The 72089-nt window shown below is 38.8% G+C and overlaps 2 protein-coding genes and 1 long non-coding RNA gene across 3 annotated transcripts; 1 reads left to right on the top strand and 2 right to left on the bottom strand.

Annotated features, from left to right (window-relative positions):
• The first annotated feature begins 4017 nt into the window (after positions 1 to 4017).
• Positions 4018 to 9968, top strand: LOC131478141 (C-type lectin domain family 2 member D3-like). The gene is made up of 6 exons (XM_058656062.1): positions 4018 to 4115; positions 4394 to 4468; positions 5542 to 5637; positions 6195 to 6346; positions 8058 to 8164; positions 9484 to 9968. The coding sequence occupies exons 1-6, from the start codon at positions 4022 to 4024 to the stop codon at positions 9611 to 9613; spliced, it is 654 nt and encodes a 217-aa protein (XP_058512045.1). The 5' UTR covers positions 4018 to 4021; the 3' UTR covers positions 9614 to 9968.
• A 19807-nt stretch (positions 9969 to 29775) lies between these two features.
• Positions 29776 to 31493, bottom strand: LOC101516077 (natural killer cells antigen CD94-like). Its single transcript, XM_058655691.1, has 3 exons — positions 31490 to 31493; positions 31217 to 31386; positions 29776 to 29886 (listed from the first exon to the last, which is right to left on the bottom strand). The coding sequence occupies exons 1-3, from the start codon at positions 31491 to 31493 to the stop codon at positions 29776 to 29778; spliced, it is 285 nt and encodes a 94-aa protein (XP_058511674.1).
• A 963-nt stretch (positions 31494 to 32456) lies between these two features.
• LOC131478108 (uncharacterized) lies at positions 32457 to 51625 on the bottom strand. Its single transcript, XR_009244299.1, has 3 exons — positions 51532 to 51625; positions 51209 to 51283; positions 32457 to 32542 (listed from the first exon to the last, which is right to left on the bottom strand). It is a non-coding gene; the product is annotated as an uncharacterized LOC131478108 (long non-coding RNA).
• Between the last annotated feature and the right edge of the window lie 20464 nt (positions 51626 to 72089).

Below are 72089 nucleotides of genomic sequence, written 5' to 3'. Positions count from 1 at the left end.
AAGACCCGAAGAAAGGCAAAGGGCAACGTTGGCCCATTCCAAATGAGAAGAAAGTTGATATGAACCATTCTGTTAATAGCCAGCAAGAACCATACGAAGGACTAATCTACTGTAATATTACAACAGAAATCATTGGAAGGGAGAAAAGGAAATCCAACAGCCCAGAGAAGTGCATCACAAAATAATAAAATTTAAATTAAAAAATCAAAAGAGCTAAAAGAAAAGAAAAATTAAAGCAAGTATTTAGAGCAAGGTTTGGCATAATGGCTAAAACTTTACCACAAGGATCATCAAATTTCCGGTTTCTGGGGACATAAGGGTTTTCTGGATTTCCTTGGTATCTAAAAGCTTTTGTTCTCTGCGAGGAAGGAAATCTGGGAGAAACAGTGAGGTTGCACACCCCTCTGTCACTCAGGGCTCTCCCTGGGCTCTGCCCTGATGCATTGTTTCTGATGAGTTCCTGTGGAAGCCTGTTGAAAGGCTTGGAGAATGAGAATAGAGCCCCATGGAGCAGAGTTTGTAGAGACTGAAGAATACCCACACTTAGCTTTTAAGAGTGTGTTACTGTTGGGCACTTGGCCTAGCTGCTAACATGCCAGTACCCAGGCTCTGGTGCCTGTTTCCAGCTCCCTGCTGACTCAATGCTGTGGGGCAGCCTTGGTGGCTCATATAGTTGTGTTCCTGCCATCCGAGAGACCTGGACTGTGTTTCAGCTCCCCACTTTGGCCCAGTCCAGTCACAACCACTGTAAGAATTTGATTACACCAAATTGGAATCCCCTCTCTCCTGTCTTCATTAATTTTTTTCCTTCTAGTTTTATATTATTTTATTCAGTCACTTCTTCCTCCATTATGCTACCTAAAATCCCACAGAATTCAGTTGATCTTCTAGCCTTCTGACCTCAACATTCTGATTCTTTGACTTCATGGATTATCTGGATTGTTCTTGTCAGAGAACAACTTTTGATGTGACTTACTGCTTTCTTAACAGAAAAGGCCATGCTAGGCAGATCTGTCCAGGCTTTAAGACAATTCCTGAGTGAAAATTGTCATTCTGCCACTCAAGAGGAATCTCACTGGTACAATAGCAATCAATATTGATACAATGAAGTAAGTGGCAGAGGAGGTCTGAAAAATGCCAGAAGTTCACATAGTTAAGCCTGGAAGACAGTTCATACTAATGTAAAAATACATTGAGGGGGTTGTAAATATTTTTGCAATTTTAATTTTTTTGCAAGCCACACAGATAGACACACAGAGAAGGAAAGATAGAAATAGAACAAAGAGAAAGCGCGCCCATCCAATTTGTCTTGCCCTCCAACTGCCTGAAGTGGTTGGAGCTGCCTCAAGGTCATGGCCACTAGCTGAGAACTCCAATCCAAACTGCCTGTTGTGCACGAACCTGAGCCATCCCTTCTTCCTAAGGTCCACGTTAGCACGAAGCAGGTCTCAGGAGCTGACTTGGAACTGAATCTGGATGCTCCAGCACGGGTGTGGGCATATTAACTCATGAGGCCAAACATCTGTCCTGCCATAGTTTCTCCTTCCATTTTTCTGTGAACTATTTGAAGTCCCTGTTATATTTTAAAGAATAAAACTCGGATACCTTCAACATTTGTAAGATATGTTTTAGTCGTGGTGAAACATTTGAAACATCATTTTTTCTGTTCTGGGAACACAGATCTGCACAGAGGAAGAGAGGCAGGAAGATCCTCCATCTGCTGATACACTTGCCAAATGGTTCACGGGCAGAACTGAGCAGATCCAAAGCCAGGAGCCTCTTACAGGTCTCTCTTTGGGTACAGGGTCACAAGGCTTTGACTACTTTTTCAGGCCACAATCAGGGAGCTGAATGTGAAGTGGGGCTGCAGAGACATGAAACAGTGCCTATATGGGATCCCGGCACATGCAAGGCAAGGACTTTAGCCACTAGGCTACCGCACCGGGCTCTGAAAGATCATTTAATTTAAATTCCATTTTCTACTAGTTCCTGCTAAAATAAAAGTGAATGTTTTCCTACCATGAAAAAATTGCAAATACAATATAATCTTAGTTTGCTGAGTATATTTCTGTCTTCTATTTAGCTATATTTTAGTTAAATATAGTCTAGGATTTATTTAATATCCAGAATTTCTTTTATTTTTCTGTTTATAATTTTAATTTTGATGTGTAACAGTAACAAGTAGCACAGTAACAAGCTGCTTTGAATGACTCAAGGGACATTTCAAACATGTATAATTACTGTAACTCATCAAGTAACCTGCATATGCTGAGGATGGCATTTTAAACCTATGGGCCAGTGTTTGTGGCCATTTTGACATTCCTCTCTGCACTCTAGATAGTGCATATTTACATCTCTTTTATAAAAGGAAAACTGTACAAATCATTCCAGGCAAGATATGGGTGTTTATCCTCTTACTTTTTATATTTTCAAAACTTTTGCTAGCTATTTTGCAGTCTCAAATGAATCTGAGATACTGTTTTCATTTTTCTTCCAAGCTTCATTGTAACTGCTACAATTCAACCTTTAATGGTGATACAACTAACCATTTTGGTTCTTTATGACTTTTCTGACACAGGCTGTGGGAACAAATGAGACGCTGACATCACTGGAAACTTGCTGTGGGAATATCAAGCGTCACGTGATCATCTGTACCATCACACCAGGTGTCTCTGAGGGATGGTCTCACACATCAGGAACCGCCCAGTCTCACAGCAGAGCTGAGAGGCCAGCAGAGCCAAGACGTCCTAGCTGTGTTCCTGACCAAGCTGTTCCTCCAGCTGGTGAAGTCCCAAGGGAAAGGCATAGACACCAGCGACTGTGGGTATGTGTCACAACCTCGCCAGCAGCACTCTGGTAATGAAAGGGGAATAAAGTAGCATTTGATAGAGGAAAGAAGTGCCGGAAGATGGGAGAGCTTTGTAATCTGCAAGAAAGAACTGAAAATAGGATCTGTGTTAATTATTTAATGTTAAATATTTATAGTAGAGATAAAAGCAGGAATGTGCAAAATGAGAATGTGTCACAATCCTTAACATGAATATGATTTTTTAAATTCTCAAGTGCTTTAAGCAATTTGGATATTATATATAGTGCCTTTGTTTTCATCACAATGAATGCTATTAACTGGCTAGCAGTGAATTTCTCAACCTCAAATGTCCTTATCCTGATGTCACCTATAGCAAATAAAATAGGAATGATTTGGTATTATGATCATTTTTTTAGTAAAAAAAAAGCTGTCATTTAATATTAAGCAATGTGTTTTCCTATTATTTATGTGTATACATACAAAATGAAAAAAAAATCTATGCAAAAACTAGTTACCGTGGAAAATATATGTTCTTGAAGTACGATCTATTTTACTCACTGGCATATAGTTTCTCTAACCTATAAATTGAAACACATCATTTTGTATAGTTGCTCTTAGGGCTATAACTGATGCTTGTCCCCATGAATGATGCTTTCATATGCTCCTAGCTTTGGCTTCATATATTTCTTCCTAATTTCAATTCTGTTCTCTAAGACATCATAAAAGAAACGTTAATCAGTATTTTCTGGCCTAGTATTATGCTGCAGTGGTTCTAGCCAGCGTTTGTGATGGTAGATCATTTATCAAAGTGCTAATTCCTGTCCTGGCTGCCCTGCTTCCAGTTTCCTTCCACTGTGCCTGCAAGGGCAGCAGCAGAGAGCCCAAATCTTCCTGATTCTGCCAATCGTGTAGGAAACCCAACTGGAGTTTCAGGCCCCTGGTTTCCACCAGGCTCAGCGCCAACCACCCCAGCCACTAAAGCAGGGAACCAGTCAAACCAAGTTCGCCTGCCCATTCTCTCTTCCTCTCTGGCATTCTCTGCCTTTCAAATAAATACAACAAATCTTTGTGAAAGAATAATTTTCCTGAAATGATGATTATAATTTACTTTCTGCAACCCATAGTACATATCACTCGTTTGGTTCTTTCCATTCTTTGTGAAACATATTTCAAATTTTCACAGATTCAGTTTGACTTGGGAAGCTCCCAGAAATGAGTGAGCAGGGAGTGACATACTCAGAGCTGAAGCTGCCTTATGCCAAGAAAGCGAAGCCAGGCAAAAACCATCCCACCAGCAAAAAGAGAAGTAAGGCTTTGTCTCCTTGTTTCCTAGTTTCTGAAAATCTAATGTCAAGTAGGAAAAAAATAAAAATTTAGTATTCAGTAAAGCTCATGTACGCTTGATATGAAATGTCTTGATTCTTATTCTATATATTGGAAGACCCATTCTTACATAATATTGATGAGACACTGTGTTTAGAGTAAATAGCGTTTTAATGCTAAACTCTACTTTTAATACCCATTCTACTTTGTTCTTATCCATTTCCCTTGCTCATTATATATCATGTGCTTTATTTTATACAGAAACTACATGTAAAATCATCGTGGGAACAATATGCTTTTTAATCGTGCTGACAATTGCCGGTTTAGGATATATGTGTGAGTATCAGGTGTCTATTTCCTATGAGAACCATAATTCAGTATGGAAAACAAAAAATTGTTACTGCTGAATCTTTTCTTGCACAAAATTAAATGTAACAAAAATTAGCAAAATCACTGAAAGCAGTTTCTGATTCAAAAGACTTTCTTTAAAAATTTATTTGTTTAATGGGCAGAGGTATACAGAGAGAAAAGAGAGACAGAAAACAAAAGATGACTTCTCTTCAATCTACTGTTTCATTGTCCAAATGAGCCAGGAGTTTCTTCTGGGTTACGCACGCAGGTACAAGGGATCCAGGCTCCCCAGGTGGGAGCCTGAAGGGAAGTGAGGCAGCTGGGACTCAAACTGGCACTTGTATGGATGCTGGTGGTGAGCCATGGTTTCACAGACTGCACCTCAACCCCATGCTGCACGAATTCTACCCACCATATAAACCAAAGGAAATGTTCATGTACAGCCACGCACATCTAAACCAATCCTCACAGCAGTGCAGTTCATAGTGACATCACAGAAATGTCACTTATTGTATTAAATTTTGGATCAAAATGTAGTTATTTTTCAATTCTGGGTCTTCCACGTGGGTGCAGGGTCCCAAGGTTTTGGGCCGTCCTCAACTGCTTTCCCAGGCCACAAGCAGGGAGCTGGATTGGAAGCAGAGTGCTGGAATTAGAACCGGTGGCCATATGGGATCCTGGCACATGCAAGGTGAGGACTTTAGCTGCTAGGCTACTGCACCAGGACCATTTTAAAACTTTTTGAGGCATCCCTGTTTTCACAAAATGCAGCTTATTCGGAAGTCACAAGTGTTGAAGACAGTAAACTGTTGAAAACTGAATGAATGTTAGCATGATAATACAAACTGAAAAAGTACATTAGAAATATTTTTACATTTTGACAGCTTTATAAAGTCAAACATCTAAACAAATGGAGAATGTTTTAAATAATAAAGAGACAATAAAACACACACAATAATATGGAATGCATTAATTTGGGAATCGAAGGAGGTTTAGCTGGATATTATAACATGGGGAGAAGTTGGAAGGTGATATTAATTTTGTGATGTTGACTGAAGATTATAAGAAGTCCCTCAAAGAAGATACAAGAGGTACAAAAGAAAACAGTACTTCATCGGGACCTGAAGTTGATTCGGTCGTGCCAGCCGGTACAGGTACGCAGTCAATGTTTAAGTTAACAAGGACAGCTTATTGCTTCATGGACTTATTGCCTTCTGTGCACTTCAGTGAGTAACTTTAGAAAGCTTGTATTGGATTTCTGGAGATTCTTCAATTTTATTCTCCTTGTTACCTCCATTTTTAAAATTTATAATTAATTGAACACTTGACTTTCACAAAAGGAATCACATAGATTTGAACTTCTTATGCTTGATGGGTGTATGTTTCCCAATACAGAACTTTTGAGATGAGCACAATTCCTGTCTGTTCATCTTCCTAAAGGGAGTCATGGCTCAGGGTGAATGATCCCCTAAGGTGCAGCATAATGACAGCTGAGAGCAGAGTTTATTCATGAAATCTTCTTGATGACCTGTGTCTGTCTGAGACAAACTGGTTTAACACTATTTTCCTCTACACAGCTTGCTGTAAGCTGTTTGAGTCAAGAAAAAGTTGCTTATTTCACATTATTTGCATCTGAAGAAAAGAATTATAAACTTAAAGTGCTTGGCTCTAAGTGGTCTTGTGTTGGGGTGGTGTGGCTGTTGTATTCCAGGAACAGTCTCTAGCTCCCTGGTGACACAATCGTATTGCCATGGAAGACATTGCTACTATTTTTCAAAACAAGCACTAAGTTGGAATCAGAGTAAGAAGTCATGCCAGAATATGGACTCCAGCCTTGTAAAGATTGATGACAAGGAGGAGCAGGTAGGTTCGCTTAATTAAACTTGATCAAGAGCTCTTTCAGAAGCTTGCAAAGCCTGGGTGAGGGGAACTGTCAAGCTTTCCTTGAGCCTTGGGAGCTTGTGTCTGCAAGAGAGAGGAACTGCTTCAAGCAGACCTAAAGAATATTTCCTAAACCAGGAGAGGTGGCTTTACTTTGGGTGTCAGAGAATTATTGTTAGTTCTTCATATTTATGTCATTATGATTTATGAATGATCTTGCTAAAAAAAAAAAACCAAGTGATTGGATTAATGGGAGCTTGGTTTTAATGATTCTTCAAACATCCGGAATAACTAAGTGTATTTCTGGCACCTTTCCATAACATATAATTCTTTTTCCTGGGTGTTGAAAGATAAACCATTATAATTTTCTGCTTGTGAAAGTTAACTCAAGTGGAGAAGTAGTTAAATGGCTCTGTGTTTAAAAGACAGAGGACTAGTAAGGGAGAGAGTTAGTGGCTTTTAGGAAATACATTTGTTTTTTGCTCAAAATTAAGTCCCTAGGGGAAAATGATAGAAGTGAATAAAACATTTCAGCAACTAAAATTATTACAAAAATCAATAGTGCATTTATGTTTCAGTGTTCCTGATCTCATATGCATAAAACCTTCCAAAGTAGTGCTGTAGTTCTTATTTTCAGAAGAAGATACACAGAGACTTTACTTGGTTTGCTGAAGTTCATACAATACGCTAATTTCAGAGCCTGTTTTTAAACTTTGTACCTGAGTTGTGATTGTCCTTGCAGTGTGGTATTCCCTTACATGGACAGAGCTCCCTTGTCCATTCTCCAGGTAACAGAATTTAGGTTGTTTCCAGTTGTTGTTATAAACAGCTGTTCAATAAACAATCTTAGACATATCTTCTGTACCAGACTTTCTCATGTGCCTTCATTCATCAAAACCACCTTGGAGTGGACTTCCTGGATAGTAGAGTATGAAAAATCCAGTTTTGCAAAAAATTCCTCAATTTTTTATATAATTGTCACTCCAATCATATTTGTTGGGATTCTTAAATATGTAAATTGGGGCTCCATAAAGTGTTCCCTTGTCATCTTGATTTGTATTTATCTCAACTCAGGTGAACCTGACATCTTTTCCATGTTTATTGGTCATATATGTTTTCCATGAAATATTCTTGATTCTTCATTTCTTATAATTCAATTTTTCTTACTGATATATAGCAACCACATTATTTTATATATTTATAAAGTATATATTACATTAATATTTTGTGATATATACAAAATATTAATCCAGTAGGTTCTGGGATTTCCACTCCACCCACGCACACCTTATTCCCCATCTCTCCACTGATTTCCACTCTATTCTTATAATAGCATACTCACTTATTTTTAGAACATTACTCCATATATTTCCAAATTTTAAAATTTCCCTTTCTTGTTTATTAAAGTAAGTTTTGATGAAGAGAACATCTAACTTGACAGTAGCCATACTTGATTTTTGTGCTTGGAGAACTCTGTGTCTTTCTAAACAAGGCTGTCATGTCCTTTCTTGATATCCTTCAAGTCACAGGATTCGAGAGATTCTGCTTTTAGGAGTTTCACTTCACCTGCTCTGCACAGCGGAACAGACAGGGTAGTCTGCAGCTGACTATTCCTAGCATTTTACATGAGTTCTTTGCAGACAAAATGTTAGTGTTGATATTTTGAATAATTCTAATTCAAATTTTTGCACAGACTTTCATTCAATCAAAAATCAATTATACATACTGGATTGGATTGTACAGAACCGAATCTGAACATAAGTGGAAGTGGCAGGATGGTACAGAGCCTACTGAGCAGCTGTAAGTGTGCATTTCACATTCTACCCATTCATGTTTTTTCTTTTTCCAACAATTGACACATGAATTATAACGCAAGAGCAGGAAACAATTCTCCAAAAACTGCCCTAAGTCATTCAGTCTCATATTTCAGATGACAACCAAAACCAAAGCTCAGAGTCCTAACTATGTAGATGTTAACCTGGCAGTGCGAAATTAGTGTTAGAAATAATGAGCCTGGGAAGGGACTTACAGTACTAGAGGATGTTCAGTGGCTTGGAACACTGTGCAGTCCTTGCTGTGTGGGAGCACAGTGTGTGTGTGTGTGTGTGTGTGTGTGCGCGCGCGCGCTGGGGGAGGATTGAGTGGAATCATCTCATATATTACAAAGCTGCCTTGAATGACCTCAGTAAGACAGTGGCATTGGTGTAATGATTTATAAGATGGGAATGAGTAAGCTGAGGGAGGTCTCTGATGGAGTAGTACCTTGGAAGGAAGAACAATTCAAAAAGAGGGCTGGGCGTAATCAGTTTGGTTGAGGAAATACATGAGGGTTTTAAGATGCTGGAGCAAGTTGAGGAAGGAGAGAGAGGTGGGGAAAAGGGGGAACAAGTAAGGTCATAGAGGAATGAGAGATCACTGCAAGAATTTGATTCATTCATGCATACAGTGATAAACTCCTGGAGGCTTGGAGTAGAAGGGATGACAAGGGTAATTTTCCTGATATTAAAGGAGTGGCCCCAGGAACTGTGTTGACCTTACATGGATGTTGAATGGGGAAGATAAAATACAATTCAGGAAGTCATACTGAAACTTTGCCAGGTGAGAGCTCTTAGTGGTTTGATCAAAACATATATTATGGGTGCACTAGCCCAGAAACCAGACCCATTGTAAAAATGTGTGAGAGAAAGAGGAAAGGAATGGGGTTGTGATGCTTTTAGCCCAGAAGGGATGAAACCAGAGTTGTCAATAAAGCTCATGGGTGGAATCACACATTTACTTTCAGACAGAAGTTTGATAAATCTGTTATACACTGGGATTTCTGCAGGTTGTCACATTTTGGCATATGATTGTGAAGTTCATATGGAAGTGCTATTCTGGGTGTATTTAATGTAGAACAGGGTATGAGTGTATGAGCACTATGAGGTAATATGGTGAGGATTTTGAGTGTCCTTTCATTCTTGAAACTTGGCACCAAATGAATTGATACTCATACATCTGGCACAGGGTTTTCATGCTCACATAATAATCACACAACACTCTGACAAAATTATAAATTGGGACAATGATATTTTCCCCATGGAATGACTGACTTTCTAGAGTAAATATACTCTCTGACACAGGGTTTTTCAACACCTAACTAAAATGGATGGAAAATGTGGATGCATCAAACCACGATTCATTGACAGTGCTGACTGTACAAGAATATTTCCTTACATTTGTGAGAGAATCTGGCCTTTCATCAATAATTAGTTCAACTGTCTTGGAAAGCAGTGTGGGGATTCCTCAAGAAACTCAATCTAAAAGTACATCTTTCCAAAACTGACCTATCCCATCTCTAGGAGCATATGGCATTAAATGGAATTTACATATGGATGAACGCCTGCACGCCTATGTCTAAAGTAGTTCAATTCCTAATAGCAAGAATATGGCATAAATGGATATGTCCATCAAGTAATGACTGGAGGAAGAAAATATATAAATTATATCTAAATAAATGTACATAAATCAAAATGTAAAAGAATAAACTTCATGCTTGCAACCAAGTTGAATTAGACATCAATGATGAATCTGTTTTTTTCTCTTTGTGGATATTAACATATCAAGCATAAAAATATGTGGATGTTTTAATTTATATGCCTAGATATAACTATTTTCTTCACTGAGTACATCATATACATACCAATGCACTCTCCTTTTCTCACTTATTGATCACTGTCAAGAATCTCAAGTTATATGAATATCTATGCATTGAAGGAAACAGAGTACATATGTAACCTTACATATGACGGGAATATGGCAAAATACTACAAATTGTTAAATTTATTTGTATAACCATTACTGGACACCCAGGTTTATTTTATCTTGATTATTTGAATAGTGTGGAATATACATGCAAGGGAAGAAGTTTCTTCAATTCGCTGAATATCAATTCCTTTGAACACACATGCAACGGTGAGATTGCTGGGTAATAAAATAATTCCATTTTCAATGGAATTTACCTTTTGTTTGGGCCCACCAGGTGACTGGTGGAAACATCCCAACTTAATGGTCTCATGCTTCCTCTTTAAGGTTTCTAAGAAGCTCACTGATTTAAGTGCTTCCCACACCACATCTTTTTTTGTTTGTTTGCTTGTTTGTTTTTGGCATTAGAGTCCTGGTTAAAAATTATTGCTCCTAATACTCTCATTTTAGTGGTTACTGAAGAACAAAGATTCAGAGCTCTGAAGATTGGCTGGGTTTACCTCATCATGCAGGTTGAATAACACACTCCTACACTATGGGCTGCAATGTGTGAAAAATTAGCCCCAAATGCAAAGACAGATCTGTCTGATTAACATAAGAAGAAGGAACAGAATAAATCCCATCATCCAGTCTAGGTAAACAGCGAATGTCCAAGACTGTGACGGATCCAGGACAATGACATCCACCCCTGTGCTCTGCTGCTAGCTTAGTAAGCACACGTAGCAGCAACAACAGCTTCCTTATGCTAGTGGGGTAGGGCCAAGAGCCCACAGAGAACCTCTCTGTGGTTCAGGCATGCAGGGACTGTGAAAGCATGAGGTGTGGCATGACAGTTATCCTCTCCCATGTCAACTCCAACATAAACTGAAGAATTCACCTTCTGTCTGTGATGAGCACACCAAAAATAAGGCCAAACCAATGGAATTCCTCACTAATTTGGCTCTATCACTTATACTAACTGCTCAAGAGACTATGTACCCATTATCAAACACAACTAATGTTTACCAGAACCTTCTCTATTCTAAATAAAAAGTTGGAGCAGCTTTTAAAGAGATCCTCAGCAATTGAGGAAAAAGAGCCACAACAGTACATTGTTCAAGAACAGAGTAATTTACTAATCTGATTCAGAAAGGATTCTGAAATGTTGGAATTTTAAGATATTTAAAGACCTCTAATTTATCTGACTTGAAATTAATTTGACTACAAAGTAGCGGCTGAGGTTGTGGTCCAACCTTGGACCCCTGCCACCCACATGGGAGACCTCACTGGAGTTCCTGGTTCCTGACCTCACTGGACAATTTTCCAAATTGAATACATATATTTTAATAAAGTTTTTCAAAAGATGATGCTAGAAAAGTAATGACACATTCAGTGTAAACGAAAGAGATATTTGGGCCCGGCGGCATGGCCTAGCAGCTAAAGTCTTCACCTTGAAAGCCCCGGGATCCCATATGGGCACTGGTTCTAATCCTGGCAGCTCCTCTTCCCATCCAGCTCCCTGCCTTTGGCCTGGAAAAGCAGTCGAGGACGGCCCAAAGCTTTGGGAACCTGCACCTCTGTGAGAGGTGCCTGCCTTTGGAACAGCTCAGATCTGGCTGTTGCAGCCACTTGAGGAGTTAATCATTAGACAGAAGATCTTCCTCTCTGTCTCTTCTCCTCTCTGTATATCTGACTTTGTCATAAAAATAAATAAATCTTAAAAAAAGAGATATTTGATCCAAACTCTGCTTCATGTCCAAAAATAACTCAATATTCAGAATGTTAAAATGAAAGGAACTACACAGAATAAAAACAATGACCTTATATCTTCCCTGCATGTGGAAGCTATGAAAAGAATAAAACTCTCAATGTGAACACACACATAACAGAGCCTGGGAGATGAGTGGAGTTAGAGGAAGTTTGGAAAAGAATTACCATAACAGAGTTTGAATGGAGGAATAATTTCTCAGTGTTATTCAGCATCATGCAGTGGCAACAGTTCATAATAAACTCTTATATATTTTATAATCAAACAGAAGAAAAGTGCTACAAGGATCCAATCACAATGCAACATAAAAGAAATAGAAATATCGCCACCCTGTTTCATCAGCATGTTGTCTACAGGCATTGCAATGTCACACTGTAACTAAAACATGTCCAATTAAGTATCCTCAAAAATTTCACCATTCAATGAAAAATTAAGATTTGTGTTCACAAAGATTAAAATATTTTGACATTGTTATTAAAGATTTTTAAGACAAAAATGCAAACTGAATAAAATCGATTAATTGTACTTTATCAAATTAAATGTTTTGTTCCTATGTTTCAAATCACTCATGTTCTAAAGCCATTATTAAGAGAACAAAAAAATGGGAAGGGAGTATTTATAAAAGCTAGGTACCAGAAAATTCTAGTACTACATCACAGCAACAATTCTCGTAATACAATATTAAAATAGTAAACAACTCAAGTAAAATGGGTCAAAAGGATAGAATATGTATAAATTAGCTAGATAATTATGTAGTTGACAAAAACACACAAAAATCTTTATTATAATTTATTTTAAAATACAAGTTAAATTCTAAATAAATTTCACTATATTATTAAAAATGCTTTAGAAAACATATTATTACATATTTGAAAAAAGCAAAGTGGAACTTTTTAGATGCTGGTGGGAATGTAAAATGATAAGCACACTGGAAAAACAATTTAGAAGATTTCCATGCGCCAGAAAACTAAGATTCAACATTTCACATTGCCAGTGAATACACAAGGATTGTGTTGGGTTCTGTTCTCAGATGCAAACTTGATTCAACACACTATTGTATCCTCTCTCCAGCATGCCGTTGTGTCTTTCTCCTAAAGGTAGGGAACCAAAGAGTAATGCATTCATGCTCCACATAGATACTGACCTTAATTACTATTGCAACAATTCCTAGCCAAATTGTACAATGTTATGATTAAAGTTTGTACAATTCTGTAAGAAATGCATGTGAGCTACAGAAAGAGAGCTCTGTTTCCTAACCCTCGCAAGAGCCCTGGCAATGTTCTTCTTCTTATGAGTATGTCTTTAATTAAAAGCGATATAATTCCTAAGTCTCTGATTTTTCATTTTAGTGAGCCAAAAACTTCACCTTATTTCAGAGGCTGAATACAAGTGCAGAACATTAAAAAGCTAAGTCCTTTGAAGTGAGATGATTAGACACCAATGCTGCAAAGGGTTTGCGTTTTTCCTGAGAAGAGCTTACTGTGTTGTTTTGTTGGTGTTCCCAGTTTTAGGTAGAAGACACGTGAATCTCTTCTCACAGATAGGGAACAGGAGTTTGGCACAGTCAGCAGCAGACATTGTTGAAGCGGTTATACTTCCACAGTTTCCACTCCATGACACTTTCCAATCACTAAAACTGAAAGAAACACAAATAAATGTTGTGGAATGTTAACCCAGATAATGAGATACATTGGTCCAAAGTGTATCTCCTTTGTCCTTACAGAGAACATTGCAAGTACCCTGAGTATCACTACAGAATCCCTCATCAAAAATACACTGCAGAAGTGAAGTTGAAAAGCTCTTTCCTTCTCCATACACTCATCTTCATCACTGGAACATGAGTGTGTTTGGGTGTACACTTACTTATAAAGATAACTGCTGGCATCTGAGTATTAATGTATTGTGTGGTGTTCTCCTGTATGCATTCAAGATTATAGACCAGAAACACTAATTCCAGAACTCATTAGCTCTTCTCTATCTCAGAGACTTACAATTCCAGGAGGGGTTGCGAGTTATCCTCCCATGTCCAGAAACCAGTAGTTCCTTCACGAGACAACCCAATCCAGTAAAAATAAGATATTTGACTCTGAATGAAGTTCTGTAATAAGTGAAATAATATCTATAAGTAAGAGCATTGCATGACCCTGAAATTAACTACTAATGTTAATAATATAAATTTTGTTTAAATGTGAACATGGATTAGTACATAAGAATCAACTTCACTCTGTGACTGATTTAATTAAAGCAATAACACTTTAGTTACTAACTTCATTAAATGTAGCAGCCTGAGTGAAACACATTCACAAAATGAGTTAGATATATTTTTATCTGACATTAGAACTGAAATATCTTAATGTACTTTCAAATTTCACATAAGTACCTCAACTATCAGGTCTAAGAAAAGTCAGCTTTGTATTTTGAATTCCAGTTGTGATCACTCTGACGGTAATAACAATGCTGTGTTCTACTTTCATCCTACAAGCACTTTGCTTATTTCTTGTGAAATGTACATCCTGAGAAAGCAGTCTGTTTCCCATCATATGAGGCATTTCTGTGATTAGAAAATTAACTGTATGAGAGAAAAAGGATTCCTTCCATGTAGGCATGTACCACTTAAAAATGAGGATACACTCGGACAGATGCACTGTTGGGTCAATTTCGTCTGAATGTCAAAGAAGGTATGTTCCTAAATTAAGATGGCTTTGACATCGTTGTGTGACATAATCTCATGGATCTAAAGCCTTGTGTGAATTGGGTTAATTAATAACCTGCATATTGCACTAGGACACTCAACTATTGTTAGACATTAAGTTGAGTCAAGAGGTGTTTCAAGATTAAGTTTCCACTTTGGCTGTCTCTATGAAAGAAGGAGTGCCTGTTTCTGAGTCATTCCTCAATGGACTCCCTGGTAGTGCCCATTAGGGGTCGCAAGCGGTGTTGGCTCAAGTACTTGGTTTCCTCTGCGCCCATGGAGGTCCTGGATTGAGTTTGGAACTGGGCCCTTGACGTGGTCCTATACCATCTGTTGAGGGTGTCTGGAATGCAGTCAACAGGCAGAAGATCTCTGGCACTCTCTACGCCTTCAAATAAAGTAAGTAATACATTTTTAAACTACCTGAATAAAAATGAGCAAACCAATAGGTAATGTCTACCCACGTAAGGTAAAAATGAAAAGAGGAGAGGCACATCACCAGTTGTTGTCGATCTTCTATTTTAATGAGTCTGGAGTCCATTCCATCACAAAATTTCCTACTGTCTTCAAAGTTCATTAATTCTTGTGAAAAATAATAGCATTTCTCGCCACAACACATCCATTGCCGTTTACAAATACTGCGTCTGCCTCCTGGAAGACGGAAGACATTCCCTAGACACTTCTCAGAGCACATCCGGGAGGAGCAGCAAGACCCACAGAGACTGAGGAGTCCCCTCCTGCCCTCTTTATTCTGTGACATTCATGGACTTCCCTTCTGCTTTATGGGTAAAATCCTTGGTCTCTGAAGACTGTCCCATTACTTACGTTCATTCACAATAGTGTTAGAATTTTCCAGGAAACATCTCCAACAGGATTTATGTCTAGACACTTACATTAAAGGTTGTTTGAGGCACACAGAGAAGATACTTATAATCTGAATTATGAATCTGTATTGCATACCTGTCTTCAATGGCTTCTCTGTAAAAACAGTATTTGTCAAGGTGGAATTGTTTTCTTGTTTCTGGTTTTCCAAAGGACACTCTGGTGGTTGGGCACACTGATGACACTGGAAAACTAAATTCTACATCATTAGTTCAAAGAAAGCACAACATGAAATTGAACAAAATGTACAATTTTCATGTTATTTTGGCAAACAATCTTTAGGATGAAGGATCTTTCAAAATTTTCTTGCAGTTATTTTTGTTGAGTGGAAGAGGAAAAAATATTATCTCCCACCTTCTGGATCTCTATCTAAGTGCCAGTAACAACCAGTGCTGAGCCAAGCTAAAGCCAGGAACTGGAAACTCCTGCATGGGTGGAAGGAAGTTAAGTACTTGAGCCATCACCTGCTGTCTCCCAGCATGAGCATTAGCAGAAAACTGCACCTGGGAATAAAGTTAGGACTTTAGCCCAAGCACCCTTGTTTATATTATGAACATCCTAGGCAGTGTCTTAGCTACTGCATCCCAAACACATCATTAATAACCCTTTTTCCTGTTATTTTAGGAATCTCTTCTGTGCAATGATGTCTGTATTCACATCCTATTTATTGAATGATATGAAATTTAACAATACTTGAAGAAATAATGAAACATAAAACTTCGGACATTGTGAAATTTGTTACTATTGAGTGTGATTAGAACTTAGAGGAAGAACTTTCTAATGACAGCAGAGCTTTATGTAGTCTGAATGAATTTCAATATAGTTTTGGCTCATAGTTATGAAAACAGTAGGGGAGTAAAATGACTCACTGTAAAATTTTGTATATGCCTACATACAAATGGTTCCCTCATTCTAAATCTTCAAGGAATTTCTTTCAGTTTTAGGAGAAACCTAAAATTTCTTCACATGATATGAATGCTCCCATGGAGGTAGGCATTAGCAAATGGTTAGTTAAGATGCTGCTTTTGACACCTCCATCATGTATTGGAGTACTTGGCTCTACCTAGATTCTGCTTTGTCACAATGACCAATGTGGAAGCCTACAGGTGACAGCTCAACTAGTTTACTCCCTGCCATCCACATGGGAGAACTGAATTGAGTTCCTGTTCCTGGCTTTAGACTGGTGCAACCTGGGCTAGTGTAGGAATTTGGACAGTGATTTAGAATTCGTTTTCTGGCTCTGTTTTACTCTCTCTCCAGCTGGAAGGCACATAGAATGTGTATTTTTTCAAGCTAGCATGAAATATGTCAAAACAAATATATTTTATTTGCACAGTGAATTAAGTCAAGTTCTTTTTTTTTTATCCCTTGTGATTCAAGCATAAGAAATGCCACAGTCAAATAAAGGTTCTCTAAGGTCCCTGGTCAGGTGCAAACCCTTTCTCTCTCTCTCTCTCTCTCTCTCTCTCTCTCTCTCTCTCTCTCTCTCTCTCTCTCACACACACACACACACACACACACACACACACACAATGTAGAAATGTTATATAAACCACACTACATCTACAATGATATTTATATATTATTTTATGTGGAATAAAACCTAAAAGGTAGCCAATTTATAAATCATCAAAATTCTCATAATTGGTAACCCATCTACAAAACTTAATGGTCTACAAAAATTAGTAGTTACAGATTTTCATTTTCACGCTGAATTGTAGATACAATAGGAAGTGGGCACTTGATACTCACACATATGTTTTAAACCAGCAATTGTCAGGAGGATCAAAACGCATATTGTTCCCAGGATGATTGTACGTGGAGTTTCTGTACAAAATCAAAGCACATGATATATAATGAGCACGGCAAAAAGATAAGAACTAAAGCTGAATGGCTATTTGTAGTAGAATTTAGCGCTGAAGTCACTATTTAATCTAATCAACAGGTCTCATTGATATTAGACAAGAATGGAGCTTTCATTGTCCAAAATAAAAAGCAAGGCATTTATTATCAAATGTACCTGAGCTTTTTTAAGTATTAAAGTTTCATTTTTCCTACTTGGCATTATATTTTCAGAAACCAGGTAACCAAGAGAAAAGTCCTTACCTCTCTTTGTGCTGGTGAAATGTCTTCTGCCCGACTTTGTTCTCTTGACTGAGCCAACTTCAGCTCTGCATGTGTCTCTCCTCCACGCACTCATTTCTGAGAGCTTCAGGAACACACACACACACACACACACACACACAAGAAATGTTTCACAAGTCAAACCGATTCAATGAAAATTTGGAATATGTTTCACCAGAACCAAATAAGTGATATGTACTCTGGAATGCAGAAAGTAAATTGAAGTCACCGTTTCTCTGGAGTTGCCTAGAAAGTTAATGATTTTTAAAAAGATTCGTTGTATTTATTTGAAAGGCAGAGCATTCAAGAGAAAAGAGAAAGCCCAGGAGAACTTGCATCAGTTGGTTTCCTCCTTTAGTGGCTGGGATTATGAGGCTGAGCCTGGTGGAAACCAGGAGGCAGGAACTCCAGTTGGGTTTCCCAGGTGGATGGTGGAATTCTGAAGATTTGGGTTATCTGCTGCTGTCATCACCGGCACAAGAAGGAGCTGCAATGGAAGTGCAGCAGCCAGGACACAAATGTGCATTTCTATGTAAGACCCAGCCTGGAAAGAGCTGCATTGACGCACTGCGCCACAATGCTAGACCCGAAAATTGATTCACTCTTTCTTTCTTTTGTCTTTCTTTCTTTCTTTCCTTCCTTCCTTCCTTCCTTCCTTCCTTCCTTCTTTCTTTCTTTCTTTCTCTCTTTTTTCTTTATTTCTTTGTCTTAGATCCTATTCGGCTACCATGGTCCGTGACACTTTGCGGAATACTATGGTATAATTTTAAAATGTCTTGAAAAGCTTAATTGCCAAAACATGAATATTGACATATTTCATGGACAAATATTCAGATTTACACCCTGTCTTGAAAGATCATATTCAATAATTTAGTCTGTGTAATAGCTCCAAGTGACCATACTAATTTGATACTGAAGAGTCATCTCCTTTAGCAAAGACACACACACACTAATTCAGTGAGCTTCCCCAGTTTTCAAGTCATCTTACATCACATCCCATCACTTGTTTATCTCTTTCCTATTGCAAGTCACTGAACTTAAACTTAATTTAGAATTGAAATAATGAAGAAATATAGAAGTCAAAGTTAGGAGCATATAAAGGTAAAATTTACTGAGACAAGCATCAGTTATAATCCTAAGAGCAAACATATGAAATTATGTGTTCCAATTTGTAGGTTAGAGAAGATGTATGCCAGATTATAAATAGATCTTAATTCAAGGTCATGTATTTTCTGAGGTAACTATGTTGTGTAGCTTTTTTTTCATTTTGTATATGTGCACACAAATGATAAGAAAATACATTGTAAATATTAAACTATACAACTTTGATAGAAAAATCATTACACTATAAAATCATTTGTATTTTCCCTGCACAGATTACATCAGGATTGGGAAAGTTAAGGTTTGGGGATTTCAATGTTTGTCAGTTAGATAGCATACGCTGTGATGAGATATGAAAGCACAACATGGAATAACTAAAACAAATTCTACAACACACTAGAGAATTTTAAAAATCACAAATTTTCATTTTAAAGATTTTGACACATTCTCATTCTAACCTACGCCTGTATTCATCTCTAGAATAAACTTTTAACATTCGATATAAACATTTTTCCTTTAATAAAATGAGTTCTCCCATCTTCCTGCACTTCTTTCCTCTATCAAACGCTACTTTTTTTCCCTTCCATTACCAGAGTGCTGCTGGTGAGGTTGTGTCACATACCTGCAGTCTCTGCTATCTCTGCCTTTCCCTTGGGACTTCACCAGCTGGAGGAGAAGCTTGGTCAGGAACACAGCTAGGACGTCTTGGCTCTGCTGGCCTCTCAGCTCTGCTGTGAGACTGGGCGGTTCCTGATGTGTGAGACCATCCCTCAGAGACACCCGGTCTGATGGTACAGATGATCACGTGACACTTGATATTCCCACAGCAAGTTTCCAGTGATGTCAGCTTCTCATTTGTTCCCACAGTCCGTGTCAGAACAGGAATTAAAATGGTCATTTTTATGACCATTTAAGGCTGAACTATAGCAGTTACAATGAAGTTTTGAAAATCTCAAAATCTTATGAGATTAGAAAATACTTAATAGATATTTTAAGCCTATAAAAATGAGATGATAAACACTCAAATCCTGAGTGGCATGCTTTCTGCAGGTTTCTCTTTGCAATACCAACCTATACAATCGATTCCTACCATCTATCTATACTAAAGACAGAGGAATGTCAAAATGGACACAAACATTGGCCTATTTGTTTAAAAATGGCATCCCAAGTATATCAAGATTTGATGATTTGCAGTAAATATCAATAAATGATTAGATCAAAAGCAGCATTTTCCACTTCTTGTATTATCTCTACATTGTCTGAAAAAATAGACTGACATCAAAGAAAGAAAGGACTGCTTTAACAAGGGAATGGCTTAAAATGCCGTGGGTTTCAGATATAGCTCTTTTGTACAGCAAAATCAACGTTCTCCAGCTACAATAGTAGCTGTGTTGAAATTAAATTTTTTTTGTTCAATTTGATGAGCATATCTCTACATTGACCCTCGAAGTAGGTGCTCATTAGTGCCAACAGCAATAGTTTATCCAGTCGACCACAGGAACTTTCCAGGTACAGAAGTAGCATTTGTTTAATGCATACAAATTCAGATATATAAAGAGAGAGAGAAAGAGAGAGAGAGAGAGGTTCAAAGAGAGAGAATCTTCATCCACTGGTTCACTGCAGAAATGATCACAATAGATCACAATATCTGGTCCTGGGTCACACTGAAGACAGGATGTTGAGCTTCTTCTGTCACCATGCAGGTACAGGAACCCAAGCACTTGGGGCTCATTCCCCACTTCTCTCCCAGGAGTGTTAGCAGGGAATTGGGTCAGAGGAGGAAGCCTTAACTAGGGGACCATAGCGGGTGTGTGGCCCCACAGACAGGGCTGAAGTTGACACAATGCTGACACCTGTTATTTTTTGAAAGCATCTTCCCATGGTTTGAAATTCTTTTCCCTATGGCATACAAAGCAAAATTTTACTAGCACTTTCTAAATGATGGCATAAAAGCTAAATGATCTAGCTATTTCTATGTAGAACTGCTTTTGAATTATTCTATTTTTTTTTTGTTAGGAACTAACTCTTTTCAGGGAATAAGTTTCTGACATCAATAAACCTAGCAAGAAAAGCATATTTTAAAATCTCCATGTAATGTAACTTTCTCTTGAGTACATACCTTGGGTTCTGGGCACACCTGGAAACTACCATCTTCTAGGCTCACATTTATTTTTCCCTACTCAACTAATGTCTTATGCTTTCCTTTATTGGTTAATAGTACAAATATTTTCACAAAAGATCTTACCGGTCATGAAAGCACTGAAATACCTCTCCGAATACTTCCTGTACCTCCTTCCAGCACTTAATTTATATGAACGTCATTCATGTGTCATTATTTCACATCCACTTAACAAAGTTGGTATTATATTTTAATCAAAGAACCATCAGCTTATAATACATTGAATGCAACAATTGGACGGTAGTACAACCCAGGTTAGAAATGCAATATAAAGTGAATGAATAAATACACAAAATAAGAAACTGACAACAGCTCTTGAAAACTGAAACAGCAGAACAGCCTTGTTACATGAAATAAGAATGCATACAATTTAAAAATAATTTCTCAGGAACAAAATCTCAAAATGCAAGAGTTTACCATTTTAATCATTATTTGTATTACAACTTTTACCTAGTTTTTATTAGAATTGATAAAATTTACATGAGTGTGACAAATTAGTGTTTCTATACTCTTATTATAATGTGAAGAATATGTATAAATGGGTTAGTTAGAAAATAAATAGGAATTTTGTGAACAAGGAATAAAGAATAAATGAAGGCAGTTGGTTGGCCTTGTATCTGATCCTTAGACTATTTCCATCCTCTGAGTTATGCTTCGTAAAGGAAATGCCAAAATAACTATTCTGTGGTTTGCTGATAAACCATTTTAAAACATTTTGGTAAATGTGGCATGTAAAAAGAAAGAACTTGGGTTCTCATAAACGTGGAGAAAATATTAAGCACTTTTCTACGGGACGTCGCCTCAAAGCTAGTGGGACGCAGGTAGTACGTGAAGGAGTCATGGTGACTGAAGACACTGTGGGAACTAGAATGAGATCTTGGAACCTACGGACACCACACAAATGAGACATCAGTGAAGCCTGGAGCACTGGTCGCGTTCACAGACCAACATGTGGCCCCTCGTTTGACAAATGTCAGATGAGAACACGAAGGGAAAAAGATTTGTCTGGGCATCTGTGAGGATGCTTTCTGAACTTTTTTACAAATCTAAAATCATTTCAAAATAAATGTTCTTCTTAAAAGAAGCATATTACTAACATAATATCATTTGCCATAAACTCTTTGAAGATTGCTTATATACAAAGATTGTGTTAGTATACAGAATGTGTTATGAACCTTCAGCTAAAATCATGCTGCCTTGCTCTTGTGAAATCTTCGGGCTATAGAGGTTTTTGTTTTGTTTTATATTTTTGTCTTATCCTCCTGCTTGCTCACCTGCACCCTGAGAACTCTCTCTAAATTCTTGCCATTCCCTCTGTTAGTCTAGCATGAAGTAGAATCTCCCAACACCTCACCCTTTTCTGTCACTCCCATCAGTCATCCAGTGATGAAAACCCAGCAGGGCCAGCATTTGTTATTGCTTTACCACAGCCAATCCAAACCAATATAAAAACATAAGACAGAACTCGATAGCACTCAAGAGAGATTAGCTGTTTGGCTAACTTTTATACCTTCTCAACCGTCTACCATCATGAGAATGAAAATTTAACCACAAAAAAACTTTATGGGCAGGACACAGCAGCCTAATGGTTAAAGTTCTCCTCTAACATGCTCCAGGAAGCCAGTTGAGCATGGGTTCGTTTCCCAGCTGCTCCAGTTCCCTTCCAGCTCCCTGCTTGTGGCCTGGGAAAGCAGTAGAGGACGGCCCAAAGCTTGGGATCCTGTACTCAGGTGGGAGACCCAGAAGAAGGTCAGTCATGACTCTAGCTTTGATTCGGCTCAGCTCTGGCTGTTGTGGCCACTGGGGCGTGAACCACCAAATGGAAGATAGCTCACTCTCTCTCTCTCACTCTCTGTTTCTCTCTGTAATTCTGCCTTTGCAATAAACAAATAAATAAATGAGTAAATCTTTTTAAAAAATATAAAATGCTCTATGAAAATAAACATGGAAATAGACTCAGATGCTTATGAGAGGTTAATGTCTCAAGCCCAGCTGAGGAAAATAATAAAATGGAGCTTCTTGAGGTCTTTGGGTATAAGCCACACAGGAAGTCTCAAGAATGCAGGAGCTCACTGACTGTGCCACAAAAAGCAGTTCACTGTGTGGGCAAGGGCACCAGCACAAGGATCTCACTCTCTCCCTTGTTAACATGAGTTTCCTTTGGAAGAGCTGAGGTTCAGCTGTACTAAGAAAAATTGTTCTGACATTATTAGTCTTTAGTACGGCAACTCACATACAACTTTACAGAATATCTGCATCTATCTGCCATTTCACAAAATATCTTCAACTCTATGTCTCTCTCTCTCTCTCTCTGATATTAGAGGTTCCTGCAGTTGATAAAAATTGTTTTTCACTTTTTATCAGCAGCATCCAGTGCAGTTTGACGTACAAATAATACTTTGGTTGCTGCATTTCAAATCAGCTCTCATCTAATAGAAATATATTGACAACACTTTTCAACAGTGTCAGATGACAAGTTTTCTCAATTCCCACATACTAACTGGTAAGAAACAGATGTAAGAAACAAATGTGAGAGAGAGTGGTTCTCTTTCCCCAAGAATGCCGAGCAACAGGAGGGCTGAACAACTTTATTTCTAAGTCAAAGTTTCATGCACAGGTTCGCTTCCCAGATTGCAGTGATATCCAGCACTATACCAGTCCCACAGCAAGAGCCAGATACTTCCTCTAGGTCTGCCACAGGGGTGACAGGGTTTGAAACACTTGAGTCATCTTCTGCTGCATTCCAGGCATTAACAGGAAATTGAATGGGGAGTGGAGCTGCTAAGATACTATCTGGCTGCTGATCTGGGTATTGGCATTGCACAGTCACCTATGAATGTGGTATGGTAGGTGGGGGGAAATCTTTCATAGGCACTGCCTGAATGAGCACTTTCTCCTTTGTGGCCACAAGATGATGATGGAGTGTAAAAGTTCTTCCCCAATTCCCTATTTTTTTTTCAGATGCCTTCTGAAATATCTACTTGTCATTCATGTATTGACAACTTCCTCCCTCCTGAGTCATGTCTTGCTGTCACTATGAACTTGGCCATTTTTGGCCAAAGGTTAGCTTTTCCTAGCTTGTCTCTGATCTCTTGATATTATGTTTTGTGCATGATCCCCTTGCAAGTAAAAAGAAATGATTTTTTGTTGCCATCAGCACAGAGATGTGAGTGAGAGAACAGCGGAATAGCCCATGTTGGTTAAGGAGAATGTCAGTAGTGATGAACGGAATGAACTGTTTTCTCAATTTCAGTAACAAAGCCCAACAAAGCAAATACTCCACATACAAAAGGACAGAACTAAAGTAGCATCTCTCTGAAAGTAAAAATTGCCTGAAGTATCAACACCTTCTCTCCCCTCGCTGCCCTCCACCCTTGCCAAGAAACAAACTCAAACTCTACGTCCAAGTTCTACATTTCCAACCACCAGACACTATAATATAGTACCGCATTCTAGAGTGAGTGTTTGTTTTGGTGAACACATTGTAAGAATTAATACCTGAGTGGCCAATGAGATGCTCTTTGCAGCACAATACATGAACGCCTGGGGTCTGAGACTTCCTGTGCGGTTTGAACCCACAGACCCCAGGAAGCTCCAGCTAATTCTCTTGCTCAGATGGACTTGAGAAAGCAACCTCTCAGGAGCAGCTGGGTCTGTTTTAATGCTTTATTGTCACAGAGCATTTAGTACTGATTTTAAGATTTATTTGAAAGGCAGAGTGTTAAAAAGAGAGGAGAGAGAAGAGGGAGAGGTATCTTCAATTTGGTGGTTCACTCCGCAACTGGCCAAAATAGCTAGAGCTCAGTCAATCCAAATCCGGGAGCTTCCTCCAGGTCTTCATGTGTTCAGGAGCCCAAGGATTTAAACCATCTTCCATTGCTTTCCCAGGCCATCAGCAGGCAGCTGGCTCAGAAGCAGAGTAGGCAGGACGCGACCTGGAGCCCATGTGGGTTTCTGGTGCTGAGGAAAAAGGATTAGATGGTTCACTCACACATGGCCACAGCTGACAACAGTGGGCCAGACCAAGGCCAAGGACCAAGTTTGTCATCAGCTCTCCCACATGGGTGGTCGGGGTCAGACACTTGGGCCATCTTCTGCTGCTTTGCCCAGGCCATCAGCAGGGAGCTGGAAGGCAAGTGAAACAACCAGTTCTTGAACTTGAGCCCATAGATAATGGCAGCGTCACAGGCTTAACCACTGCATCACAATGCCTGCTTCTCATACCTTAACACCAGTGGGTAGTCTGGAACTTTTTTCAATAAACTCAAGCCAGTTTCTTTGGACTGACATGCAGTAATAGGGTTACCACATCATATAATCAGTGGCAGCAGCATTTTCAACAGGAGTAGCAAAATTTCATGTAAATCTTCAAATATTTCTTTCTAATCACCTGCTTCTTTTCTTTGTATTTTACCTTTCTGAACGACATTTGTGTTTTCTGCATTTTGCTTCAGCACTGATTCTACTGAAGGGATGTCTCATCTCTACCACCATGTCTTCATAGCATTTCCATTTCATTCTTTTTTATACATTTCAATTCTCAAACATACTGTCTATTGTTTCCATCAACTCTTTTATCACATTGTTAATGGCATTTAAGGCTGATATTTTAAACATTTCAAAGTCATTTCTGAGTCTGACATAAGGAATGCTTTGTTTATTAACAATGCATTGCTGGGCCTGGCGCAGTGGTTAGTGGCTGAAGTCCTTGTTTTGCTTCTTCCAGGATCCCATATGGCTGCTGGTTTGTGTCCTAGCTGCTCCACTTCCATTTCAGCTCTCTGTTTGTGACCTGGGAAAGCAGTGGAGGACAGCCCAAAGCCTCGGGACTCCGCACCTGCGTGGGAGATCCAGAACAAGCTCCTGGCTCCTGGCTTTTGATCTGCTCAGTTCTGGCCATTGTGGCTACTTTGGGAGAAAGCAAGCAGATGGAAGACTACACTGTTATTTGTGAAATAAGTACAGGAAGGAAGCTCTATGTATTCTAGCTTTTGTGTAAAAGCTGCAACGTTCATCTCAAAGTAGAGAAGAGTACAGTTGCTACTGGAATCAAGTGGCAAGAAATGGATGGTGCGTGACTGTTACCTGGTACAGAGGTGCAACTGCATAGCAGGGAGAATATTTGATGTTATATATCAATAAATCAAATATTTTAAGATATTTAATAATGATGATCTTGAATGTTTCCAACATAAAGAGTAATAAATGTGTGTGCTGACAGATGATTCAATTAATTTTAGTAGCTCACTACACATTGCACACAAGTATTAAATACCAGGAAACACAATTACTCTCTATGTATGTATGTGTCAATCAAATATAGCATATATTTTTATTTAAATTTTCTGTAAAATTTAACAATTTTAACATTTTCCATACCCATTTCACATGTAGATATTATGTTCACAGATATACAGTATTTTCCTTGAAATTGGTGAAACTAATTATTACATAAAATAGAATTCACAACAATGATAATAAATTGTGTAAAGAAAGGACTATTGTGTATAATTCAGTGATGAAGATATTTATGACAATCTACATTCCAAATAGTACAACATGCACATAGTCTTTACACTTTTCTACACACATAAACTCCACAGATGAAGGAAAACATGTGGCACTTGTCTTCTGTGCCTGGCACATTTCTTCGATATAAAGATCTCCAGTTTAATCCATTTTGTTTAAGTGTCAGGGTTTTTTCATTTGCAGAGGAAGCAATAAGTCACCACGTACGTATACCACATTTCTTCACCCACATTTCAGTTGAGGGACTTAAGGGTGGACTCCATGTCATTGCCATTGATAATTGTGCTGCTACAAAAATGAGAGAGAAGGTTCTACTCATAAGCTGACTTCATTTGCTGCAGATACAGTCTCGGAAGTCAGGAAGCTGGGTCATGTGGTCGATCTATTTTTGGTTTCTTGAGAAATTTTCATTCTGATTTTCACAATGGTTGCACTAATTATCGAGACTAGGAACATCCTTTTCACAAATGTAAGAAAGTTGATTTGCACAATGAGCACTCTTAATCAGTCCTGACTTGAGGAATCCACATTTGTCAGCCGCATCCGTTGCCTGAAAAGCCCTGTGTCAGAGAATGTATTTTTTTATAAGCCATGTCTGGGGCAAAATTCATGATCAACCTTTATAAATAGGTGTGTGTGCGTGTGTGTGATTATTTAGTGAACACACAATTCCTGAGAGAGATGTGTAGCTGTTAAGGATGCCTACGCTGAGGGACAGTCAGACCAGAGTCAGGGGAGATGAGGAAGACGTGGAAAGGGCACCATGGGCAGATGGGGGTGGAACATGAAAGATTTCTAAACTTCTGTGAGTGACTAAATACGGAAAATTCATGAAGAAGCACATTGTGAGAATAGCATCTCCATTGCCCTGGGCTCAGTCAGAGTACGGACACTAAGAGACTCCAGTGCCTGCCGCACCTTCAGCACAGAAGCAGCCTGCTGCCACTCACACACAAGGCTGCTTTCCTTGTTCCGTCCGAGCTAACAGCCTGTCCACAACAGGCAGCACGAACCTTATGTGAAATTGAATAATGTGAATAGTCAATGTAGAGCTAGACCCTGATATAGAGAAGAAAATCTTATGAATTCAGAATAAACCACCAAGCATGCATATTGATACACATTGACAATAACAATCAATACAAATTGCAAGTAAAAAAATGGTAATAGGCAAGGAGATACCAACCATTTAACATCTATCAATCTATTAAACTTTGTTATACTTTTCCAGTATCCTAAGCTGCTCTGTCATGATTTTCTACTTTCTCTTTCATTACTTTTTTGAGGAACCTTTGGTAATCGCCCTCATCTTGTCAAAACCTTAAACATTTCACTGTACCCAGGCTCTCACCTTAGCGCTCCTGGTACCCTTAAGCCTTACAATAGCAGCTCATAGTTTTAACGCCTCCCAAACTGATACTCACTAAGTGTACATCCTCACTACAGAACATCAGCTTGAACTTCATAAACGTGTGCCAAGATGTGACATCCTTGTAACACTCACAATGTATAACAGATTTATCAAACTTTCATCTAAAGCTGAAGACCCGAAGTTCCCCGTGACCACTGATGACAACTGTATTCTCATTACTGCCTCATGAAAAACCTTGCAGCCATCACCCACTTTCCTTTTTCACTTTCCTTTCACAGAGTTAGGCTAGAAACTGGGCGCATTTCTTAGCACCATGTCTATTACCTTGATGAAACCACCACCATCTCTCACTTGTTCGACTCTAGCAGACTTTGAGCCTGACTCGCAGAATCCTCCAGGTACCCTCTGAGATCCAGAGAGCGCTCTATGTGAGTCTGAAATGGGAAGCCTGCTCTTGTCCTTCTTTCCTGCTTCAAGTCCTGAAAACGTGTATCACTGCACTCATGAAGAAGTCAAGCTCTTGCAGGGGTTCCTGAATGCTGCCTGATCTCATCCTTGTTTCCTCTCTGACTTACTTCCTGCTGCTCCCTTACGTTGCTCCAGCATTGCTGACCTCCTTACTGTCTCTGAAGCAAAGGAAACGGGCTCCCACCCGCCACCTCTCCTGGCCTTCCTTGCAGGATGCTACACTCAGAAAGTCCCTTTAGTTGCATATTCATGTCCTTATGTCATTGTACAAATGCCACTGTCTCATGGAGGTCAGCTAGACTCTCTACGTAAAACACAAAATGTGTTTTCTTCCCTCCCTTCACCCACAAACTCTGCTCCCTGCACAGCATTGCTCTTTCTCTAGCATACTAGAACAATTTCTTCCTCATGTATTCCATTAATAATCTCCTTCTGCCACAATAACATGCTTTTCGTCTTTGACAAGTAGATACTAAACTATCAAGAGATTATCAGCAATTAAATGGAATTGTGCACATTAATGACATGAAAAAGTATTAATCACTGTATTAGAGGTTTAATTCTAATGCTGTATTTGGAAATGATGTTTTTTTCAGGCTTGAAAGACACCAGCAGGGCTGGCATGGTGACTCAAAAGGTTAATCCTCGACCTGCAGTATCGGTATCCCATACGCGTTCCACTTCTAGTCCAGGGTGTTCCACTTCCTATCCAGCTCCCTGCTCATGGGAGAGCAGAACACAGCTCAAGACCTTGGGCCCCTACATCCATGTAGGAAACCCGTAGGAAGCTCCTAGCTTTAGATCGTTTTAGATCTGCAGTTGAGGCCATTTGGGAAGTGAACCTGCAGAAGGAAGAGCTCTCACTGTCTCCTCTCCGTGAATCTTCCTATTAAAAATATTTTAAAAACGGACACCACATGCAAACTTCATTTTGAGGTCAATCTGGGTTTAGAAAAAATTGTTCCTCTCTCTTCCAAATACACCTTTAAACACAACGTGCATCTCATAAGAGAAAAACATTTTGCATTTGGAAGAATCCTCCATTTAAGACCTTGGGAAAAAGAAATGTCTTTTTGGGATAATTACTTAGGGCTTAAATACTGACATTTGATATTCATTAGAGTTGTGAATTCAAAAATAACCAAGATGCCCGGTACAGTCGCCTTGTGGGTAAGTCCTCACTTTGCACGCACAGGGATCCCATATGGGTCCAGTTCTAAACTCCACAGCCCTGCTTTCTCTCCAGCTTCCTGTCTGTGGCCTGGGAAAGCAGTTGAGTACGGCCCAAAGTCTTGGAACCCTGCACCCACATGGGAGACCTGGAAGAAGCTCCTGGCTTCAGATCACCTAGCTCTGGCCCTTGCAGTAACTTGGGACATGAACCAGTGAATGGAATATCTTCCTCTCTGTCTTTCTCCCTGTGTATCTGATTTTCCAATAAAACATGAAATACATTTTAAAAAAAGAATCAAGCACATTTTTAAAATCTTAAAGAATCTTTTCTTTGCTGTTATCCTTTGGCATATGTACTAATTACTGAGGACAAAAGGAATGGATAACAACGTTAAACAGAGACTTACAGGTTCTTAGCAAGTGCTGTGCCATCCTGCCACGTCCACTCATGCATGGTTCCTTTTCTACTTAATCCAACCCAGTAAGCATATTTCATTTGTGATTGAATGAAATTCTATGGAAAATATCCAAATTATAGTAATTATTAATCATAGTAGCAATAACCAATTTCTTATCGACACAGGAGTTGAACAAAATAATACTTATATTCAACTTCAGACTCCACTGCAACAAATAGAACAGCCTCTAGCCTCTTTATTGAGATAAATTAGAAGTGACTGATCCAAAAATAATCTCTCACCTCTTTGTGATTCAAAATATACCAAGAGAGGATTGCAGTAGGTTTGATTGGAAAGACATAGAAATCTACAGGAATAAGAAAGATTGGCAAGTGTGGCTTCACTTACTTTAGAATTTCTCTTCATCAAAACATAACAGAAAACAGTGAAAGATAAGTTTCCAATCTGGAAATATTCAGAGTAGCGTAGAATTATGAACAAATAAAGCAAGTCTTACAAATCACAAGAAAACAAAATTATCCAAAAGAAGGAAAAGGAAGAAAATCAAGAACAGTGATTTCATGTAAAATGCATGTGGAAAGATGTCAAGGTTACTAGAGCTGGGATACATGCAAATGGAGGGTCCAAGAAGATACTTTAGAAAGAGCCAATTTACAAAAATTAAGAAAGTCACCTTTTATCAAGGTTGGAACCAATAAAATATGTTCAAAACTGTCAATAAAATCATTTTATGAAACTCTGTGGAAGTATTTTGTAAGTTCTCATCTCCGCTACTCTAATATCAAGTAAGGCTACAGTTAGTGTGGTAGGCTATGAACTGAAGACACATAAAAGCCTCACACATCAAATACGTCAATATAGTCATGCAGAACTATTCTGAACAACAAAGGCTGGGAAAGCCTAAAGCCCCATCTCCTTGAGAATGTGTTGGTCTATCCTCATGATGGAATATCATGCAGCAATGAAAATCTGAACTAGCAGCACATTTATAACAGGATCAGCAACATGAATGATTATGTGAACTTAGCAAGGAAAGTAAATTCGTTGAGCATTTTCTGTATCTGATACATGAGAATCACATTATCTGACTGGAAGGTGCTCTGCTCTAACAAGCATGCAAGGTCTGAAATACAGGAAACATACAAGTAATGCTATTTTTTAAATTCACTCCTTACATTTTATTCACTTCAGATATTATCTGCATATGTGTAAATATGAATAAGTGCATTTATGCCCTAAAGGCAAGTTAGGGTCTTTCTGAGACACAGCATTCCTTCCAACATGTTTCCCACACTCCTTGGCTCGTGCAGGAGGAAAATTATCATGGTTTATCTTTCAATTACAAATAGCAGAAGTATAGAGATATCAGAGCAGGATATTAAAATATACTTTACTATTTGTCAATCTCTGAAGAGTAAGCCTTACCAGTTCCTTGTTGTCATCAATCTTTACAAGTGAAGAACCCTTGTTGTGGCATATCTTCACACTCTCATCCCAGGTTAGCTTTTCTTCAGAAAAATAGTAGCAGTTTCTCCCACAGCAAAACCATTTTTCTTGGCAGGAACCACAGTGTAGGGCTTGAAAATAAAAGTCACCTCCACCCCAAGACAAGAGACCATTTAGAGACACGCACTTGTAGGCCTTCAGTTGGTTTCTTCACACTGGGTTACCAAAGACAAAGTGGTGTTATGTACCAACTCATCCTCTGTCAGATTCTATGGAAGAAAGGATTTTGGACAAGAAATTATCCCTGACAGACAAAGGCATTGTGCAGGCTGCAGTGAGCAATCTTGACTTCTCGAGTATCAGCCAACTACAGAGTTCAGAAGTACTACTCCCTGACCAATGAATCCATCCAGTGAATGGACAGCATCCCACATGGGCACCAACGCCAGTCCTGTATAATCCTTGATTCCTCTGGCCCAACCCTGGCAACTGTAGCCATTTGGGAGGTGCACTGGTGGATGAAACATCTCTCTTTCTCTCTCACTCTGTCTTTCAAACAAACAAATAAATAAGTCTTTTAAGTTTATGAACAGGGATGATACTGATCTCAAGAGAACTCTATTGGGAGAAAATGCATTCTTTAAGGATAAAATAGTCAAATGTCAACTTTTTGAAAGACATGTGTTCACCCAACTATAGTTTGGAAAACAGATTTCATGAGGTGAAGAATAAGTCAGGCACTGGGGCCAATGTTGTGGCATAATTGTTACAGCTGCCACGTAGGATGCCCCCATCTAATGTGGATGCCAGCTTGAGTCCTGGCTGCCCACTTCTGATCCAGGTCTCTGCTAATGTTTCTGGGAAAATAATAGAAGACAAAGCAGCTGCTTGGGCCTCTGCACCCATATTGGAGATCTAGACGATGTTCCTGACGCCTGTCTGAGCTAGCCAAGCCCTGGCCATTGCAGGCATTTGGGGAGCTAAACAATGAATAGAATGCCTATATCTCACTTTCAAACCTCTTATCCCTGAACATTTCAAATAAATAAAATAAATCTCTTCAAAAACTCATGCACAAATTATGCAAAAGTCTAATATGTATGTACATATATGTAAAACATTTTAAATGTGTATATTGAAATGTGCCAAAATAGAATAACTCCATGAATAGGTAGTGTGTCAATTATTACTTCAACATTAAATACACACCTGTACCTGATGAAGTGAAATTATCTTCAATTTCCGGTGAGAAAATATTGTTTTCTTTAAGATTTTTCAAATCCTGTGTTGCAGGTTTCTGAAAACCTTCAGTCCACATCAGAAAATTAATATTATGCAAGACTTCAACAGACCATATTTTAAGCATAACCCATAATTGTAAATAACAAAGTAAATGATGCTTACTACATTGCAATAGAGCCATAGAAAGTATAAGGTTAGAATATTTGGAATATCAGGGCATAAATTAATTTCTTATATTAATTATAAGAGTATATTTCTTAGATTTCATATTAAACATCTCATAGTTAATATATTTTATATATTTTTACAAGTAATTATATATATATTCTTGCCATTTTATTCCTTGAAATTGTTCCATTTGCTTTGCACTTAATGTTCAATTATATAAAATTTTCCAATGGTGTACATAAAATTTTGATGCTCCTTTTTTTCACTTTATATTATCAAACTAAGATTCACCCATATTGCTAAATATCATTGTGGTTCATATTTATGAATCATTGCATAAATTCTGTTTTAGCACACCTGGACAACTTCAAAACATATTGTGAATAAATTAATTAAAATATGTTTAATAATTTTTATCCATTGTTAACTATCCTTGACCATATGTACTACTCCAGTGAATCTGCTCCAGATAATATTAATGCCCTCCTCTCTGTACCTTGGTTGCTACACAAAGTTTTCAAACAAAAGGAGAATTCTCAGAGTTGTTTTTCAAATGAATAAACCAAATAATAACAACAAGAAAAGAGATATTTTGGAAGGCACATAGAGTGCAATTTTTCAAAGCCTCCATAAATATGTCTAAGAAACATCCTATTTCATTTGTACAGGGAGGTAAATCACGTGTTTTTGTTTTCTCCATTGTGAGGTAAGCACAAGAATGCTACAGTCAAATAAAGGTTTTTCAGGATCCCCGGTCAGGTCCTAAACCTTTCTCTCTCTCTCTCTCTCTCTCTCTCTCTCTCTCTCTCTCTCTCTTTCTCTCTCTCTCTCACACACATACACACATACACACTCAAAAGTAGAAATGTGCATATAAACTGTACTATTTCTATCGAGGACATTTATTTGTTATTTTATATGGAATAAAACCTAAAAGGTAGTCAATGAATAAATCAACCATCTACACAGCTCTACAGTTTATAAAGATTAGTAGTTACCGATTTTCATTTTCATGCTGAATTGTAATGCTATAGGAAATGGTCACTTGATACTTACACATATATTTTAAACCAGCAATTGTCAGGAGAATCAAAAAGCATATTGTTCCCAGGATGAAGGTACATGGAGTTTCTGTACAAAATCAAAGCACATGAGGTATACATGCATATATTATATATATATAGATATAAATATATATATATATGTATATGACAAAAAAAACTAAAGCAGAATGGATATTTGCAGTAGAATTTAGCACTGAAGTCACTTTTTCACCCTAATCACCAAGTCTCATTCCTATTACACAAAATGGATCTGCAAGCTAAGAACCAAGACAGTTAATATCAAATGTACATGAACTTTTTTGGGTATCAAAGTTTTATTTTTCCTACTTGACATTATATTTTCAGAAACCAGGTAACCAAGAGAAAGTCCTTACGTTTCTTTGTGCTGGTGAAATGTCTTCTGCCCGACTTTGTTCTCTTGACTGAGACAGCTTCAGCTCTGCACGTGTCTCTCCTCCACTCACTCATTTCTGAGAGCTTCAGACAAAAAAACGCAGGAAATGTTTCACACGTCAAACTGCTTCAGTGAAAATTGGAATATGATTCACACATAATGAAAAGAACCAAGTAAGTGATATGTACTCTGGAATGCAGAAAGTAAATTGAAATCACCATTTCTCTAAATTTTTCAGGAAATTTATTAATTTTTAAAAAGATTTGTTGTATTTATTTGAAAGGCAGAGCATTCAAGAGAAAAGAGAAAGTCCAGGAGAACTTGCATCAGTTGGTTTACTCCTTTAGTGGCTGGGATTATGAGGCTGAGCCTGGTGGAAACCAGGAGGCAGGAACTCCAGTTGGGTTTCCCAGGTGGATGGTGGAATTCTGAAGATTTGGGTTATCTGCTGCTGTCATCACCGGCACAAGAAGGAGCTGCAATGGAAGTGCAGCAGCCAGGACACAAATGTGCATTTCTATGTAAGACCCAGCCTGGAAAGAGCTGCATTGACGCACTGCGCCACAATGCTAGACCCGAAAATTGATTCACTCTTTCTTTCTTTTGTCTTTCTTTCTTTCTTTCCTTCCTTTCTTCTTTCTTTCTTTCTTTCTCTCTTTTTTCTTTATTTCTTTGTCTTAGATCCTATTCAGCTACCGTGGTCCGTGACACTTTGCAGAATACTATGGTATAATTTTAAAATGTCTTGAAAAGCTTAATTGCCAAAACATGAATATTGACATATTTCATGGACAAATATTCAGATTTACACCCTGTCTTGAAAGATCATATTCAATAATTTAGTCTGTGTAATAGCTCCAAGTGACCATGCTAATTTGATACTGAAGAGTCATCTCCTTTAGCAAAGACACACGCACACTAATTCAGTGAGCTTCCCCAGTTTTCAAGTCATCTTACATCACATCCCATCACTTGTTTATCTCTTTCCTATTGCAAGTCACTGAACTTAAACTTAATTTAGAATTGAAATAATGAAGAAATATAGAAGTCAAAGTTAGGAGCATATAAAGGTAAAATTTACTGAGACAAGCATCAGTTATAATCCTAAGAGCAAACATATGAAATTATGTGTTCCAATTTGTAGGTTAGAGAAGATGTATGCCAGATTATAAATAGATCTTAATTCAAGGTCATGTATTTTCTGAGGTAACTATGTTGTGTAGCTTTTTTTTCATTTTGTATATGTGCACACAAATGATAAGAAAATACATTGTAAATATTAAACTATACAACTTTGATAGAAAAATCATTACACTATAAAATCATTTGTATTTTCCCTGCACAGATTACATCAGGATTGGGAAAGTTAAGGTTTTGGGATTTCAATGTTTGTCAGTAAGATAGCATACGCTGTGATGAGATATGAAAGCACAACATGGAATAACTAAAACAAATTCTACAACACACTAGAGAATTTTAAAAATCACAAATTTTCATTTTAAAGATTTTGACACATTCTCATTCTAACCTACGCCTGTATTCATCTCTAGAATAAACTTTTAACATTCGATATAAACATTTTTCCTTTAATAAAATGAGTTCTCCCATCTTCCTGCACTTCTTTCCTCTATCAAACGCTACTTTTTTCCCTTCCATTACCAGAGTGCTGCTGGTGAGGTTGTGTCACATACCTGCAGTCTCTGCTATCTCTGCCTTTCCCTTGGGACTTCACCAGCTGGAGGAGAAGCTTGGTCAGGAACACAGCTAGGACGTCTTGGCTCTGCTGGCCTCTCAGCTCTGCTGTGAGACTGGGCGGTTCCTGATGTGTGAGACCATCCCTCAGAGACACCTGGTCTGATGGTACAGATGATCACATGACACTTGATATTCCCACAGCAAGTTTCCAGTGATGTCAGCTTCTCATTTGTTCCCACAGTCCGTGTCAGAACAGGAATTAAAATGGTCATTTTTATGACCATTTAAGGCTGAACTATAGCAGTTACAATGAAGTTTTGAAAATCTCAAAATCTTATGAGATTAGAAAATACTTAATAGATATTTTAAGCCTATAAAAATGAGATGATAAACACTCAAATCCTGAGTGGCATGCTTTCTGCAGGTTTCTCTTTGCAATACCAACCTATACAATCGATTCCTACCATCTATCTATACTAAAGACAGAGGAATGTCAAAATGGACACAAACATTGGCCTATTTGTTTAAAAATGGCATCCCAAGTATATCAAGATTTGATGATTTGCAGTAAATATCAATAAATGATTAGATCAAAAGCAGCATTTTCCACTTCTTGTATTATCTCTACATTGTCTGAAAAAATAGACTGACATCAAAGAAAGAAAGGACTGCTTTAACAAGGGAATGGCTTAAAATGCCGTGGGTTTCAGATATAGCTCTTTTGTACAGCAAAATCAACGTTCTCCAGCTACAATAGTAGCTGTGTTGAAATTAAATTTTTTTTGTTCAATTTGATGAGCATATCTCTACATTGACCCTCGAAGTAGGTGCTCATTAGTGCGAACAGCAATAGTTTATCCAGTCGACCACAGGAACTTTCCAGGTACAGAAGTAGCATTTGTTTAATGCATACAAATTCAGATATATAAAGAGAGAGAGAAAGAGAGAGAGAGAGAGAGAGAGAGAGAGAGAGGTTCAAAGAGAGAGAATCTTCATCCACTGGTTCACTGCAGAAATGATCACAATAGATCACAATATCTGGTCCTGGGTTACACTGAAGACAGGAACTTGGAGCTTCTTCTGTCACCATGCAGGTACAGGAACCCAAGCACTTGGGGCTCATTCCCCACTTCTCTCCCAGGAGTGTTAGCAGGGAATTGGGTCAGAGGAGGAAGCCTTAACTAGGGGACCATAGCGGGTGTGTGGCCCCACAGACAGGGCTGAAGTTGACACAATGCTGACACCTGTTATTTTTTGAAAGCATCTTCCCATGGTTTGAAATTCTTTTCCCTATGGCATACAAAGCAAAATTTTACTAGCACTTTCTAAATGATGGCATAAAAGCTAAATGATCTAGCTATTTCTATGTAGAACTGCTTTTGAATTATTCTATTTTTTTTTTGTTAGGAACTAACTCTTTTCAGGGAATAAGTTTCTGACATCAATAAACCTAGCAAGAAAAGCATATTTTAAAATCTCCATGTAATGTAACTTTCTCTTGAGTACATACCTTGGGTTCTGGGCACACCTGGAAACTACCATCTTCTAGGCTCACATTTATTTTTCCCTACTCAACTAATGTCTTATGCTTTCCTTTATTGGTTAATAGTACAAATATTTTCACAAAAGATCTTACCGGTCATGAAAGCACTGAAATACCTCTCCGAATATTTCCTGTACCTCCTTCCAGCACTTAATTTATATGAACGTCATTCATGTGTCATTATTTCACATCCACTTAACAAAGTTGGTATTATATTTTAACCAAAGAACCATCAGCTTATAATACATTGAATGCAACAATTGGACGGTAGTACAACCCAGGTTAGAAATGCAATATAAAGTGAATGAATAAATACACAAAATAAGAAACTGACAACAGCTCTTGAAAACTGAAACAGCAGAACAGCCTTGTTACATGAAATAAGAATGCATACAATTTAAAAATAATTTCTCAGGAACAAAATCTCAAAATGCAATAGTTTACCGTTTTAATCATTGTTTGTATTACAACTTTTACCTAGTTTTTATTAGAATTGATAAAATTTACATGAGTGTGACAAATTAGTGTTTCTATACTCTTTTATTATAATGTGAAGAATATGTATAAATGGGTTAGTAAGAAAATAAATAGGAATTTTGTGAACAAGGAATAAAGAATAAATGAAGGCAGTTGGTTGGCCTTGTATCTGATCCTTAGACTATTTCCATCCTCTGAGTTATGCTTCGTAAAGGAAATGCCAAAATAACTATTCTGTGGTTTGCTGATAAACCGTTTTAAAACATTTTGGTAAATGTGGCATGTAAAAAGAAAGAACTTGGGTTTTCATAAACGTGGAGAAAATATTAAGCACTTTTCTACGGGACATCACCTCAAAGCTAGTGGGACGCAGGTAGTACGTGAAGGAGTCATGGTGACTGAAGACACTGTGGGAACTTGAATGAGATCTTGGAACCTACGGACACCACACAAATGAGACATCAGTGAAGCCTGGAGTGCTGGTCGTGTTCACAGACCAACATGTGGCCCCTCGTTTGACAAACGTCAGATGAGAACACGAAGGGAAAAAGATTTGTCTGGGCATCTGTGAGGATGATTTCTGAACTTTTTTACAGATCTAAAATCATTTCAAAATAAATGTTCTTCTTAAAAGAAGCATATTACTAACATAATATCATTTGCCATAAACTCTTTGAAGATTGCTTATATACAAAGATTGTGTTAGTATACAGAATGTGTTATGAACCTTCAGCTAAAATCATGCTGCCTTGCTCTTGTGAAATCTTCGGGCTATAGAGGTTTTTTGTTTTGTTTTATATTTTTGTCTTATCCTCCTGCTTGCTCACCTGTACCCTGAGAACTCTCTCTAAATTCTTGCCATTCCCTCTGTTAGTCTAGCATGAAGTAGAATCTCCCAACACCTCACCCTTTTCTGTCACTCCCATCAGTCATCCAGTGATGAAAACCCAGCAGGGCCAGCATTTGTTATTGCTTTACCACAGCCAATCCAAACCAATATAAAAATGTAAGACAGAACTCGATAGCACTCAAGAGAGATTAGCTGTTTGGCTAACTTTTATACCTTCTCAACTGTCTACCATCATGAAAATGAAAATTTAACCACAAAAAAAACTTTATGGGCAGGACACAGCAGCCTAATGGTTAAAGTTCTCCTCTAACATGCTCCAGGATGCCAGTTGAGCATGGGTTCGTTTCCCAGCTGCTCCAGTTTCCTTCCAGCTCCCTGCTTGTGGCCTGGGAAAGCAGTAGAGGACGGCCCAAAGCTTGGGATCCTGTACTCAGGTGGGAGACCCAGAAGAAGGTCAGTCATGACTCTAGCTTTGATTCAGCTCAGCTCTGGCTGTTGTGGCCACTGGGGCGTGAACCACCAAATGGAAGATAGCTCACTCTCTCTCTCTCACTCTCTGTTTCTCTCTGTAATTCTGCCTTTGCAATAAACAGATAAATAAATGAGTAAATCTTTTAAAAAAATATAAAATGCTCTATGAAAATAAACATGGAAATAGACTCAGATGCTTATGAGAGGTTAATGTCTCAAGCCCAGCTGAGGAAAATAATAAAATGGAGCTTCTTGAGGTCTTTGGGTATAAGCCACATAGGAAGTCTCAAGAATGCAGGAGCTCACTGACTGTGCCACAAAGAGCAGTTCACTGTGTGGGCAAGGGCACCAGCACAAGGATCTCACTGTCTCCCTTGGTAACATGAGTTTCCTTTGGAAGAGCTGAGGTTCAGCTGTACTAAGAAAAATTGTTCTGACATTATTAGTCTTTAGTACGGCAACTCACATACAACTTTACAGAATAGCTGCATCTATCTGCCATTTCACAAAATATCTTCAACTCTATGTCTCTCTCTCTGTCTCTGGTATTAGATGTTCCTGCAGTTGATAAAAATTGTTTTTTCACTTTTTATCAGCAGCATCCAGTGCAGTTTGATGTGCAAATAATACTTTGGTTGCTGCATTTCAAATCAGTTCTCATCTAATAGAAATATATTGACAAAACCTTTCAACAGTGTCAGATGACAAGTTTTCTCAATTCCCACATAGTAATTGGTAAGAAACAGAGGTGAGAGAGAGTGATTCTCTTTCCCCAAGAATGCCGAACAACAGGAGGGCTGAACAACTTCATTTCTTTTTTTTTTTTTTTTTTTTTTTTAAGATTTTATTGTTATTGGAAAGCCGGATATACAGAGAGGAGGAGAGACAGAGAGGAAGATCTTCCATCCGATGTTTCACTCCCCAAGTGAGCCGCAACGGGCCGGTGCGCGCCGATCCGATGCCGGGACCAGGAACCTCTTCCGGGTCTCCCACGCGGGTGCAGTATCCCAAAGCTTTGGGCCGTCCTCGACTGCTTTCCCAGGCCACAAGCAGGGAGCTGGATGGGAAGTGGAGCTGCCGGGATTAGAACCGGCGCCCATATGGGATCCCGGGGCATTCAAGGCGAGGACTTTAGCCGCTAGGCCACGCCGCCGGGCCCAACAACTTCATTTCTAAGTCAAAGTTTCATACACAGGTTCGCTTCCCAGATTGCAGTGATATCCAGCACTATACCAGTCCCACAGCAAGAGCCAGATACTTCCTCTAGGTCTGCCACAGGGGTGACAGGGTTTGAAACACTTGAGTCATCTTCTGCTGCATTCCAGGCATTAACAGGAAATGGAACGGGGAGTGGAGCTGCTAAGATACTATCTGGCTGCTGATCTGGGTATTGGCATTGCACAGTCACTTATGAATGTGGTATGGTAGGTGGGGGGAAATCTTTCATAGGCACTGCCTGAATGAGCACTTTCTCCTTTGTGGCCACAAGATGATGATGGAGTGTAAAAGTTCTTCCCCTATTCCCTTTTTTTTTTTTCAGATGTCTTCTGAAATATCTACTTGTCATTCATGTATTGACAACTTCCTCCCTCCTGAGTCATGTCTTGCTGTCACTATGAACTTGGCCATTTTTGGCCAAAGGTTAGCTTTTCCTAGCTTGTCTCTGATCTCTTGATATTATGTTTTGTGCATGATACCCTTGCAAGTAAAAAGAAATGATTTTTTGTTGCCATAGCACAGAGATGTGAGTGAGAGAACAGCGGAATAGCCCATGTTGGTTAAGGAGAATGTCAGTAGTGATGAAGGGAATGAACTGTTTTCTCACTTTCAGTAACAAAGCCCAACAAAGCAAATACTCCACATACAAAAGGACAGAACTAAAGTAGCATTTCTCTGAAAGCAAAAATTGCCTGAAGTATCAACACCTTCTCTCCCCTCGCCGCCCTCCACCCTTGCCAAGAAACAAACTCAAACTCTACGTCCAAGTTCTACATTTCCAACCACCAGACACTATAATATAGTACCACATTCTAGAGTGAGTGTTTGTTTTGGTGAACACATTGTAAGAATTAATACCTGAGTGGCCAATGAGATGCTCTTTGCAGCACAATACATGAACGCCTGGGGTCTGAGACTTCCTGTGCGGTTTGAACCCACAGACCCCAGGAAGCTCCAGCTAATTCTCTTGCTCAGATGGACTTGAGAAAGCAACCTCTCAGGAGCAGCTGGGTCTGTTTTAATGCTTTATTGTCACAGAGCATTTGGTAGTGGCTTTAAGATTTATTTGAAAGGCAGAGTGTTAAAAAGAGAGGAAAGAGAAGAGGGAAAGGTATCTTCAATTTGGGGGTTCACTCCGCAACTGGCCAAAATAGCTAGAGCTCAGTCAATCCAAATCTGGGAGCTTCCTCCAGGTCTTCATGTGTTCAGGAGCCCAAGGGTTAAGCCATCTTCCATTGCTTTCCTAGGCCATCAGCAGGCAGCTGGCTCAGAAGCAGAGCAGGCAGGACACGACCTGGAGCCCATGTGGGATTCTGGTGCTGAGGAAAAAGGATTAGATGGTTCACTCACACATGGCCACAGCTGACAACAGTGGGCCAGACCAAGGCCAAGGACCAAGTTTGTCATCAGCTCTCCCACATGGGTGGTCGGGGTCAGACACTTGGGCCATCTTCTGCTGCTTTGCCCAGGCCATCAGCAGGGAGCTGGAAGGCAAATGAAACAACCAGTTCTTGAGCTTGAGCCCATAGATAATGGCAGCGTCACAGGCTTAACCACTGCATCACAATGCCTGCTTCTCATACCTTAACACCAATGGGTAGTCTGGAACTTTTTTCAATAAACTCAAGCCAGTTTCTTTGGACTGACATGCAGTAATAGGGTTACCACATCATATAATCAGTGGCAGCAGCATTTTCAACAGGAGTAGCAAAATTTCATGTAAATCTTCAAATATTTCTTTCTAATCACCTGCTTCTTTTCTTTGTATTTTACCTTTCTGAACGACATTTGTGTTTTCTGCATTTTGCTTCAGCACTGATTCTACTGAAGGGATGTCTCATCTCTACCACCATGTCTTCATAGCATTTCCATTTCATTCTTTTTTATACGTTTCAATTCTCAAACATACTGTCTATTGTTTCCATCAACTCTTTTATCACATTGTTAATGGCATTTAAGGCTGATATTTTATACATTTCAAAGTCATTTCTGAGTCTGACATAAGGAATGCTTTGTTTATTAACAATGCATTGCTGGGCCTGGCGCAGTGGTTAGTGGCTAAAGTCCTTGTTTTGCTTGTTCTAGGATCCCATATGGCTGCTGGTTTGTGTCCTAGCTGCTCCACTTCCATTTCAGCTCTCTGTTTGTGACCTGGGAAAGCAGTGGAGGACAGCCCAAAGCCTCGGGACTCCGCACCTGCGTGGGAGATCCGGAACAAGCTCCTGGCTCCTGGCTTTTGATCTGCTCAGTTCTGGCCATTGTGGCTACTTTGGGAGAAAGCAAGCAGATGGAAGACTACACTGTTATTTGTGAAATAAGTACAGGAAGGAAGCTCTATGTATTCTAGCTTTTGTGTAAAAGCTGCAACGTTCATCTCAAAGTAGAGAAGAGTACAGTTGCTACTGGAATCAAGTGGCAAGAAATGGATGGTGAGTGACTGTTACCTGGTACAGAGGTGCAACTGCATAGCAGGGAGAATATTTGATGTTATATATCAATAAATCAAATATTTTAAGATATTTAATAATGATGATCTTGAATGTTTCCAACATAAAGAGTAATAAATGTGTGTGCTGACAGATGATTCAATTAATTTTAGTAGCTCACTACACATTGCACACAAGTATTAAATACCAGGAAACACAATTACTCTTTATGTATGTATGTGTCAATCAAATATAGCGTATACTTTTATTTAAATTTTCTGTAAGATTTAACAATTTTAACATTTTCCATACCCATTTCACATGTAGATATTATGTTCACAGATATACAGTATTTTCCTTGAAATTGGTGAAACTAATTATTACATAAAATAGAATTCACAACAATGATTATAAATTGTGTAAAGAAAGGACTATTGTGTATAAGTCAGTGATGAAGATATTTATGACAATCTACATTCCAAATAGTACAGCATGCACATAGTCTTTACACTTTTCTACATACATAAACTCCACAGATGAAGGAAAACATGTGGCACTTGTCTTCTGTGCCTGGCACATTTCTTCGATATAAAGATCTCCAGTTTAATCCATTTTGTTTAAGTGTCAGGGTTTTTTCATCTGCAGAGGAAGCAATAAGTCACCACATATGTACACCACATTTCCTCACCCACATTTCAGTTGAGGGACTTAAGGGTGGACTCCATGTCATTGCCATTGATAATTATGCTGCTGCAAAAATGAGAGAGAAGCTTCTACTCATAAGCTGACTTCATTTGCTGCAGATACAGTCTCGGAAGTCAGGAAGCTGGGTCATGTGGTCGATCTATTTTTGGTTTCTTGAGAACTTTTCATTCTGATTTTCACAATGGTTGCACTAATTATCGAGACTGGGAACATCCTTTTCACAAATGTAAGAAAGCTGATTTGCACAACGAGCACTCTTAATCAGTCCTGACTTGAGGAATCCACATTTGTCAGCCGCATCCGTTGCCTGAAAAGCCCTGTGTCAGAGAATGTATTTTTTTATAAGCCATGTCTGGGGCAAAATTCACGATCAACCTTTATAAATCGGTGTGTGCGTGTGTGTGATTATTTAATGAACACACAATTCCTGAGAGAGATGTGTAGCTGTTAAGGATGCCTACGCTGAGGGACAGTCAGACCAGAGTCAGGGGAGATGAGGAAGACGTGGAAAGGGCACCATGGGCAGATGGGGGTGGAACATGAAAGATTTCTAAACTACTGTGAGTGACTAAATACAGAAAATTCATGAAGAAGCACATTGTGACTATTTACAATAGCATCTCCATTGCCCTGGGCTCAGTGAGAGTACGGACACTAAGAGACTCCAGTGCCTGCCGCACCTTCAGCACAGAAGCAGCCTGCTGCCACTCACACACAAGGCTGCTTTCCTTGTTCCGTCCGAGCTAACAGCCTGTCCACAACAGGCAGCACGAACCTTATGTGAAATTGAATAATGTGAATAGTCAATGTAGAGCTAGACCCTGATATAGAGAAGAAAATCTTATGAATTCAGAATAAACCACCAAGCATGCATATTGATACACATTGATAATAACAATCAATGCAAATTGCAAGTAAAAAAACGATAATTGGCAAGGAGATACCAACCATTTAACATCTATCAATCTATTAAACTTTGTTATACTTTTCCACTATCCTAAGCTGCTCTGTCATGATTTTCTACTTTCTCTTTCATTACTTTTTTGAGGAACCTTTGGTAATTGCCCTCATCTTGTCAAAACCTTAAACATTTCACTGTACCCAGGCTCTCACCTTAGCGCTCCTGGTACCCTTAAGCCTTACAATAGCAGCTCATAGTTTTAACGCCTCCCAAACTGATACTCACTAAGTGTACATCCTCACTACAGAACATCAGCTTGAACTTCATAAACGTGTGCCAAGATGTGACATCCTTGTAACACTCACAATGTATAACAGATTTATCAAACTTTCATCTAAAGCTGAAGACCCGAAGTTCCCCGTGACCACTGATGACAACTATATTCTCATTACTGTCTCATGAAAAACCTTGCAGCCATCACCCACTTTCTTTTTCACTTTCCTTTCATAGAGTTAGGCTAGAAACTGGGCGCATTTCTTAGCACCATGTCTATTACCTTGATGAAACCACCACCATCTCTCACTTGTTCGACTCTAGCAGACTTTGAGCCTGACTCGCTGAATCCTCCAGGTACCCTCTGAGATCCAGAGAGCGCTCTATGTGAGTCTGAAATGGGAAGCCTGCTCTTGTCCTTCTTTCCTGCTTCAAGTCCTGAAAACGTGTATCACTGCACTCATGAAGAAGTCAAGCTCTTGCAGGGGTTCCTGAATGCTGCCTGATCTCATCCTTGTTTCCTCTCTGACTTACTTCCTGCTGCTTCCTTACGTTGCTCCAGCATTGCTGACCTCCTTACTGTCTCTGAAGCAAAGTAAACGGGCTCCCACCCGCCACCTCTCCTGGCCTTCCTTGCAGGATGCTACACTCAGAAAGTCCCTTTAGTTGCATATTCATGTCCTTATGTCATTGTACAAATGCCACTGTCTCATGGAGGTCAGCTAGACTCTCTACGTAAAACACAACATGTGTTGTCTTCCCTCCCTTCACCCACAAACTCTGCTCCCTGCACAGCATTGCTCTTTCTCTAGCATACTAGAACAATTTCTTCCTCATGTATTCCATTAATAATCTCCTTCTGCCACAATAACATGCTTTTCGTCTTTGACAAGTAGATACTAAACTATCAAGAGATTATCAGCAATTAAATGGAATTGTGCACATTAATGACATGAAAAAGTATTAATCACTGTATTAGAGGTTTAATTCTAATGATGTATTTGGAAATGATGTTTTTTTCAGGCTTGAAAGACACCAGCAGGGCTGGCATGGTGGCTCAAAAGGTTAATCCTCGACCTGCAGTATCGGTATCCCATACGGGTTCCACTTCTAGTCCAGGGTGTTCCACTTCCTATCCAGCTCCCTGCTCATGGGAGAGCAGAACACAGCTCAAGACCTTGGGCCCCTACATCCATGTAGGAAACCCGTAGGAAGCTCCTAGCTTTAGATCGTTTTAGATATGCAGTTGAGGCCATTTGGGAAGTGAACCTGCAGAAGGAAGAGCTCTCACTGTCTCCTCTCTGTGAATCTTCCTATTAAAAATATTTTAAAAACGGACACCACATGCAAACTTCATTTTGAGGTCAATCTGGGTTTAGAAAAAATTGTTCCTCTCTCTTCCAAATACACCTATAAACACAACGTGCATCTCATAAGAGAAAAACATTTTGCATTTGGAAGAATCCTCCATTTAAGACCTTGGGAAAAAGAAATGTCTTTTTGGGATAATTACTTAGGGCTTAAATACTGACATTTGATATTCATTAGAGTTGTGAATTCAAAAATAATCAAGAGGCCTGGTATAGTTGCCTTGTGGGTAAGTCCTCACTTTGCACGCACAGGGATCCCATATGGGTCCAGTTCTAAACTCCACAGCCCTGCTTTCTATCCAGCTTCCTGCTTGTGGCCTGGGAAAGCAGTCGAGGACGGCCCAAAGTCTTGGAACCCTGCACCCACTTGGGAGACCTGGAAGAAGCTCCTGGCTTCAGATCAACTAGCTCTGGCCCTTGCAGTAACTTGGGACATGAACCAGTGAATGGAATATCTTCCTCTCTGTCTTTCTCCCTGTGTATCTGAGTTTCCAATAAAACATGAAATACATTTTAAAAAAAGAATCAAGCACATTTTTAAAATCTTAGAGAATCTTTTCCTGCTGTTATCCTTTGGCATATGTACTAATTACTGAGGACAAAAGCAATGGATAACAACATTAAACGGAGACTTACAGGTTCTTAGCAAGTGCTGTGCCATCCTGCCACGTCCACTCATGCATGGTTCCTTTTCTACTTAATCCAACCCAGTAAGCATATTTCATTTGTGATTGAATGAAATTCTATGGAAAATATCCAAATTATAGTAATTATTAATCATAGTAGCAATAACCAATTTCTTATCGACACAGGAGTTGAACAAAATAATACTTATATTCAACTTCAGACTCCACTGCAACAAATAGAACAGCCTCTAGCCTCGTTATTGAGATAAATTAGAAGTGACTGATCCAAAAATAATCTCTCACCTCTTTGTGATTCAAAATATACCAAGAGAGGATTGCAGTAGGTTTAATTGGAAAGACATAGAAATCTACAGGAATAAGAAAGATTGGCAAGTGTGGCTTCACTTACTCTAGAATTTCTCTTCATCAAAACATAACAGAAAACAGTGAAAGATAAGTTTCCAATCTGGAAATATTCAGAGTAGCGTAGAATTATGAACAAATAAAGCAAGTCTTACAAATCACAAGAAAACAAAATTATCCAAAAGAAGGAAAAGGAGGAAAATCAAGAACAGTGATTTCACGTAAAATGCATGTGGAAAGATGTCAAGGTTACTAGAGCTGGGATACATGCAAATGGAGGGTCCAAGAAGATACTTTAGAAAGAGCCAATTTACAAAAATTAAGAAAGTCACCTTTTATCAAGGTTGGAACCAATAAAATATGTTCAAAACTGTCAATAAAATCATTTTATGAAACTCTGTGGAAGTATTTTGTAAGTTTTCATCTCCCCTACTCTAATATCAAGTAAGGCTACTGTTAGTGTGGTAGGCTATGAACTGAAGACACATAAAAGCCTCACACATCAAATACGTCAATATAGTCATGCAGAACTATTCTGAACAACAAAGGCTGGGAAAGCCTAAAGCCCCATCTCCTAGAGAATGTGTTGGTCTATCCTCATGATGGAATATCATGCAGCAATGAAAATCTGAACTAGCAACACATTTGTAACAGGATCAGCAACATGAATGATTATGTGAACTTAGCAAGGAAAGTAAATTCGTTGAGCATTTTCTGTATCTGATACATGAGAATCACATTATCTGACTGGAAGGTGCTCTGCTCTGACAAGCATGCAAGGTCTGAAATACAGGAAACATACAAGTAATGCTATTTTTTAAATTCACTCCTTACATTTTATTCACTTCAAATATTATCTGCATATGTGTAAATATGAATAAGTGCATTTATGCCCTAAAGGCAAGTTAGGGTCTTTCTGAGACACAGCATTCCTTCCAACATGTTTCCCACACTCCTTGGCTCGTGCAGGAGGAAAATTATCATGGTTTATCTTTCAATTACAAATAGCAGAAGTATAGAGATATCAGAGCAGGATATTAAAATATACTTTACTATTTGTCAATCTCTGAAGAGTAAGCCTTACCAGTTCCTTGTTGTCATCAATCTTTACAAGTGAAGAACCCTTGTTGTGGCATATCTTCACACTCTCATCCCAGGTTAGCCTTTCTTCAGAAAAATAGTAGCAGTTTCTCCCACAGCAAAACCATTTTTCTTGGCAGGAACCACAGCGTAGGGCTTGAAAATAAAAGTCACCTCCACCCCAAGACAAGAGACCATTTAGAGACACGCACTTGTAGGCCTTCAGTTGGTTTCTTCACACTGGGTTACCAAAGACAAAGTGGTGTTATGTACCAACTCATCCTCTGTCAGATTCTATAGAAGAAAGGACTATTGGACAAGAAATTATCCCTGACAGACAAAGGCATTGTGCAGGCTGCAGAGAGCAATCTTGACTTCTCGAGTATCAGCCAAGTACAGAGTTCAGAAGTACTACTCCCTGACCAATGAATCCATCCAGTGAATGGACAGCATCCCACATGGGCACCAACGCCAGTCCTGTCTAATCCTCGATTCCTCTGGCCCAACCCTGGCAACTGCAGCCATTTGGGAGGTGCACTGGTGGATGAAACATCTCTCTTTCTCTCACTCTGTCTTTCAAACAAACAAATAAATAAGTCTTTTAAGTTTATGAACAGGGATGGTGCTGATCTCAAGAGAACTCTATTGGGAGAAAATGCATTCTTTAAGGATAAAATAGTCAAATGTGAACTTTTTGAAAGACATGTGTTCACCCAACTATAGTTTGGAAAACAGATTTCATGAGGTGAAGAACAAAAGTCAGGCGCTGGGGCCAGTGTTGTGGCATAATTGTTACAGCTGCCACGTGGGGTGCCCCCATCGAATGCAGATGCCAGCTTGAGTCCTGGCTGCCCACTTCTGATCCAGGTCTCTGCTAATGTTTCTGGGAAAATAATAGAAGATAAAGCAGCTGCTTGGGCCTCTGCACCCATATTGGAGATCTAGACGATGTTCCTGACGCCTGTCTGAGCTAGCCAAGCCCTGGCCATTGCAGGCATTTGGGGAGTTAAATAATGAATAGAATGCCTATATCTCACTTTCAAACCTCTTATCCCAGCACATTTGAAATAAATAAAATAAATCTCTATAAAAATCATGCACAAATTATGCAAAAGTCTAATATATATATATATATATATATACACATATACCTGTAAAACATTTTAATTTGTATATTGAAAAGTGCCAAAATAGAGTAACTCCATGAATAGGTAGTATGTCAGTTATTATCGCAACATTAAATACACACCTGTATCTGATGAAGTGAAATTATCTTCAATTTTCGGTGACAAAGTATTGTTTTCTTTAAGATTTTTCAAATCCTGTGTTGCAGGTTTCTGAAAACCTTCAATCAAATCACCAAATTAATATTATGCAAGACTTCAATAGATCATATTGAAAGCATAACCCATATTTCTAAATAACAAAGTAAATGATGCTTACTACGTTGGAATAGAACCATAGAAAGTATAAGGTTAAAATATTTTGAAATATCTGAATATAAATTAGTTTTTACATGTAATTACAAGATTTTTAAACATATATTGTTGTTCCTTTATTCCTTGAAATCGTTCCATTTGCTTTGTACTTAATGTTCAATTGTATAAAATTCTCCCTTGGTGCACATAAAATTTTGATGCTCCTTTTTTTCACTTTGTATTATCAAACTAAGATCCATCCGCATTGTTACATATCATTGTAGTTCATGTATACGGACCATTGCATGAAATCTGTTTTATGAAAGCAGGACTACTTCAAATCGTCATGGAAAAAATTAATTAAAAAATGTTTAATAAGTTTTATCCGTTGTTAATTATCCTTGACCATATACTCTACTCCACTGAATCTGCTCCATGTAATGTTAATGCCCCCCTCTTGCCAAACTGAGTAAGCAGGTGTAGTCATTATAGTATTTGTCTTTCAGACCTATATACTACTCCATATTTTTATAAGACCTTTTCATGATCTAGATTCTGCTTCCTCTCCCACGTTCTCAAATACTTATGATATCAGTTGATGAACCTACATTTTAATCTCTAACCTCCACGCCTGGGTCTCAGTCCCAAAGCATGTAATTCCACAATATGTATGCCAATGGTCCATGAATATCACCTGAAACTCACTAGGAGAAACAGATCAGTCCTCCCTGAGCTTCACTAACAAGCCATGAGGACTTAGTCATCTCTGTTGTCAACACACACAGGCACACACACACACATACACACACACACAGATGTGCACACACACAGGCACAGGCACTCACACATCTCCTATGTCTTGTCTTCAGCATTGATGGAATTCTCCAACAAAGCTAGATATGTCATGGAGATGCTAATCCCCTGCTCTTCCTCACCCATTCAAACACATACCCAAGCATTTTTACCTAGTAAATGTTTCTTGGAAGGGTTTCTGACCTCACTACTTCTCTCATGACGCTGATTTGGACAGCCATTGTTACCAACCTTAATTTCTGAAACAGCTCTCTCAGCTATTTCCATGCTCACTTTCCAGGCTACTCAGATTTTCTTTTGGAAAATTCCTCACATTAAATAATCAAGGAGTTCCAAATACATTAATTTTTTTCATTATTTTATTATTGTATGTTACAGTTCCATAAGTTCTGGGATTTCCTTTAACCCCTCCCTTAAACCTCTTGTTCAGCACGGATTTCCTCTGTGTTATTACAATCGTACAGTTCTTCATAAAGAGTCATAAGGTCATCATTCTGCTACTTCAGTGTATCCTGACATTTCAGTCACAAGAAATGCAATAGTCAAAGGTTTCCCCAGGTCATGGGGCAGGTGTAAACCCACTTCACACACACACACACACACACACACACACACACACACACACACACACACAATTTGAAATATGTGCATAAAGCACACAGTGCCTGCCCACAAAAGCCTTGTGTAATCCAAAGTATTTTATGTGATATAAAAGCTAATGATAGCAAAATCATAAACACTTCACCATCATCAAAGCCCTCATGCTTGGCAACATGTCCATAGAACTGGACAGTTTACAAACTTTTAGCAGTTTCGGTTTCTAATTTTCCACTTTGACTCTTGTTCCCACAGGAAGTAAGCACTGGACACTCACCCATATATCCTAAGATGACAATCACCAGGAGGAGCAAAAGGCATATGATTCCCAGGATTACTGTATATTGGTTTCCTGTAGCAAAACCAAAAAGCACGATACATCATAAGCATGGCAAACAGATAAAAACTAAAGCAGAGTGAATATTTATGCTGGATCATAAGTGTCATTGATAGTACACAGAAATAGATGTTCCAATATATAAAAACAGTAAGAAATCAGAGCCAGATGTTTGATATCAAATACATGTGGCTTTAATTTTTAAAAATTCTTTCCTGCTTGACATTGTATTTTCAAAAAATCAGGAAAAAGGAAAATACTACCTCTCTTTCTGTGAGCTGTGTTCTGTTTGCTTCTCCGTTTCTTTGAATCAGTAAGTTTCAGCTCTGAGTAGGTCACTTTCTCCTCAGTCATTGCTGAGAGCATCATGCAAAACAAAACAAAACAAAAACACAAGAATCAGACATGTTTCACAAGACACACATAGCTTAATTATGTTTGAGGAATAATGGTGAGAGCTCAAGAAGTGTGAACACTGGCTTGTAGAAAGTAATAAAAAATACCATTTTTCTCGAAAGGCGCTTTTGAAAAAAAGAATGATTTATTTGAAAAGCAGAGAGTTATGCATAGAGGAAGAAACAGAGAGAAAGATCTTTCATCTGCTGGTTCATCCCCCACATGTCTGCTGCAGTCAGGGCTCGACCACACCAAAGCCAGGGATTCCCTCAGGGTCTCCCACATAGATGGCAGAGATCCTAACAGTTGGACCATCATGTGACTTTTTCCAGGTACAGTATCACTGGAGTGGGACAGCTGAAACATGAATTGGTGCTCTGAATATTGGATCACTTGCTGCACGCACCTGATTAATACGCTGCATCACAGCAAATTATTTTAATTTATGTCTTAGAACAGAGATCCCATTCGGTTAAGTAATGGTCCGTGATTGCTTATAGAAACGCTGTATTAAACTTTTAAATTGATGGAAATTGATGTACTCCACACATAAATATTCAGATTTATATCTTCTCTTGAAAGCTTACACTTGATCAAAAAGTGTCTGTGCTGAGTCCAAACAAATACCACAAAATGACCATGAATAGTCAGATTCAGCATCTTATTGATGCTCACTCAATGAAACTTTCTAAGTTGCCAAATTGTCTTGTATCACACCACATCACTCATTTTTCATGTCATCAGCCAATAGTGTCTAAACTTTATGAATGTGAACTTGGAATTGAGAAAGATAAAGACATCGTGGCATTCAAGATTTGGAGTTTATGAAAGCATCATTAGCCTAAACAGGCATCACTTATAATTCTACAAGCAAACGTACACACGAATGATATGTTTTTCAACTGTTGAAGAGGACAACAGCAATTTGAAGTCTAGAAATGTACAGATTATATACATGTTGTGAAATATTATGCTGTATCCCATAAATATATAATAAAAAGTCACCATCTTAATTTGTCATAAAGGCAGGTTATTGTGTAAAAACTTTAAAAACTGCAAGTGATGTTTTCAATAGCAGTAAGCCAATGGTAGATCTTTACTCAAATCGATATATACTACTTAATTTTTTAATATTCTCTCTCTAATATAATACCAAACTGTAAGATAAACCTTAACTCAAGGTCAGGTATTTTCAAAGATAAATATTTTCTATTAATTTTTCCATTGACCATTTGTATGCATAATAAGAAAATAAATTGATAAATATTAAACTAGATTTCTTTTCACAGGAAAGTAATTGCATTAGCAAATCATTAAACTTTGATATTACAGGTGGCTTCGGCACAAGGGAATTCAAGCTTGGCATAATTCATTGCTAGCCAGTTAGGTGGCATTCACTGTAATGAGAAAAAAAAGTACATAATCTAATATTATTATATTCTTCAAAACGCCTGACAATTTAAGCAGAAAGTCACTTTCTGCTTGGTCCTTTGGACACATTCTCATTGTGATCCATTCGTGCCTTCCCCTCTAGCATAAAAGTAACATTAGATAATAACGTGAATCACAATTCAGTTAGTCTTACACTCAAAACTCTCCCATCTTTCTACACATCTGTTCCAAACCAAATGCTACTTTAGTCCTCTTCAATTGCTGGAATGGCAGTACAACTTGGCGTCACATACCCACAGTCTCCAATCTCTGTGCCTCTATCTTGGGATTTCACCAAGCAGAAGCTTGGTCAGGAACACGGCTGGACGTGCTGGCTCTGCGGGCCTCAGTTCTGCTGTGAGACGGGGAGGTTCTGGGTGTGAGACCATCCCTCAGACAGACCTCGTCTGAAGATAGCAGCAGGTGGTCACATGACACTTAATATTCCCACACAAGTTTCCAGTGATGTCAGTATCAGTGGGTCAGTGTTCTGCTGTGTAACAGAAAAGTCATAAAGTACCAAAATGATCAATTTTATGACTACTGAACAAACCAATCCAAAGTTAAACTTTAGCAATTGCCATTAAGTTTGGAAAGCTGAAAAAGAAATTTTTTTAAACAACACACATTTCTAGAAACTCATGAGGATGGGAAATACTTAACATTAACATTTAAAAAATTATAAAAAGTAAAGACAAATGCTCGTATTCTGGCTAGAGTAAATTCTCCATTTTTTTGTAGAACAGATGAGAACCTGAGATGGTTCCACATATTACGGTAAGAGGAGTGAAATGTTCAAATGTGCACAAACGTCAGCCTGTATTTTTCTAAAAATTTATCGTAAGGATATGCAGACTATTTGATACAGATATATGCAATATTGGGCTGATGAATTTGAAAACAGCATTTTTCCACTTCTGTATTCTCTTCAAATTGTCTTTCTTTAAATAGACTTTTTTAAAATAATAAATAGTCTCTTTAAATAGAAAAGAGAAGCAGCAATGGAAAGATGCAGAATGTTGGATGGACTTAGCCATAGCTCGATGCTTCAAAATCATCAGAGGTGGGAATTGAGACGATTGAAACCCACACCTGTGTCCTTCACTTGGAAATCATCGTGCCATGGTTTCACGTTGTTTCCTTCCTCGCCCCGAATGCAAACTGTTCTAGCACCTTCTAAACATCAGCAGCAAAGCTAGATTCTCTGGCTTTTTTTTCTATAGATTTGTCTTTTGCTAAATCCATTTTTCTATTCGGAACGGTGTTCTGGAAGTTGGTCTCTGACATAGAGCATCATAATTAGCAAAGTGCTTTTTAAATTCTCCAGGCAACTAGGTTTTATCTTAGAGATCAATAATTGTTTATAAGCATGCCCAGGAACTATGATCCTCCGTACTCATTGGTATTAATTGTTCTGCTTGCCTAATATATACGTCTAATAATATATTTCTAATCTACAGTATTAGATTAGTTTCATTGTAAAGATCTTTTCATCAAATATCTCATATGAGCTTAAAACATCATACATCTTTGCACTCAAAAATGTTAGTGTAGTTTTAGTACTTCTCGGAATTTTTTTTATTCCTCTTTTTTACCTTGAACAGAGAAAACAAACAGAGAAAACCTTGGCAATCAGAGCACAACCGGGAAACATTATGTGATGTAGTCAGTTTGCAACTAGCCTAGATTCAGTCCAAATGCCAGGAAGTCACTGGCCATGGACAAAGGAAATCTCTACGAAATATGGTAAGGTCAAGTCACGGGTCCTAGAAAAATTATCTTAAAAACAATCAGATGGAAACCTTCAACTTTCTGTCTGTTTTTCACCAGCCAAGACTAAGTTTGTGTTTTGTATAGCCTGGACCTCTGCAGGGGTCAACAGATTTCTCTTCTCTCATTACAACTACTCACACCCTATACAAAATCAATTGAAAGCATTTAGGAAGCTAAATATAGACCTGAAACTATGAAACTTCTGGAGGAAAACATAGGAGAAACACTTGTGAGACAGCGGTTTAGACAAAGACTTTCTTGGTACAACCACTAAAGCATAGTTAAAGATAAGAAGTGAGATTATACCAACAAAAAGCTTCAATCTAGCAAAGAGAACAATTAACAAATGGCTAAACTATTGACAGGATGGAGAAACTATTGGCAAACAGTGCATATGATAAAAGAATATGATCCAGAATATATAAAAAGCTTAAGAAACTCAACAACAAAACAAACAATCCAGTCAATAAATGGACAACGGATATGAACAGACATTTTAAAAACATTCACTTTTTTTAATTTAAAAGATAAATTTACAAAAGGAGAAGCAGAGAGAGATCTTCTATCCACTCCCCAAATGCCCGAAGTGGCTGGAGCTGAGCTGATCTGAAGCTAGGAGCCAAGAACTTCTTCCAGGTCTCCCATACGGGTGCAAGGTCTCAAGGCTTTGGGCTGTTCTTCACTGCTTTCCTAGGCCATAAGTGGGGAACTGGAAGGGAAATGGAACAGCTAGGACATTAAACAGTGCCATATGGGATGCTGGCATTGTGGAATGAGGATTATGTGGCTATACCACCACACTAGGTCCCATGAGTAGTCATTTTTGAAAACAAGAAATAACCAACAGGCGTTCGCAAAAAAAAAAAAAGAAAAAAAAAGTTCAGCATTATTTTCCATCTGGGAAAGGCAAATAAAAACCACAGTGAGACATGGCCTCACTCCAGTTGGAATGGCTCTCATTCAAAACTCCAACAGTAAACACTGCTGTCACACCTGATGAGAAAGGGATATTCTAACATTCTGGTGGTGGAAATTTTCAGAACAATCTTTAAGAAAGCATTATGGCAATTACTCGACAAAACAAAACAAAAAGGTAAAAATTGATCTATCATGTAACACAGATATCCCACCTCAGGGAATTGATCCAAAGAAATGAAATCTTTATAGAAAAGGTGTGTCCGCACACCCGTGTCTACAGTATCCTAATTGACAAAAACTGGAAAATGTTATCAACCTTACTGGCTGTCAGCGGGTAACTGTATAAAGAAAATGTGGCTTACGTAAACAGGGGACTGTTACTCAGCCATAAAACAGAATGAAATCAACATCTGGAATGAAAGAGTGGAAATGGAGATTATTACACTAAGTGAAATATGCCAGGTGCAGAAAGACAAACTTCACGTTTTCCTTATTATGCGGCAGTAAGTATAGCGAGACCATACGTATACAAGAAGTGGCACTATTTTTCAATGGAGGTATAGATGCAATCAAAACATTAAGCTAGTATATTTAGATAGCTGCAATTTCTTGCATCAATATTGTTTAGCTTAAGATTGTAAGTAACCGTGTGTAACTTGTCTAGCTTCTATTAAAATAATGAGATGAGAGTAGTGCAATTTTAAATACGTAAGCATTTTTTTAACTAGGAAGCTGCAATTAAATTCCTCATAGATTCAATCAGTACTGCAAAGTTATTTAAACAGCAGGCTTGGGAACTCCATCACTTGAATTGCTCTGTTTGTTGAGGAATACAACACTCAGTCAGCAAATAAACACTGACTTGGACCAAATATGCCGTGCTCACATCCAATAGCTGGGAATAATTTTCATTCTCTTCTTCAAAGCTTAAATGGTGATAATTCCCAGTTGTTGGTTATCTGTTCATAAAATAGACATAACTCTTGCTTTTATGCTTAAATATATTCATGAAAAATTACCATCGTGTTGCATTTCCATTTTTCAAAATTTTTCATGTCTCCTACTGTATGATTAAAGTTCCTAACAGGAATTTTTTTTACACTATTCACTTATCCTTGAAGCATCTGTAGCATCTTTTATTCCCGTACTTACTGGTCATTTGTGTCCTCTCATATTTCAGACAAACGAGTAGTTTCACCAAGAGTAAGTTTATAGTGTATTGAATCTATTTTTTCCTCTTTTCCATTTCATGGGTTTCCCCGTATGTCTTATGATTCCCTTTATTCTAATTGCTTTGATTAATTTGTTCTTGTTCTAAAATCTTGGAGGTGAAAGCTTGCATGCCTAGCTTAAGACTTTTCTTTTAAAACATCTTGCAATTCCCCTTGAAGAACTGCTCCGCTAACGACACAAATTACCTAAGGCCGCACTTTCAATTTCATCGACTTCAAAATCTTTTCTATGTTGTACTATGATTTATTCCTTGATCCATGCAACATTGATAAATGCATTTTTAAAATTTCCATGTATTTGGGGGGGGGGGTCCGTTCCAGGTATTTTTTTATCAAATTTTTTTGTAGATTTTTTGCTTATTTATTTGAAAAGCAGAATCACATAGAGAGAGAAGAAACAGAGAGAGATCTTCTATCTGCTGGTTCACTCACGAAATGGTTACGATGGCCAGGACTGGACCAGGCCAAATCCAGGACCCTGAAACTCCATCCAGGTCGCCCACATGGATGGCAGGGGCTGTGTCCCTGGGCTACCATCTGGATGGCAGGGGTCGTGTACCTGGGCCCACATCTGCTGCCTTCCCAGGTATGTTGTCAGGAAACTGGATTGGAAGCAGAGTGGCAAGAACTCAAACTGGTGCTCATATGGGACTTGGGCCACCTTTCTTTGTTTTCCCAGGTGTGTTAGCAGAGAGCTGGATCGGAAATGAAGCAGCAAGGGCTGGAACCAGTGCCCACACCTGCTGGCATTGTAGGTAATGGCCTAAATGCTGCACCACACAGATTCCCTCTATTGTTTTTTAATTCAAATAAGGCAGGAGAACATGTTGATTGTGATTTATAATATTTCTAACTTGTGTATTTTTTTCCTCCCTTAAGATATTATCTAAACAAGTAAACGTTTCGTGTGTACCCGAAAGAATGTTGTTTTCTGCTGCTGGGTGGAATACTCACTACACATCAGTGAGGTCAGTTGGTTGATTCTGCCTGTCAAACTTTTCATATTCGCATTGACTTTGTGTTTACATATTGTGACATCTACTGACAGAAGTTTTTGAAGTATTCAGCTATCATTGAAGCGTTGGTCATTCTTCCTCCCAATTGTATCAGTTCTGGTTTTGTATATCTTCACATCTGTCATTAGGTACTCACATATTTAAAATTACTGTCACCATATTGCATTTACCCCATCAACATTATATAAATCTCTTTTTGCTATATAGTCGTGGTTGACACGATTATCTTTCAGTACAAAGAAGGCATCACTTTGTCATCTTTGGTTTTCCATGTTTCAGATGAGATGTTGCAGTTGCAACTATTTCGAAACTGTTATGATCTGTTTTACTCTTGAACATACGTTTGTGACTTAGTTGAGATAATGTCTCCTAGTGTATCTTCAAATTGTTTTTTTGTGTTAATTTTCTGTCTTATGTCCATTTTTCTGATGACTGCATGGAAGGAATTCTTTCAGCTATGATATCATTATTTAATCTTTGATATTTTTGTTTCTACCATTTGTAAGATATGATGATTGTCCATGCACACGTCACTTCTGAAATACCCACAACAGCTGGGGCTGGGACAGACAGAAGCCGTGAGTCGTGAATTCAGGCTGGTTCTCCTTGTGCGTGGCTGGGATCCAAGCACTTGGCCCAGTCTCTACTGTCTCCTGGGGTGTGCATCTTCAGGAAACTAGAATCAGAAACCAAGGTGGGATTCCAAGCACAGCACTCTGATTCAGGAGGCAGGATCCCAAATTCCATCTTACCACTGTGTTCACCACCTGCCCTGTATGCATGCTGTAAAAATGTTCCTGCTAGCTTTTTTTTATGTATTAAATTAAAAAGGGAGGATTGCTTGAAATTTTCAGTATCTTAAATGTACTTGAATTCGCACCAACCATTTGATGCTTCAACAATGGTCATTTTCTCATCTTTTCTGTGCTTGCTTCTTGTGCTATTTTTAACTGCATGGCAAGTAGTGTATATTTGTCCAGAAATGGACATGTGTCTTCTATTGGCTGTGATCTGGTTTGCACTTCATTGTTCCTGCGGTCACGGTCAGCACACCACAGACTTCAAATACTTGCAGAGCTAGGCTGCCGCTGCTTTGCACTTCGTAGGAGGTCGGGGGATATGAGGAGCTTTTCTTAGTATTTTAATTCAGTGAGCCATGATCACCTACACCTTGGAAGAGACCTCTCTGAAGCCTTGCTCTGTTCCCAGCGACAGCTTCCTGTGTCTTTTTCCCATGAAGTAGGGTAGTGTTGGAAGCAGAACAAATGCCTAGTCTCTGTGTCTGGCCTCAGTCTGGAAGTGTAGCCTGATGTTTCCACAGCATTCCCTGCTCCTCCTGCCCAGCAGTCAGGTCCTCCCTTGTGTCTATGGGAATCTCAGGCAGGGATGAATTCGTCTTCTGCAGGCACAGCACACCTTGACCCCAGAGAATTCACTTTCTCTCTGTCAGGGACACTTGTTGGCTTTCCACTGTTTCTGTTTAGAACCAGAGCCAGGAATTCCGTGCCATCCACCAGGAGTGAGCTGCTACTGTTTGCCAGTTGGTCCAAGCATTGCAGTGGGAGTAGCGGGGTTTTCCTCCCTTTTCATCTCTAAAGAGATTTTGCTTCTGCTTTTCCATTAACATCGCTTCATCTTCTCTAAGATCTGAGCCAGCACAGAGGGCTATCTTACACCTCGTGATCTGAAGCACAGCGTGTGCTTCCACACACAAGACCATCACACAGGGCCCGGCGGCGTGGCCTAGCGGCTAAAGTCCTCGCCTTGATAGCCCCGGGATCCCATATGGGCGCCGGTTCTAATCCTGGCGGCTCCACTTCCCATCCAGCTCCCTGCTTGTGGCCTGGGAAGGCAGTCGAGAACGGCCCAAGGCTTTGGGACACTGCGCCCACGTGGGAGACCCGGAGGAGGTTTCTGGTCCCGGCTTCGGATCGGCGCGTACCGGCCCGTTGCGGCTCACTTGGGGAGTGAATCATCAGATGGAAGATCTTCCTCTCTGTCTCTTCTCCTCTCTGTATATCTGGCTTTCCAATAACAATAAAAAAAAAAATCACACTCTGCCGGTTGCTAGGAGACAGGTTGCTTGCCCATATTTCTGTATCTTGGAGCTTTGGCTTCCTGTGGGAAAAGAATCTGGAGGATGTGGAGGTTGTCACTCCTTCTGCGTCACCTCTTTCCTGACCCAGTGTTTCTCAGGTGCTCCTCTGAAGGCATGTTGAAAAGGCCTGCAGAATGAATGTAGACTGCTTCCAGGGAAAAATTTCAGTCCACACTTAGCTTGAATGGCTTGCTAGTGATGCTGTGTTGGTCCTTGAGACCCCTGCGTCTCAAAGACTGGCTCCTGACTGCAAGGGATACAGGTATTCCAAAGGGCATCTTAATAAGTATGTTGCATGCTTGCCCCCATCACAATTTTAGACATCCGGAAATGATAACCTTGAGTTCTAGGCCAGTAGAACATGACCCATCACCTGATGACAGCGACACAGAGGGAGGCACAGTGGCTAAAGGGAATCAGTTCACAGCCTCGATGAAAATACAGCTTGAAGCTTGTTGAAACCCATCACTGATACATTCCCATGGTTTCTGCACTGGGAGGGTTTTCCTCGCCCCTTCCTCATGCTCACCTAGCTTTCCCTCGAAACAACTTCACCATTCTCAGTCCACATTCTCTGATCCTCCACTGGTTAAAACTTCAGTCGTTATTCGATGATGCTATGCCAAAGCTTATTCAAACCAATAGCAGGATATAAAACAGAATTAAGCAACACTGAAATGAGGGCCAGGTCTCCAGCTACCGTCTCCGTCTTCTCAACTCTCCACCGTGACAACGGAAAGTTCCCCATAAAGAACATTACCAAATGCTCTCTGAAAAGAAAGCCTGAAAATAGAGCCAGACGCTCTCTGAGAAGTTAGAACCTCAGACGCAGAGGAAGAGGAGAATTAGCTGGAGCTGCAGAGGTCTTCGAGCTAAAACCTCACAGGAAGCGTCAGGCTCCGGGAACTCACTGACTGTACCGCAAGCAGAGAGCATTTCACTGTGTGGGCAGGCGACCAGGCAAACACTTCCTCTCTCTCCCCACTCCTTTCAACCCAAGGTCAAGGACTGGCCTCCTTTAACTATGACCTCTTATGAGGCTGCATTGTCGCACAGTGGGTTTAGCCGCCACCTGATATATCATCATCCCATGCGAGCCCAGGTTACAGTCCCCGCTGCTCCACTGCCGACCCAGCTGTCTGCAAATGCGCCTGGGAAAACAGTGCAACATCACCCAAGAACTTCATCCCTGCCACCCACACAGGAGACAGAGCTGGAGTTGCAGGCTTCTGACCTCTGTCTGGCCTAGCCACAACAGTCCCTGTGTTTGGGGGAGTGAACCAGCAAATGGATGATATTTCTCTCTGTATCTGTCAGCAGGAAGCTGGATTGGAAGCGGAGCAGCCGGGATTTAAACCTCCTCTCCTGTAAGGTTTCCTGGCATTGCAGGCAGTGGCTTACCGTGCTACACCACAATGTGGGCACCTAAGGTTTCTGCATTTCAACTGTATGATTGCATCAGATACAGTTAATCCTTCTATTATTGTTACGTGTCCTATTTTACCCAGCAAGTCGCGATTTAAATGATGCTTAGGTAAAAAATCTAAATATGTAGCATTTTGTGCTTGTTACTATATCCTGAAGATAGGTTTACACAAGTAGAACCATTGGCTCAGAAAGTATTATCAGCTTTAAATGTACTGATACGTGTGTGTGTGTGTGTGTGTGTGTGTGTGTGTGTGTGTGTGTGTGTGTTTTAAATTTACGTGCAGTGATGGCCTGGGAACACTTCCAAGAGCAGTTAAAACGACTACATTTTGTAACCAAGTTTTATTTTCACATTGGAAAGCCTTTTGGTTGCTTGATCTAATGGTGCCACCTTGTGGTCATTGTGCAAAATTACAAACTCAGAGGTGAAGATGCGCCTTTGCAAAGCATAGCCCGCAGAAGGGTTCAAGCTTGGGCAAGAAGAGCGCCTTCAAATCGACTTCTAAGTTGTTTTTATTAACGGTTTCCTCCTTGTTGGTAACAGTAAGATATTCCTGGGCCGCATATCTCCAATGAGCTGAACGGGTCCTTCTCTCATTCTTAGTGAGCACACAGCTTTTTGTTCTCTCCTAAGTTGAATACAACAGCCTGCTTTCAAGGCTTATTTTGAAGGAAAAATGAATTAGCTTTTCTGTGTGTTCTTTTTCTTTTTTCTTTCTTTCTTTCTCTCTCTCTCTCTTTCTTTCCCTTTCTTTTCCTTCCTTCCTTCCTTCCTTCCTTCCTTCCTTCCTTCCTTCCTTCCTAATGTGACTTCACTACCATATTAGTATTTCCCTTATCATTTCTGGAGAGCGGAGAAAAGTAATGAAAAAAGGAAAACCGGGCCCAGGTAATGTGGCACAGAGAGATAAGCCACTACGTGTAATGCTGGCAGCGAGTCTCAGATCACTGCTTCAAGTCTCGATTCTTCTGCTTGTACTCCAGTTCCAGGCTAATGTGCCTGGGAGAGAGCAGACGGTAGCCCTCTGCCACCCCTGTGGGGGACTTGGCTGGAACTCCTGGCTTCTGGCTTTGTCTAGCCAGACCCATGCCACATGGTCAGGCAGAGGGTAACCATCAGATCTCTCTCTTTCCCTTTCTCTCTCTCCTCCCTCTCTCTGTCACTCCGTTTTCCAAATAAATAAATAAAATTTCAAGATGAATAAGAGGTGGGGAGGAGGAAAGGAAGAAAAAGAGTCCTTCCTCTGTAATAGCTCAAGAAAAAAAAGTTGTTAGAAGTCATACAACCCACACAGGAGATAAGAAGGTGCTGCTATAAAAATCATGTTTTGAGTGGGGTTTAGTCTTCACTTACAAGAAACCCTTAGAATGAATTTCTAAGTAGTGTGTGTATTGGAGTTCCCTACCATGTGTCATGCTCTGTGGGTCATGAGGGATAGAAAAATACTTAGCTTTGAGGGGGACAAAATGACAAGATGTTATCACTTCAAAGAAGCTTACGTCTTTGTATACACACGCACACACACACCAGCAGGTCAGAGTACAACCAGAGTCGTCATGAAGGAGCAAGCGGCAAAGCTATGTTAAGAGTCTACCAATGTTTTTAACCACACATCACAAGGGTTTCCCGCTTTTTTAAAAATCTTACAACAACTTGTCCTGTAGCACACACGCTGGTTTCTGTCATGTTGTATCCTAAGAACAATTTGTAGCCGGTGATGTTAAATTCAGAATCGCTTTCATTTCCCTGCCTGTCTAACCTAGAAGTTAGTTCATGTTTCACAGACAATTTGGTTGGTTTTTGTTTTGTTTGCTTAGGATAAATATTTATTTACTTATTTGTTTTATTTGAAAGGCAGACAGAGACAGAGAAAAATGTAAACAATGGAGATCTCCGGCCCACTGGTACTCCCCCAAAGCTCTCAATAGGCAGAGCTGGTTCAGGCTGAAGCCAGGAAGCAAGAATGCAATCCAGGTTGGGATTTAACTTCACTTATACAAATGTAAATAATGAGGCCTGCACTGTGGTGATATTTAGCCTTTACCCATCCCATATGGGTGCCAGTTTGAGTCCAAACTGCACCACTTTTAATCTATCTCCCTGCTTGTGGCCTGGGAAAGCAGCAAAGGATGGCCCAAGGCTTAGGGACCCTGACCCCACATGGGAAACCCAGAGCAAGCTGCTGGTTCCTGGCTTCAAACTGGCTCATTTGGGAAGTGAACCAGAGGAAGGAAGTTTCCATTGTATCTCTGACTTTCTTCTCTCTCTGTAGCTTAGATTTTAGAATAAATAAATCATTTTAAGACTTTAAAATAGTAACAAAATCATAAAAGTAGAATAGTGTGTGATTCTTTGCAGTTTGACAAATATTTTAAAGGATTTTTAACAAGACACTGTATTTGCAACAGGACTAATACAAACATGCAATTATAGTATATTTTGGGTTTTTATTTTTAAAATTATAACAAATATAAAGAAGAGTAACATAAGGTAGTTTGCCTTTCTTATTGCACTCATGATGTATTTCAGTTCCAAACATTTTGATGCAAATAATAGAATTTCATTCATCTTTATGTCTAAATAATATCCCGTTATCTGATGTTGGGCACCTTAAATGATTTCATACTTTGAACAATGTTGTTATAAACATTGTGGTTCAGGTCTCTCTCTCTCTCTCTCTCTCTCTCTCTCTCTCTCTCTTTCTCTCTCTCAAGATGCATTAACAGGGAGCTGGATCAGAAGTGAAACATTCTGAGAATGCAGCGGGGATGTTGCCAGCAGCAGCTGGCACCCACCACGTGACCAAGCCAGACTTCCACCCATTTTGTGATGTATCACAGAATGATCACCATGTCTGGAAACACAGTGATGTTGTATAAACGTTTGCTGATGTTCCTTGACCATATGTTCACATTACATGACATATGATGCCTCAAGAGCACTGAGGAGTTAGGAGAGGTTATTCGAGCTCTGTTGCATGTACACCGTGAAAGGCTACTCAGAAATCAAAAGGAGAAACCACTGCTAATTGCAATGACTTGTGTGAACTGGAGAGAATTATACTGAGGTCCTGTATTGTGTAACTTCATTTACACAGTAGTCTTGCCATGATAAAATTTTAGAAACAGAGAAAGAATGGAGTGTGGGGAAATGAAAGGAGGCGAGGCAATCAAAGAGCAACGGATGACAGGACTTGCTTCTGGGGAGATAGACGCCAGCGGCCAAAACCAAAGACGTCACTGAATACCGTAAGCACTGGTTTCTTTCTGTGCATGTAAGACTGTAATACAGTGTGATTTGCAGATGAGGTACAGACACAAATTGATAACAACAGCTGATGATGACAATAAAATGATGGGCACATTAGACTGTGGTGAAGTTATATTAATCTCAAGAATATGAATGTGGGCCCAGTGTGTAGCCTAGTGGCTTGTGGATCCTAAACTCCAGCACTTGCCTCTGCAGCAGCCCAGCCGGCAACCCAGCGGTCTTCATCATTATTTTATAAGATGTTAAGCCAATTTTGATGCTAGAAATTTTCCTTGTCCATCCTCAAACGACCATGAAAAAGTAAACATTCAGTTCCAAGTTTATAAAAATGGTTATTAATGATAACCATTAAGAAGCTATTTTTTATTGTGTGGACTAAATGTTTATGTTCCTGCTTTACAATTTTCTATTTTGAAGCAAAAAATCCCCAGTGGAATGCCATGAAGAAGTGGAGAATTCGGGGGCTCCCGGCACAGTTCAGGCATGGATGGGATCAGTGTCCTTATAAAAGGCAGACTTCTGTGTGCTGTCCTGCATGAAAGGGAGTCAGCCAGGAGGCGGGCCCTGAGCAGACACTGAACCTGCTGGCACCTCAACCTCAGATATTCAAAACCATCCCAAAGAATATTTGTTCTAGAACATTATTTGTTCTAGAACACAAAGAAGCAATGGCACTTTTAAAAATACCAATCCCTTATGGCTGCAAGCACAAAAATGTTTAAAATAATATTACCCAGGCAAATGGAGCAATGCATAAAAAAACATAGAAACTACATCATCACCAAGTGGCATTTACCCATAAAGCAGATTTACGTAACAGGCAAGAAGAAGTCAAGGCACTTCACCTCATCCAGTTACTGAAAGAGAATACTTACATGACCACCTCAAAATGCAGAAAATACATTACAAAATTGAGCTGCTGTTCAGGATCAAACTCAAAAACCGAAAACAATTTTCTCAATATGATCAAGAATACACTTTAAAAAATTCCTAATGAAACACACGTATGATAATAAAAAGCTCAGGACTTGTTCTCTAAGATTTAAAGACACCTGCTCTTTGTGCTTCTCTGTGGCATCGTTCTGGAGATCCCAGAGAAGCTGCATGTAATTCTGCCCGAATATAAACTAATTTACACTGACAGAAAAACCCATCACTGGCTACTGGGGCTAGGTGAGTGGCATGATGCAAAAATAAACTTTTAAAAGTAATGGAAGTGTTCTAAATTTTTATTTGATGGTGTATAAGAAGTACAGTTACTGGTTACACCTATATCCTTCATGACTTATAAAGGGGACCTTTTATTGTGCACCAAGTCAAACTCAATAAGGTTGATTTTTACAATGTCAGTGTCAACAAAGACAATCTAAGCAGCTATTCCAGGCTAAAGGAGTTTTAGAAGCACTAATTCCAAGATTAAATACATATATTATTCTGAACAATATATAGGACTATGAAGGACAGGTAAATGGAAAAATTTGAACATGATTTATGTATTAGATCATAATGCTGTATCAATGATAAATTTTCTGATTTTGATAATTGTATTTTGGTCATACAAATAAAAATATTTTCTTGCAAAATATCTACACAAAGGAACATGATGTCTTCAGTTAATTATAAGTTGGATCACAAAGGACAGACGCGTGAAAGAGAAAGGGTAGAGCAGGTAGGGCAAAATCCAGACAGTTGACAACCGTGGGTAAAGTTGTGTGCGAATTCCCTGCACTACTCTTTTGAATGTCCAGCAAATTCAAAATTAATTTCCAATAGCAAGATAATTGTTAAGGATGAAGAATACTTGTAATAGTAAAAATGTCACCACATTCTAATTCTTATTTTTGTTGTCAAGGTCAGAAGATGCCAACACGTTTAACCCATTGAAGTGGAGAAGACCCAGGCTGTGCACCAGCATTGTCCAGTTGGTTTCAGGGCTGGCTCAGAGAAACCAAAAGAGAATAATTCCTTGGGGCCGTGAAGAAATGGACAATTCCTTTCCAAAGTTAAGTTTTGCAAGCTGTCCACAGGAAGAAGATGGTGTCTGATCTCCTATGTCACAGTCCAAATGAAGGTTTTCTTCCTTTTCCAGCTCATTCTGTTTCCACATTGGACTAAGGAATGCAGTAAAAAACATGTATTAGTAACAAACACAAATTATTAAAGGACACAAGAATATTTCAACCTTCTGGTTTTACCTTCTAAGTACACCTTGAAGTGGGAAAAATGCAATCAATGCTCTTTTCACAGATGCAACTGTGATTTTTAGAACAATCAATAATGTCTACTCTTGTTGAGGATAAAAATGCACATTTTTCCATCCCAGAAGATGAATTCATGATTGCAAAATTCCTACAGAACAGAAAATATAAAAGTTAATCATTTAATTCTGAATTCTCCAAACACATAATTTGTGTGAACTTTAAAATTTTGTTTCCTAAGTTCCTGATACAAGGAAACTTTAATCATAATTTCAATAGCAAAAAAGATTTTATTTTGCACTTATCCCGTTAAATACACTCATCCATAATCTCCTAGCTTATTCTACATTGGTAATTAACGATTAACAGGAAAAAAATATTTTACAATAGTATTCTGAAATTGTGGTATGTTAAATCTCCTTTCTTATTTTATATTTTCAATAAAAGTTAAAAATTTTCAAAGAGAAAAACTAAATTACTGTGACACAAATCACCAGGTCTCATGAGCATGTATAGTTTAATGGAAAACAACATAATTCAGAAAGTAGATTGATTCCTGTTTTCATTGTTTTAATTTCTTTGCCTTCTCCATCCTAAACCTAGCAGTTGAGCTAAAACATGGCAATCAGTGAAAACTAAAGCAGAATACCTATTAGAGAAAAATAGTAGCTTGGGGGACCAGAATAATTTTCCTATTAATAATAACTTGAAATACTGGATAAATATTGAACCTTCTTGGCAAGAAGCATATTCACACTCTGGCTGAGTGTTAAACAGAGATGGGAATTCAGAAGGATAACTATGACGCCAAAGCCAATTTGTACATTGATTGGTGTCATGAGTTGAATGCATTCTAAGACAGAGAATCTAAATAAAAAACAAACTACCTAAAGGGTGAACCCAAAAGTGACCTATCTTCACTCTAGAATTGTTTCAAATCTTGAATTTAAGCAGAAGAGAAAAATCATGAAAAATCCCTCATGCAATTTGCAAGAAGCATGCGTACATTTCAAGTTTATGAGATTTACATTCATCATCCAGTGGTGATATCCACCTAAGCATTTGCACCAAACACACAAATTAAATTATAACTGCTCATCAGGTCAATCAAAGATCTGCAGCTGTGGCCAGACTCACACACTTGCATCTTCCTAACAAACAAACTGTGTGTGCTGGCCACAAGAACCTTGTAGCTAGGTAATTTCCTGCAAGATGCCTTTTGTAGGTTCGTGGCCCAGAACCACAACACAAACAGCTGCAGGACTTCAGGCTCTTACTAGAAGTGGCCCAGATGTGGAGCAACAGTCAGCTTGGGTTGCTGGCACACCATGCAGGCGCACTTGGGCTTGACTCTCAGCTGCACTGCTGAACCTAGAGTCCTGCTAACACACATCCTAGGAGATTCGAGTACTTTGTTCCTACTACCCATGTGGAATACCCAGGTTGAGTATTGGGCCCCTGTATTCAGCCTGGCTCAGTCCTGACTGTTGCAGGCACTGGGATAGTGAAAAAGCAGTTATAGTCATTTCTTTCTCTCTCTTTGAAATTAAATTACAATAAATCAATAAAATTTTAAAGCAGCAAAACTCATAGTACTTTAAGTTCTCTAACAAAAGCAAATTCTTTCTTGAGGAAGTCTGCAACTCCATCATGAGCTTTAATCGGTTTCCAAACCAGCTCCAAAGAAGAAAATGATCACTAAGTAATGTAAATAAAGTAACACCATGAACAAGGGTCAGCAGAAACAATGGATTAGATTCCTAAAACTTCAAACATTAGAACTATCAGATACCAAGTAAAATATACATACTGAATACCTCACAAGAATTAGTCAACTAAAAATATTACTAACCAACAGATATTGGAAAAAATGCCTAGAAGTAAAAATTATATTATGTACTTATTTGAAAATTATTAAATCAGAACTAAACATAAGCCCAGGAGTCCACATAATAAAAAATTATATAAGAGAAGACTACACAAAAAAAGGTAAATTTGCCTTGGTGCAAAAGCAGTGTGAAACCAAGGGACACATAAATTTTCCATAGGACACATGTTCCATGATTTTGTGAAGACATCTCATGTTCATGTACATGATTACCAATGTGTAAGAACACAGTGTATACATGTATACTCAATCATATATATACAAACATAGCTATGAGCAGACTAATTACACAAAGGAGTTCCACATGAATTTTGATGGATACATAGGAACCTCATTTATGGGTGAGAGAGGAAAACTTGCTATGTCAGATGGCACAGTCACTTCATGTCTCTCAGACTTACAACTGCATTTCAGTTTGCATCTCATAACACACCCTGCATGTATTTAGTATACTTGATCATTAATAACTCCATATGACACTTCTTCTTTGCCTTTGCTTGCCAAAATGCTTTCTTACTCTTATTCCTACCAGTGAAGACTAATCAAAGTTAAACTGTGTGAAGTGAAAGGTGATCCTTTCTAGACACAATCCTTCCAACTCCCACACCAAAGTTAAAGTTTGAACACACATCAGAAACTTACATTGCAGGTGAGAAACCGTCATCAACCCATTTCCATTTTTTCTCCTTTTTATTATACGACAGTCCAATCCAGTAATTATTACCATGAATGTGAGATGTAATGAATGTCTATAAAGGAAACAAAACATATCAGAGAACTAAGTTCCCATCTGTTGCATGAATGTGACGAGGCACAGAGGGCGGGGACAAGCTGTGCCCAAGGCCAGGGCCCTGCCATTCTCCACATCGCCTTTGCCTCTGCTTCTTAGAAATATCTCTTATCCTTCACACATCTATTTTCAATTTCAAAGTAGCTTTTCCATAGTGTACTACGTATGTGAAAACTGTCTACCAGTCTCCAGGATTATTTAAAACATGGAAGACTTTTAAATCAAAACGTGTACTAACAAGAAATCTCTTAACTACTTCAACACATGTAAACAAATTATTAAGTTCACACTCCAAAACAATATGTAATGTCATAGAGACTGGATTAATCCATGATCCTAAACAAAGGAATCATTAAAATAAATTTCTTAAAATAAAAGCTCTGTGTAAGGGGTACCTAAAGGTTTCAAATTCACAAGAAAAACACAATGCTTTTAGTTTAGTAGTTGGAAGGGATAAAAGGAAGGGAAGCAGTATTTCAAGGTATTAAGTATGTCTAAAATGCAATATATCAAAGAGATACATTACATAAATGCTGCTGTTTAAAATGTAGGTTTGAATTTATGTTTTAGGAAGAAGAAATTAAAAATTTGGAAACAATGATCTCATCCACTTTTCCCTAGTCCTCTATCTTTCACACCCTGATCAACTATGTAAGCATCATCTAAAATAGATAAATAAATAAATAAATAAATAATAAATAAATTTCTGCTTTACCAGATAAAAATTTACTGTTTAGAAAATTGTTTTGTGACTTGATATTGTGAATTCTACTTTAGGCATTTATTAGTTTTGCATATAATTGTAAGTCATTTTTCTAAGTGATAGAGATTTCAGGCTGATGTTGGCAAACATCTCTATAGAAACACATTTTGCTTTTTTCTTAGTAACGCATTAAAAAGGCAGTCTCTAAGCCAGCATTATGGTGTAATGGGTTAAAACACCAAACTTCAGTGGGTGCCAGTATTTGTTCCAGCTGTTTTTCTTTTGATCCTGTTTCCTTCTAATGGCCTGGGAAGAGCACAGGAGGATGACCCAAGTGTTTGGGTTCCTACCACTGCCATGGGAGCCCTAAAAAATGAAGTTCCTAGATCCTGACTTATGTCTGGCCAGGTATGAGCTTTGCAGCCAAGTTTCTCTCTCTCTCTCTCTCTCTCTCTCTCTGTCCCTTTGTATAACTCATTCACGTAAAGAAAGAAATCTATTCTAAAAGGGACATCTCAATATTGCTGCTCTATATTTTCACTTTTTACAATTTTTAAGGATATAGCTATTGGTATTATAAGATGATTGAGCAATTAAATGTGATAATATAAATGCACTAAAATCAATGTAAGGCTAATTTTTATAAATGGTATCATTTAATGGTGCTCATGATCATCTCTCTTTGGCAGATGGGCTCAGAGAGGTTAACTAATCCATTGAATATCATCCACCAGGAACTGGCAGAGCTGGGTTTGACCCCAGGAAGCTTGACTGCTGAGTTCCTGGTAGTAACACCTAGATAATGCTGCATCCCCTAGAGTATACTTGCCACCCTACAGGGGTAGCTGTAGGGATAACAAGGAACAGAATAGCAAAGGCTAAACTGACTGCATCATCAAGAAAGTGCATACTTTACTAACGAGAAGGTACATACTTTCTTGTAAGAGTCACTACTGCACGCTCCTGATAAAGGGAGAGGATTACAGACTTCCCCTATATTATTGACAAAGATGATGTCATAACAAATAAGATACTCTGAGCACTTGATGAGTAGCAGACGGAGTGTCCTGGGAGATTCCTAGCTGTACAGTCATGACAGTCAGACAGCAGACATGACAGAAAGAACACTTGAAGACCCCTCTTTCTGCATGCCCCCTCCTTTCTCAGTATCGCAGGTTGTCAAGTGAGACAGATCATGACATTGAGAATAAAAGGAAGAGTCCATGATACCTGTTCCTGCTCGTTGTCTATCTTCAAAAGGGATGAACCGTAATTCTGGCAAGTTTGTTTACATCCATGCCAGCTTTTATTTTGCTGGACAAAATAGTAGCAACTGACATAGAAACAAGACCAGAAGTCCCCAGAGAGTTTTCCTGCAACACATAGAATCAATTATTAACAATTTTATTATATGATCTTCTAGTAATCAGAGCAATATATTTATCAGCCCTGCATAATAGACTCAAAGGCTCAAGATTCATCTATGATAATAGCAAAAACAATACAGGGATCTCCAAGGTTCAGTAATGCCAAGAGATACCTGCACTCCCAAGTCCAAGACAGTGTGATCCTCAATAGTCAAGAGATGGAGACTACCTAAATATCCACAGACAGATGAATGATGTGGAACATACATACATACAATGGAATTAATATTATTGAATCTTAAATAATGACAG

The sequence above is a fragment of the Ochotona princeps genome, chromosome 27 (assembly GCF_030435755.1).
Source record: "Ochotona princeps isolate mOchPri1 chromosome 27, mOchPri1.hap1, whole genome shotgun sequence".
NCBI classification, from domain to species: domain Eukaryota; kingdom Metazoa; phylum Chordata; class Mammalia; order Lagomorpha; family Ochotonidae; genus Ochotona; species Ochotona princeps.
The sequence above is the reverse complement of the archived record's forward strand: the minus strand, read 5'-3'. Positions and strand labels throughout refer to the sequence as shown.

Bases quoted from the DNA above. Each gene is read 5' to 3' on its own strand.
- LOC131478141 (XM_058656062.1), top strand. From the start codon at position 4,022: ATGAGTGAGCAGGGAGTGACATACTCAGAGCTGAAGCTGCCTTATGCC. The intron at 4,116-4,393 runs GTAAGGCTTTGT...TATTTTATACAG, and splicing joins TCCCACCAGCAAAAAGAGAA to AAACTACATGTAAAATCATC. The intron at 5,638-6,194 runs GTACGCAGTCAA...GTTGTATTCCAG, and splicing joins GGTCGTGCCAGCCGGTACAG to GAACAGTCTCTAGCTCCCTG.
- LOC101516077 (XM_058655691.1), bottom strand. The intron at 29,887-31,216 runs GTAAGGCTTACT...TATTTTCCATAG, and splicing joins TTGATGACAACAAGGAACTG to AATTTCATTCAATCACAAAT.